This window comes from Cucumis melo, chromosome 6 (assembly GCF_025177605.1).
Source record: "Cucumis melo cultivar AY chromosome 6, USDA_Cmelo_AY_1.0, whole genome shotgun sequence".
NCBI lineage: Eukaryota > Viridiplantae > Streptophyta > Magnoliopsida > Cucurbitales > Cucurbitaceae > Cucumis > Cucumis melo.
The window spans coordinates 30,752,604-30,824,692 of record NC_066862.1 but is presented as its reverse complement, the minus strand read 5'-3'; the positions used below and the strand labels follow the sequence as shown (position 1 = coordinate 30,824,692).

The window sequence follows — 72,089 nt, the reverse complement described above, 5'->3', positions numbered from 1 at the left end:
TGGTTCAATATATACGCGATCGTTTAGATATGACTATAATTTATACGCGATCGTTTACATATGGCTACAAGGCGATCGTTTAGATATGGTTATAATTTATACGCGATCATTTAGATATGACTACAACGCGGTCATTTAGTTATGACTACAATTTACACGCAATCGTTTAGATATAACTACAATTTATCTTTTCAATTCCATCGTTTAATTTTGTTACACGATCGTTTAGATTTTGGGAACCCAAATCTAAATGATTTTTTTTTAAAAATATTTGGTACACGATTTTTTTAATTCTTTTGGTACACGATCTTTAGATTTCTTTACACGATCGTTTAGATTTATTTACACGAGTTTGTTTAACTCTTTCCATAGTTTCGTAATGTTCTTCACAAACGAAGAAGGTTTTTCTAGAATTCTTGAGGTGAGGAGTTGATTATTTATGTCGCCACGTGCCCGAGTCAATGCGCATCGACCGACGTCCTCAAAATGGGTTAGTTTCAAACCAAAATAGGAGTCACAACTAATCCTTTTTTACGGTGTGATTGGACACCGAAATAAAGTAAAAAAATTATAAAAAAATGGTCTGCAAAAACTAGAGTTGAGTTCGGGAGTCATTTGTGTATGAGGAAGGTGTTAGCACCTCACAACACCCGTTTGGAAAATAGTGGCCAAATTTCAAATCTTGAATTGAAAAAATTCTTTAATTTATTTATAAAAACAATATCTTATTTTACTCCTCATGACTCCAATATTTGAAGCAATGATCTCATAAAATAAGTGGAGAGCAATCCATCAATTAGACTATATTGAAGAAAATCTGCCCACCTCAACAAAATGAGAAATTAGTACAATTTCTCAAAATCCGTCATAGAAATAGTCTTCTGATAAAGAGATTTTTTAAAAAACATTAATTAAAATCATTTTTTCTTGGAATCAAATCTTGGACTCCCAAAGATGTGATCCTTCACCTCGAGAATTCTAGAAAATCAGATTTCCAAATTTCCTAGATTCCAATCAGGATTTTATTTAAGAGAAATGATATAAGTTATTAGAAAAGATCGATTAAGAAACCTTATGAAATCATTGATTAAATTTTGAATGTTTGAGAAAAAATTTCTAAAGAATATAATTGATTTCCTCACCTCAAGAATTCTAAGAAATTGGACTCCCAAATTTCGTCAATTCCATCGTCGGATTTTTTTAAAAGAAAAAATAATTTAAAATGTTAACAAACTTAAAAATTATTAGCAATAACATATTAAATTGACTACAAAAGAGGGAAAAAGCAAAATATTAAATAACATATAAAATACAAGAACATATTAAAATAAATACAAGAACATATTAAAGAAGCAATAATCAAGATGAGAAAATAATTAAAGAAGCAATAATCAATATGAGAAAATACTAATGAAGCAATAATAAATGCTATAAAAAGGAAAAAATAATTAAATAAATAAAAATGCTACTTATATATAAAAATTTTTTGTAAAGAAACAATATATAAAAAATAAAGCTTAAGAATAAATTAATAAAGGAATGACATAATAATAAATAGAAAATAAATAACAACAAGGTATGAAGAAATATGTAATAAATAAATAAAAAACTATAAAAAAGAAGCTCACAAGATAATAAATAAATAATTATAGGAGAAATAAAGGTAGAGAAATGAGAACAATAATAATAAGCAAATATTTAATCATTGAGTCTTTCTTTTTCTTTTTCTTTTTTTTTTATTTTTTATGGAAGATTGAGGAAAGATAAATAAAATAATTAAAATAATAAGAATAATGAAAAAGTAAAGAACTTTGAAGGAAAATAAACAAAATAATAAGAAGAAGAAGAAAAAAAGAAAAGAAAGAAATGTTGAAATCTCAACACATTAAACTCACTTGTTGTTGAGGTGTGGATCATTGGGACCAAAACCCTACCATAGACCTCCAACTAAGTTAAAGTTTTTCATGTGTTGGATTCTTGGCATTGTAGGAAAAAAGATGAAGTTTTAGGGGTTGCTAGAAGAGAAGATAAAATGGATGTTGTATATATATATATATATATATATATATATATATATATATATATATATATTAAGAAGGTATGAAGGTTAAAAGAAGTGGGGGTATGGAAGTTAGAGATTTAGATTAAGAAAAGAGGATATGAAGGTTGTAGAAATTTCTAGGGTTTTTTGTATGACCTTTTCTTTATGTTGTGTTTTGTGTATGAAGAAGAAGAGAATATTTATAGCCAAAATCATTTCTTTCAAATGGCTAAAAATTCAAAATGGCTAGTTTTTTTAATTTGAAAATAATACCAACTTTAGCATTCATATCAAAATGGGATGAAGTCTTTAATAACCAAAATCAAATTAAAAAAAGTTACCATCTTTGGTATTTCTCCACCTACCTTAGTAACCCTAATTAAATGGTTTAGTTACTTTAACCAAACTACCTACAAAACTTAAAATGTAGTTAAATAACATTGTTTTTTTAGAAAAAGGTAGTTAATCAAAAAATTAAAAATAAACCAAATTATGGCAAAAATTAGCTAACTATTAAATTGATTTTAGATAATGTCAAACAAAATTCGGTGGCTACAGTATGCCCCCATTCGTACATCCTTGTAGAATTTAAAGGTGAACGAAGGTGTAGCCACAATTTTATGAAGGTAAAATACTTTGAACATACTAACAATGTCAAAGGTCAGAGATAAACATGCATCTATTGACAAGATAAAAACACTAGATGCCTGAGATAAACAAGCACCATAAGAGCAAAAAATGTCAAGGGTCAGGGATAAACAAGCGCCACATGACAAAATAAAATGTTGGAGGCTAGGGATAAACAAACGCTATAACAACAAAAATGAAACGTTAGGGGCCAGAGATAAACAAGCGCCTCCATAGCAAAAATTGTCAAGAGTTAAGGATAAACAAGCACCACATGGCAAAATAAAACGTTGGAGGTCAGGGATAAACAAGCACCTACACAACAAAAGGTATCAAGGGCCAGAGATAAACAAGCGCCACATGACAAAATAAAACGCTGGAGGCCAGGGATAAACAAGCACCGTTGCAGCAAAAATGAAACGCTGGGAGCTAAGGATAAATAAGTGCCTCGACTGCAAAAATTGTCAAGGGCCAGGGATAAACAAGCACCACATGATAAAATAAAACGCCGGAGGCCAAGGATAAACAAGCGCTATCACAACAAAAATAAAACGTTGGGGGTCAGAGATAAACAAGCGCCTCTACAGCAAAAAGTCTTAAGGGTCAGAGATAAACAAGCGTCATCACAGCTAAAAAGGATAAATGCCATTCATGAATGCATGTATGCATGTATATGCTTACTAAGACATGCTTATTTTAATAGTTTTCCTTTTAAAAAATTTGTTCTCTAGATTCTTTTCAAAAGAAGAAAACGAGTCAAAGCATACAAAATAGGTGGTTTACTTTTCCACAAAAATAGCCATTTAGATATCATGGCTTGAGTTGTAATTTGGTTTCTAATTTGCCTTGAAAATCTCCTTGGAGTAATTATTTTCCAAATAAAACACCATCTTTAATCCTCGAGACTGATAGTAAGTAGGTCTATAAAAGCCAATGATCTTGTTACTTAGATCTTAATCTCAAAGTCATTAAATTTTTAAACTCTTCATAAGTAAAGAATTGTAAAGGCTCTTACAATTTTAATAAAAAGAGGGAATCTTCTTCGAAATTGTTTTTCTTCAGTAAGTAATAATGATGAACGTCCTGTGCTTTGAAATGCAAGCTTACTCAGATGGACTATACTTGGAACTTTGATAAAGAAAGCTAATCTCACCCTATATATTAGGTTAGGGGAGACTGCCCCAAATGGTCTTTGATAAAAATAGGAAAACTCATGTTAAATCCATTTTACGAGCAACAATGGTGAATATCAAATATCCTACAACATAGTCACTTCCAAAAAAAATATTTTGGCTTGTTAGTTGAACAATCCTCTTGTTATCTATTTCAACGTCTCAAGCACAACATATTTTAATTCCTCTCCTCATGAATAAGAGATGGAGATTTGAAATCCAACCTTAAATTTGATGTCAAAGTCCTCACTAATATCATATATTTTCTTTCATGTTAGATAAATAGGGAGGATAAATATAATCTTGAAAAAACATTTAAACCAACAATCCATTTTATTGTGGAGAATAGAACACATGTGATTGTCAAGACGTCATCCAATTCAACAAGACATTAGAAGGTGTCCTTGTTACAAAGGTCTTGCTCTATTCCAATAGAAAATAATCTCCCATTTCTCTTGCAATCTTAGGTAGTTCTTTTTTCCATTTGAGATGCTCCAAATGTTGCAAGCATGAAGAAACTCATCAGATTGAATTGCACTACTAAAAACGATAAGGTCAAGTGCTTCGTTGTCATTTCTTTGCTTCGTTTATTTGACTTTTCTTCTTTATAGAATACCTGTTTAAATGATGGTAGTGACATATGGCTGATAATGCTCTGCCCCGAGCTGACCTCATGCACTTCATCTTTTCTTTTAGTGAGATTGCTTTTAATGATGCTAACTTCTACTTCTGCTTCCTTTGTAATTATTTCTCTTTTAAAATTCGCTCACAAGTCTTTCTCTCATTGTCATAATGTAAGAAGCATTTTATAGTAGAATGTAGCATTCATAACGCTTATAAAACACTAGTGACATTAATATCCTTACTCAATCAACTGAAGGTTGCCCATGATCGACTATTTTTACATCCTTAAGCATATTCCTTAAAAGTGGCCAATTCCTCCTTTTTTGTACAGTGGAGATTTAGATGGTATGAGGCCAAATTAATAATGTTCTTGTGCTATTTCAAGACTTGTACACTTGAGAGATATCCAACTACATGTACCAATGAGCAGTTGAACTAATTAGGCTATCTTTTTATGAACAAACAGTTAAAAAAGAGTGACGGGATCAGTATGTGCACCAGAACATCTCAACTAGGTTGACACCTTCGTAGCACCCTCATCATATCTCATACCTAATGAAGAATATGTTCCTTATCAATAGATCAAGTCGAGTGAGAATTTTTTATGAGTAGAAGGATTTTAAATAGGAAATATAAAATTTTAAATTCGAAGGATTTTAAAACATATAAAATGTTTATTACAAAGAATTGAAAATTTTAAATAGAAAATAAAATGAGACTTAATAGAACAATTAGATGAGTAGAAACAAGAATAAAGAAGCATCATCATAAATTATGCAAACACAAAATAACATATTGAGATTTTAATAAAAACATTTCCTCACCTCAAGAATTCTAAGAAATTGGACTCCCAAATTTCCTAGATTCCATCATCGGATTTTTTTTAATAGAAAACATAATTTAAAATGTTAACAAACTTAAAATTATTAGCAATAACATATTAAATTGACCACAAAAGAGGAGAAAAACAAAATATTAAATAACATATAAAATACAAGAACATATTAAAGAAGCAAAAATCGAGATGAGAAAAATATTAAAGAAGCAATAATCAATATGAGAAAATACTAATGAAACAATAATAAATGCTATAAAAAGAAAAAAATTAAATAAATAAAAATGCTAATTATATATAAAAAAATTTGTAAAGAAACAATATATAAAAAATAAAGTTTAAGAATAAATTAATAAAGGGAAGATATAATAATAAATAAAAAATATATGACAACAAGGTATGAAGAAATATGTAATAAAAAAAAAAACTATAAAGGAGAAGCTCACAAGATAATAAATAAATAATTATAAGAGAAATAAGAACAATAATAATAAGCAAATATTTAATCATTTAATATTTTTTTGTATTTTTTATGGAAGATTGAAGAAAGATAAATAAAATAATTAAAATAGTAAGAATAATGAAAAATAAAGAACTTCAAAGGAAAATAAACAAAATAATAAGAAGAAAAAGAAGAAAACGAAAAGAAAGAAATGTTGAAATCTCAACACACTAAACTCACTTGTCGTTGAGGTGTGGATCATTGAGACCAAAACCTTACCATACATCTCCAACTAAGTTAAAGTTTTTCGTTTGTTGGATTCTTGGCATTGTATGAAAAAAGATGAAGATTTAGGGGTTGCTAGAAGAGAAGATAAAATGGATGTTGTATATCTTTTTTTTTTTTTTTTCTTTTTAAAGAAGGTATGGAGGTTAAAAGAAGTGGGGGTATGGGAGTTAGAGATTTAGATGAAGAAGAGAAGATATGAAGGTTGTAAAAGTTTCTAGGTTTTTTGTGTGGTCTTTTGTTTATGTTGTTTTGTGTGTATGAAGAAGAAGAGATTATTTATAGCCAAAATCATTTCTTCAAAGGGCTAAGAATTCAAAATGGCTAGTTTTTTTTAATTTGAAAATAATACCAACTTTAGCATTCATATCAAAATGGCATGGAGCTTTAATAACCAAAATCAAATTAAAAAAAATTACCATCTTCGGTATTTCTCCACCTACCTTAGTAACCCTAATTAAATGGTTTAGTTACTTTAACCAAACTACCTACATAACTTAAAATGTAGTTAAATAACACTTTTTTTAGAAAAATGTAGTTAATCACAAAATTAAAAATAAACCAAATTATGACAAAAATTAACTATCAATTAAGTTGATTTTAGATAATGTTGGGCAAAATTCGGTGGCTACAGTTTAAAAGTCCAATATCGATCTTCTATAATTTTCTCTAAAATGTTAATGTATTTCTTTGTGTTTATTGATCTATCATTTTGCCTCTTTGAGGACCGAGTGCTACAGTTTAAAAGCTCACACACAGGAATTGACTTCCCATTATTCTTGTCAATGTCATGATTTGAGGACCGAGTGCTAAAGGCAGCGGAGTCAAAACAAACTTCCATTAGGGAGGGAAGATGTCTTTGTCCAAGTATACGACCACAAACATTATTAAATTTGGGATTAAGTCCTGCAAGGAAGTGATAAACACGGTCAGCCTCTTCAAGTTTAGCATATTGTGTACTGTCATCTGCTATGTCTCAAACTGTCTCTTTGCACAAATCCATCTCTTGCCAGAGGAGAGAGAGCTTGTTAAAATAGGTAGTTACGTCCAAGGTCCCTTGTTTGCAATTATGGACCTGTTTTCGCAGTGTTTATAACCGAAAGGCATTCTGTCGTTTTGAGTAAAGGGTCTGAGTTGTATCCCACAAATCTTTTGTTGTGGCTGCATATAGTAGAGGCTTGCTGATCTGTGGTTCCATACTATTAATCAGCATGGATCGAATAAGTGAGTCCTCTCCTTTCCAGAGTCGTTCCAAGGCATCTCTTGGTGAAGGACGTATAGTCTCTCCAGTTAAGAAGTCGAACTGGTGTCGACATTCGAGGAACATCTTTATTGATTGGGATCAAGAAAAATAATTTTGACCATTTAATTTTTCACCTGAAAAATTTCCTGTAGACGAACCCAAAGAGCCAAATATATAATTTGACGGTAAATTAGGGAACGAAGTTACCGAGTTCTTGGAATACATCGGTAACTCGGTTGGTTTGGAATGCATCGAAGATTCGTCTGCTTCAATGTCCGATTTGTTTTGGGGTTGATTAATTCCGTTACCAGAAAACAGCAGTTGCTGTAAAGAGTTAACGTACAGCGACTGCTTACTGTACAGATTTGATAGATTTACGATTGAGGGTTGTTGTATGAAGCTCATAGGTGGCGCGTGAGGATGCGGATGGTCGGAAGGGTTTGACGGTTGGACATCCGACGACGCGTAGAAGGGAACGGGCTGGGCGGTGACGTGAAACGGCGGCGACACGTGGGCCCACACGTCGGACACGAGCGGCGCGTGAATCGTCTTCTAGTCAGACGGCGGCGTGTATGGCTGCGGAACCACTCCCGTTGGGTAGATCGACAATTTCTGTAGGTTCTGGAGCAGTTCTTCATGGCAACAGCGACGGCGGCGATTCCGACGACGGTAGCGACGACAGTGACGGGTTCAGTTTCGATCTGGGTTTCTTCTAGGTTATTTTCTAGGGTTTCGTTATTGCTTTGCTCTGATACCATATTGAAAGCAATTAACAACAACCCGAGACTTACGTGGAAACCCGAGAACCGGGAGAAAAACCACGATACTTTAGTTTTTATTATTTTTTTTATGAACAAAATACAATAGGTACAAAGGGAGAATAAATAGAGTATAATAGGAATAAGAAAGGAAAAGATCTAGGAAATATTTAGGAAATAAAATCTTATATATTATTCTTTCCAAAAGTACTCTAGGGCAAAGCCCTACTAATTCTAACACATATCTTAATTGAAGTTTATCTAATTTTTAAAGACAGATTTCACACTAGGAAAGATGTCGGTTGCCAACCAATATTATAGACCAGATTTTTTCTGGTGAATGTTCAAAATGTAATCTACAATTTCATAATATTTTCTAATAACTTATATTGTTTGCCATAAAAAAACAATCCTAATATGGAATCTAGAAAATTTGGGTGTTCAATTTTCTAGAATTCTTGAGATGGGGATCACATCTTTTGGAGTTTGAGATTTAATCAAGAAGAAAAATGGTTTTAATTAATATTTTTTAAAACAAATCTTTATTAGAAGGCTATTCCTATGATGGATCTTGAGAAATTGTACTAATTTCTCACTTTCTTGAGTGAATTATTTTCTTGATATAGTCTAATTTGATGGATTTTTTTCACCTATTTTAGGGGATCTTTGCTTCAAATATTGGAGTAATGGGGACAAAATACGACATTGTTTTAAAAATATCATTTTTCAAATATCATTTTTCAACTTAAGTTTTGAAGGAAAAAGTGGAAAGGAAAAACATTGGTCATCGAGGTGCTAACACTTGTCCCTTACATAAATAAGTTCAGAACTCAATTATAGTTTTTGTAGACTATTATTTTAAAATAAAACCAACATTTCTTTATTTTATTTCGGCGCCAATCACACATGTGTCACCAACTTTAGTGCAAGTGGAAATTGTTGGGATGTATTACATAAAGCCTCCTAGTTAATAAGCTATTTGAAATAATGTTTAATATTTATTTTATATATGCAGTTATCCATTAAGAAAAGAACCAAGGTTAGTTTATGTAACTTGAAAATCATATAGTAAATCATACAGGTGGATCATATTCAAGTAATAAGCTAAATAGTCTATAGTATATGAATAAGAATGTGTGTATTTGTCATGCCCTGCCCCAAATGTCACTCAATGTGACCAGATGGCACTACAAGAAGTGGGATGACTCTCGACGCATAAAAACATCGATGTAAGTGTAAATAATGTCGGGAATTGAATTACCGATGCAAAAGGAGACGTCGAAAAGACCGTCGAAAGAAATACTTCAGGAGACTGATTCACGATGTGGTCGAACTTCCTCGTATGCCCCAACTGGTACTGACTTATGCCCCGCCTTGCCCGATTCCCTTGGAGAGACTGATTTAGCCTCCCTGCCTGCTGGTTCGCATATACCCTTACCAAGAGTGAAAGTACTTCTATTTATAGAATTCATAAAGAAAAGAGATGTGGTCATAGAATACGAGACCCAACAAAGAGTTCTTTGATCTAGCCTCTTCAACTGAACTTGAGACTTAGGAATTTGTAGTTTCAGAGGAAGAAGAGGGAGCGAAAGCGCCTCGTCCTCTGACCTCCACCTCTGTGAAGCATATTCCAACCTTTCGGATTCGCCTGCCATTCAGGTTGGCTCCATCTAACCTTGTCTACTCGGGACTACTCTACTTAATCCCTCAAATTCTTTGAGCCTTGTTCATTAATTCAGATTCATATTGATTTCTGACTCGTCCGGAGGTTCATATAGAATTGACTGAGTTTCATTCCTAATAAGGGATAAGTCCTTATTTTTTATTGAGGGCTTCTCAAAGTCTTTGACTTTATTATGGAGTCGAGTTATTTGTCAAAATCAAGAACAATAAATAGGGGATAATTCCTTAGCTTTCAGTCGCTTCGATCATTCTTTGACCTTTTGTTCATTGCCTTCCCTGCTCACAGCAAAATTGAGAATGAGTCCCAAGTTGATTAGAATGGACTGGTTCAGGATCGACTATCATAGTCAAGATTAGAATCATGCTCTCCTAAAATCTGTCCATAGGTTGAGGGTATCATATCCGTCTATCCTGAATGAGAAGGAGAGGTTAGAGACCGTCTTTAGTTGTTCAAGAGGAATTAGGCTCAGTTGCGGAATCGGGCCATCACTGAACTGAGTTGTAAAAGGGAGAGAGAGAGTTCTAGACCTATAGGAGGACCAATAAGTCTTCATAGACACCAATAGAGGGAGTCCTCGATAACCTTGGCTCACAAGGGATTACTAAGCTGCTGTCCCGAGATAAAGAAGAAAGAAGGGGGAATCTGGAGCAGTTGCTAAAGAAGAAGTGCAAGAGGGAGTCCTTGATCAGAGAAAGGTGGATGATTGGAGATATGGCCTGATGCTCATATTGCTTTATCTTACCTTGATAATAAGTTCTACCTCTATTTAGACTCGAACTCATTCATAGGAGTGGGGAATCCTTCAAACTTTGTGACTGATTTTCATTCATCCTTCTCTTGCCTTTGGGATCGAGGTAACAACCAAAATCTCCAGCAACCAAGCAATTAAAAGAAGAAAATGAAGGTCTCAAATCGCCTCAATGAACAAAGGCTCGTCGAGCAGGAAGGATTTCCTTATCGGGCATTCATTTCTTCCTAGCTGCTTGGTCTATAGGGTAGGGGTTGGATGTAGCCAAGTGGAACAAGGAAGTGGATTGTGAATCCACCATGCGCAAGTTCAATTTTCGTCGTTCGCCCATAATATTATAGTTATATAATATATAATTCATACGAGAAATACAATAAATTTACCTTTTTTTTTTCTTTTGTAAAGACGAAGAAACAAATTAGATTTTCTCCGAAAACTAAAGAATTCTTAGGATTGATTTATGAACAGACATAATTTTATTGATTTAGTGCCAAGCTCACTCTGATTATTACGGGATCAAAGACGAATCAGTCTAAGTAGTTGAGTCGCTCTACTAGTTTGATTTGAGTCGCTCTACTTCGCGCCTTCGGAGGCGTAGTGCTTTCTTTATTGAGCTTTATAGTAATTTTAAACACCATTTCCATTCTCCTTTTATATTAATATTTCCTCAATTGTGAAAAACAAGTTAAATTTAATTGCCAAGTAATTAAGGTTGATTTGTTTTAATAAGGAAATTGGAACAATTTTAGTTTGGGATAAGACTTAGAAATTTGAATGTTGAAAGAAGAAAACTAAGGGAAAAAGGCAAGGTTAATTTAGAGAAAGGGGCATAATGGTATTTTCTTAAGATCTTTTATTATTAAAAGAAAGAAAGAAAGAAAGAAAAGATAATTTTTTTTTTCTTCCTCATTCTTCTAGACCGACGGCACCCCCCTCCCTTTCAAAAATCTCTTCCGCTGCCACATCTCTCTTTTTCTCTCCTTCACGCCGGCGCCATCACCAAGCTTGACCGCCGTCACGCCGCCTAACTCACCGTACGACAACCACCCCACGTCCAACCCTTTACAGGTCACACAAAATTGAAGTTCTTAGGTCGATCTAAGTTTTGGGGTAAATTTTCGTTATTTTAGTTGCATTTCTTGAAGACTTTTGAATACCCACTAAGTTTTGATCTTGATTTTGCAATATCCATTACTTTTCATTGTTAGATTTGGAGTATTGGGAGATTTTTTGTAACGCTCCAAAATTTGAGGAATTTTAATTTTATTATCTTAAGTGTAATTTTGAAATTTTGGGTGTTATTTAAATGTTGAAGTATTTTACTTTATAGAGATTTGATTTTATTGGATATTTGAAAAAAATATGTAATTGTTGTTAAGTTGGAATTTAGGTTTGTTTTGGTTGGTTAATTAGTGAAGCTTAATTACTTTGATTATTTAATTAATTTCTAAGAGAAGGATGAGATAATTATATTATGGGTAATATAATTATTTAAGATTTGTTTATTTATTTTTGAAAAAAAAAAGAAGAAGATAAAAAGGAGATTTGGTGAGTTTTAAATGAAGAGAGAGAAGATTTGGTTGTTTTGGAATTTATTAAGGAATAGAAAAAGGGAAAATAATAATAAATGCGTTATTATTATTTTGGGGTTAAATAGGTCCTTGGGAAGTGGGCCATCATTTTCTTCACAAAGGAAAAAAAAAGGAAACCTTAATCTCTCCTTAACCGTCGCCGACGTTCGACTCGCCCATCGTAGCCGATCCGTTCGCAGTCGCCCCACCTTCGTAAGCAGCCCGTCACCTCCATCGTTCTCTTAGCTACCGCATCTCCGTTAGCACCCTGCCGTAAGTCGTCGATCGCTGACTCGCCGTCACGGTTGTCGCTCGGTGTCGTTAGCAAGCATCTCTGTTGGTTGACGTGTCGCCTACCCAACCGCACACAGCTGAGCCGTTTTGGCTTCACCCTCCACTTTCGAGCCATACGCATATCCAACCCGCATCGTGAGCTGTACCCGAACCCGCACCTGCGTCTGCGTCTGCCTCCCAGTCGAGCCGTGCCTCCAACCGCGAGCCGCGTTGTAAAAACCCAACTCCTTATACTGAGTCGAAGTCATTACTAAATGTAGAACACGTGGTTTAAGTCATAAAATTTAGTAAAAATGAATAAAATTTGAGAAATTTATTTATGAAAATCCAATCAAAGTAATATGCGAAAATAAAATTACATTCTAAAGTCCTACTTGGGTCCTATCTACTTTTTAAAGAAAGGAAATAGTAAATAGTGAAGAAAACTAAAACTCAGGTACTAACGTCAAAAGCAAGAATAAGCAGAAGCAGAAATCCCTATGGCTCGCCACGGTCACTTCTGGTCGCTCGCTAGCTTTCCTTTGCCCTTACCGCGGCCTCTACCTGAAAAAAACATGACATGAAGAGAGTGAGTATAAAATACTCAGTAAGGGACCCACTACTAGTCCCACTAGGTGTCTGTTAGCTTCCTATAAGAGTCTTGTAACTGGTACCCAATCTCTGGCACGTTCCCGAACACGTGCATCATGCGCTACCGTAGGAACGAAAATCTGGTCTTCGGTGTCCCGGGGGACACCTAGGACAATCGGGATGCGAGGACCCCGTCGAGTCACTCAAGTCATATCTATATCCATGCTAGACTGGCGTCTCGTCGGACCTCACAGTCCTAAATAGGTGGTGATCCCGAAGGACACCCATACAGGTACGACTCTAATACGCTAAGCTAACAAGTACCCTAACCATAACAAACATGCACGTAGCATCATCATGTAATCATAACAGTTTAATCATCATCTCACTTTCCACCTCAACAACCGTCGTACAGTCATAACAATCCTCGTCATGCTCTTATCAATTTCATGCATCATACAGTCTAGTCCTCAACATGCACAACTGAAGGTGTACGTGATCTCATAATTCTAAACATGGAGCTAGTAGTAGAAATCTCTTACCTGGAGATTTACTCGACGAGTCCTAATCGCAAGACAAGTGTGCTTTCCAAGCAACGAGGTCCTAACTTTTTAATACGCCAAAAATTCATAATTAAGTCACCAACGACTAAATGCTCAAAACTCAGTTGAAATGACTTACCCTAGAAAGAGGTTGCAATGCTTGAGCCCCTACCGAAAAAATCCCACGCTGCAGCAGTTACTTGGTCCAAGACGCCCCTTAAGGAAGATAATTTAATTTAATTCCAAATTAAATTATTTAGTGTCCAAAAATTTGAGTCTTGCTGGGTAAGCCAAAATAAAAAATTAATTTACCAAAAAATTGGGTGGAAAGAGCCAACTAAGCTTGGTGGCTCGGCTGAAGGAGCAGGGACTGGCTCGGCTTGAAGGTTGGGGATCGGCTCGGCTCGCGGCATAGACAGACGTGGCTCGTGGTACAGACAAGCGCGACTCGTTGCGTGGGATGGGCGCGCGCGGGCTCGACTTACGACTCGGAGCGGGCGTGGAGCGGTTTCGGGTTCGGGCGAGCGGGCGCGGGTCGGTTTAGGGTTCGGGCGTCGGCCGAAATGTGGGTTCGGCTTCGAGTTCGGGCGACGGACGAAACGTGGGTTCGGCTTCGAGTTCGGGCGACGACCGAAACGTGGGTTCGGCTTCGACGGCTGGAGGCGCGCCGCTGACGACCGTCGACTGCTGCTGCTCGGCGACTCAGCAGGACTCGACTTCACGCGACGGCTGGCGGCTGCGCACGATCCAGCTGAGCTGCTCGGCGATGCGGCAGGACGCGGCTTCACGCGACGGCTGGCGGCTGCGAACGACTCGGCTGAGTTGCTCGACGACGCGGCAGGACGAGGTTTCACGCGACGGCTGGCGGCTGCGAACGATCCGGCTGAGCTGACGAACAGAAGGAGGAGGGCTTGGGCGGCTCGGGTACGCGGCGGCGGCGGCGACGGCGAGCGGCGGCTAGGGTTTTTTTCTTCCCTTTTCTCTTTTCTTTTCCCCTCTTTCCTTTTTTGATTTTTCTTCCTTATGCACGGGACCCAAGGCTTCTTTATAATAAAAATCTCTTTTCTTTTCCTTTAATTAAATCAAAACCAACCATCTTCTCCCTCTCCAAATCTCACCAAAAATTCAACCAACCTACCTTTCAATTAACAATAATTCACCAAATAATTTCCAAATAAAAAAAAATACTTAATATCTTAAACAAAATGGAAAATCCCAAACCTTAATTAATCGCAAAAATCAAAATGATAAGGTTCTTCCCATAAATTTTGAATTTTCCATAACCATACTTAAATATTAATAGCAAATGAATAAAAATCGAATTTGTTGGGGCGTTACACGCGTCTACCAGCCAGCCAAGCTATCAAGCTATTTTTGAGCCACAAGCCTTTTTTGGGCCCTTTTTCACTTGTTTTGGTAAGTTTTGATTAGGTTTTGGAATACCCAACTAAGATTAAAATTTTTGGATCTTAAATAATTTAATTTTAGGTTAAATTAAATTATTTCTCTTAAAGGACCATTTGGACCAGTTGAAGTTGGAGTGTGAAATTTCTCTAGTTAAGGGCTAACTTGTTGCAACGTCGACCTTGGGTAAGTTAGTTCGACTTAATTCTTAAGCCCTTGGTTGTTTAGATGGTCAAGTTATTTAAATTTAGTGTTTTCTAATTATTAAGACTTTGTCGCTTGGGAAGTGTGTTATTTTGCTGTAGATTTCGACTAAGCTAATCTCCAGGTAAGAGATTCTACTACTAGATCCTCGAGTTTAATTTAAAGAGACCGCATGTATGAATGGTTATGTACTGATGATGGCTAGCTACAAAACTTGAAGTTACAGATAGAAACTGATATTGTAATTTTGACTGTAGGATGACTATGTGTTAGAGCTGATAATGCATTGATGTTATCACTTACGTTTTAATGATACAGTATTATGATTGAGGGTGATATGACATGATATGACATGATATGACATAATGTGATAGGATATGTATGTTATGGCATGATATGTTATGATGTGACTTGCTAATTTTTTATGTGCATGCTATGGATAGGGTGTATGTTAGTTTTACCTATTAGAGTCGTACCCACATGAGTGTCCTTTGGGATCACCACTCTTTTGACGATTACATAGTCTGATGAGATCACCAGTCTGACATTGACATTGACACAGACATGATTTGAGAGATCCGACGGAATCGCTCAAACTTATAACTGTGTAGTCCGAAGGGATCACTAGTCTGACATTGACATTGACATAGACATGATTTGAGTGATTCGACAGAATCACTTATAGCCCGATCATCTTAGGTGTTCCCTTAGGTTCACCAAAGACCAGCTTGTTCCTACGGGATCACAGATTGCACGTGTTTGGGAACGTGTCAGTTCAGGGGTACCACTCTTTAGGACTCTAATAGAAAGTTAACATGCACCTAGCCGGACTAGTAATGGGTCCCTTACTGAGTATTTTTATACTCACTCTTTCCATTTTTATCTTTTAGGCAGAGGCAGAGGTAAGAGCAAAGGCAAGCTGACGAATGACCAGAAGTGACCGTGACGGGCTATAGGGATACATTTGCTTTCGCTTACATCACGTGTCGGATTTCAAATTTGATATTTCCTTTCATTTTATTCTATTTTATTTATTTCTTTGTTTTTCCTTTCTTTTAAAACTAGTAGGGTCCGAGATAGAAATTCTATTTTAAATTTATTTCCGTACTTTCTATTTATAATTTTAATGACAATTCGCAGTTTTGTTTTATTTTCTATTTACTTTAAATAAATTTTAAATTCTTTTCTTTTAAAGTAAAGTCCACAACTTAGTATAAGAGGTTGGGTCTTTACATTTTTAGCCGCTGTCCAGTCGTGACGAGACTCGAAATTGAGTGTTAGCACAAATTTGGGTAACATTCTAAGCCTTATGGAATGAATCTTGAGTACCCATTTAAGTTTAATGCTAATATTGAACAACCTATGGTTTTTGAATGCTTGACTTTGAACTTAGAAGGTGGTTAAGATGTTGCTCATTGAAGTTAAGAGTACTTTAATTAGTTCTTGGCAAGTTTTGGAGTAATTTAAGTAAGTTTTCTTTGAGTTCTTACATGCCCATTGTATCTAAGCATTATGATTAGATTACTCAGAAGACTCAAGTTCTAAAGTTGAGTGTTAAAGGTCAAGAAGGGACTTTTTCTAACTTTAGAGTTTTGTTTGGGTGTTACGTATATAAGCTTCGAACACACAATGGTTTTAGATCATATATTCGAATTTAGAAAGGCGTTAACGTATTATCAAGGCAATTTTGACAAGTTTTTGATAAGGTTGTAGATAAATTTAGTGGGTTCTCTCATAGTTCTTAAATACCCATTTAGTTTTAACGCGGACTTGATTTTACCCATATTATTTTGTATGAGGATTTGAAGATTTAGAGAACTTGGAAGCATTGATCAACATGGTGAACATTGTTTTAAATGAGTTTGGGTAAGCTTTTAAGTTATTTGTTTGTTAGTTTCATATTGAGATTGTTAATGGATCTAAACCTCTATAGTATGAATATTGATTATAAAAGCATATCTACATAAAAGATCCGTTGAATTTGAACTAACTTGGATGCTCATGGAGTTAAGTATCTAAATTTGAAGTTTAAAGGTTTGCAAGTGGATTTTAGTCTAGTCCAAGGAGATTCGAGAATGTAAGGACCCAACAAATATAAAATAGCTTGAATGCTTGTAATGAAGTATTTTTAGAGATTATTGTGTTGTCTTGCTAAGTGAAGACAATGATGTGACCTTGAACTTTGTTTTAGGCCCAAATTGAAGGGGAAAAACGCATAATCTTGGGGGATCGAGTTATGGACTGTGAGTGGCTTATTTTCAAGTATTTTCTTATAAATCTATATATGTTCTATAATATATCATGATTGTGAGAACTTCGAATATAATTACTTTATGAACCATATGCTAGAAATGTTTTCAAATATGTCTTTCTATTGTCCATGAACTCTTATATTTCGAAAGCATGTTTCAACTCAAACCTATTAATCATGATTTATACGCCAACTGATTTAAGGAATACTGGATTTGTTATTAAACGTGGATGTTTTGAATGAAAGGTTATTCTTAAAACATGTTTTAGTCGCTAAGGATTTAAAATGGCTTTATGAAATGTGTTCCCGACCATGTTTGGTTGTTGAACATGAAATATGTGATATTATGAATGTTGGTGATTATCCTTAAGGCTACGAGAATGTGTTTATGTAGCACTACCTATGGTTGTCAGGGGGTTCCGGGGCTAAAAGAGACCATGATTGGAGATTCGAGAACCTAAGCCTAGGTAAGATATGGATGGAGGATTATAATATGAATTCGGGCCTAGCTTAACCCATGGTGGGTGGCTCTATGTGCACATAAGAGCGGATATGGAGGTTGTTACTGTGGTAGGTGCTAAATATGCGTGAGCTCCGTTTGGCCGTGTGTTTCTTCACAGATATGGATCACATGTGAGCTATTCTGGGCCGTGTATTTAGTATGCTATCACGGTTGGATTGAATGGAGGTTGCTATCATGGCAGGTACTAAATATGTGTGAGCTAGTTTTGGCCGCATGATTCCTTGGTCATGTGTGAGCTATCTTTGACCATATATTTAGTCACCTTGCCATGGTTGATTGGGTACAGGTTTGTTGGCTTTACATGTGGTTTATGGTAATATATGATTTCAATGTTTTAATTACTATTTTGTTATTGATGTCATATCTAAACAGTTTGAAGATATGTTTTCTGAGCTTTTGCTTTTAAAACTTGCCACTAATTGAGATTTAGCTTACATTTTAAATGTTTTCTTCCTCCTCCCCCAGGTAGCGGTCAAGGACCAAGCATTGGTTAAGCTTCCTCTCATTGATTGTAGATTTTTATTCTTTTCGTATGTTTTTACTTCAAGTTTGTATTTGTATAATGAGGTTCTTAGAAGTAATGAGGGTCACGCCAAGGTCATATGTTTTGAGACACTTTCAGACTATAATTATTTCTTGGCTAGTATCTAGTTTGATTATGAACTCTGCTTGAAACTCTAGAAAAGTCTAGATGAGTGTGTGCTGAGACACACTTGTTGTGTTTTGAGTATGAAGACTACATATCTATATATAGAAGTGAAAATCTCTCCCTTTCAGGTTTGGCTAACTCATATTTTAGGAGAGACGCTGCCGAAATTTTTATAGAATTTTTTTGAAAAAGTATTTATAAATCTTACTTTCGGAAAGCAATGTTTTAAAGAGTAGAGTCACACCACGATCCAGGTTAGAGGGAAAAACCTTGAACGAGGTGTGACAGTAATTCTGAAGTTTCTTCTTGGACATCAAAATAGATCAATGAAAGAGGCTCAAAGAATTTGAGAAATGAGAAAGCCTATGATTATACTGACGGCTTTCCTTCCCAACAAATCTTCGTTCTTAGTTATTTGATTCCACTGTCAAACTGAATATATATTCCAGGTTTTCTTGTTCATTAAGGTGGTGCAACTGTCTCTTTCTTTATGTCAAATTCTCCTCGCATATTTCATTGTGCCTCTATCTGAATTGGTTCTACATAGCTTAATTAGTCTGAAGGCTCAACTGAAAGAAGTCCAAGATTCAAGCTAAAAGGTGCGAAGCAACTCCACTAAGAAGGTGCAAAGAATTTGCGAAGGAGAGAAGAAAAATTGATTTTTTTTAACTTTCTCGGAGTCTTCTGCCTTACGGAGTAGGTTCAGGAAAACCCGCTAAAGAAGCAGAGCGGAGGCATCCAAATTCAATTCCTCTTCCTTTAAGCCCAAATGAATTGATATGGATTCCTCAAATTCTTTGAGCCTTTGAATATAATGAAGGACTTTCGCTTTCAAGTCCTAACCTTTGTATCCTTTCAGTTGAGTTATTTCATAACCTACGGACGGACCCTTGATTTAATATTTCAGAAATCCATATGAATATGAAAGATGTGAAGCTGCTCGACTAAGAAGGAGAGGATCAAATGAGAAGCCCTCAATTAAAAAAAAAGACTATCTCTTCAAAGGAGTGCAATGAAGTGAATAAAGGGTTCAAAGAATATTGAAGAACAAGGGGTCATGAAATTCAACAAAGGGATATATGGAATAGTCCTCCGGACCCATCTCGTTGATAAGGGCTAAGTCAAAGATGGAACTAGAAGGATATTGAGAATTTGAGGCTCGACTGAAATGAGAGCGGGGGAGAAGGGGGGTTTAAAGAGAGAAGCGCGCTAGGGAGTTGACAACGTCCTTGGAATATTCTTTTGTGTTTTTCATCCAGACTATTCAAAGTCAAAAAGAGAAAAGAATAAGAGCTTTATAAACCCCACTTTCATATTTTCATATCAACTTATTACTTGAGCTGGGATTGTCAGATTTTTATAGTCGAATAAAATATCAAAATTGGTTGACTTCTTTCTCAACTCCTAGAGGGATTGATGTTGAAATTTATGTCCTAAAACTTGTAGTTTGTAATCATATCCTATTCAATTAAAGTCATTATTGAGATATTAAATACTATAATCTTAAATCCAATAAACTAAGATCCCAAGGCTATTTTGAGTAAACTTGAACTTTATGTAGAGACATGAATATGGATTAAGTTCGAGTAAATAGCTTAAATAGTCTATAGTATATAAATAAAGGCTTGGGCTCTTTATTTAAAGATACTATGGATGCGGCCCGCTTTGTAGTTGATACAACGATGTAATCCTGAATCGTTCATGTAGAGACATGAAAGTGGGGGCATCCTATCTAAAAGGTTTACATAAGACAGAACCATGAAATAGTCAATTTTACGTTATAACGTCGTTCACTGTTTAAAACTAACTATTTCGATTACTGATGACCTAGGTAACTTAATCTTAATCATGAGCTAACTGCGAACTCCTGTTCACACGAGATTTGTTGGTAAAACACTATGGATGCGACCCGCTCCATAGTTAATACAAACAATGTAATTCTGAATCGTTCATGTAGAGACATGGGAATGGGGGCGTCCTATGTAAATGGTTTGCATAAGACTCGAACTACGAAATAGTCACTTTTAGTTATAATGCCGTAAACTATAAACTGATTATTTTAATTACAATGACTTAGGTAACTTGATCTTAATTCTGAGCTAACTATGAACTTCTGTTCATTCAGTAATATCCTTAGATCTGCATAGGTGAGGGCAACTCATCATCACTGACTCAATAAGCCTCCCATTTCAGGGATAAGACCGAGTGAATAACTATGGACATAGGGTGCAAGACGAAATTTGCTCCTACCCACTTTTGGGATAGTAGATAGGTTTTTTCTTTAAGGACTGAATCCAAGTCTTGAACAAGGGGCCCCACTTTCTCATTGGCTCGAGAAGGATTCAGGTTTATAGGTTGGACCTTAAACCAATTGTCCAATAGTGGATCAGTGGGTCTTAAGGAACAAGATGTAATCTCGGGGATAAAAGGGTATTTTGACCTAACCAAAATTACGAACAACCTGTGAAGGAACAACTTACTCATCATGGTTATATCATGTGGACAGAAATATATCTATAATGAGGGGAATGCAACTAAGAGTCTTTAGTGGAATGACTCTTTAGTCAACGAATGTTGATTAAGATTGGTTTACAAGAGTTTTAGCCAGTTAATCTTGAATCGTTGGAGCCCATGATCTATAGGTCCATTAAGTTTCCCTACTAGCTCATATGGATTCAACTAAGAACAATATGTTAGACAAACTCGAATTGTTCGAATTAGGTAAAGAGATAGAAAGTTTTGAAACGGTCAAAGTGGTAAAAGTCAACATGTTGATTTTTCACTTTGAAAGACAAAACTTTGACTGGATTTATATTCAAATATGATTTGAATTTTAGAAACATGAATGCGGATTCATGATTGGAAGGTTGGAATTAGTCAAAATGGATAAAATAGCAAAAAGTCAAAAAGTTGACTTTTGACTAAGAAAAGTCAAAGTTTGACTTTGACTTAATTGGTCAAATAACCAAATTGTCTTTGCTCGTGATCTTCAGGCAGAAAATAAATTTTGGAACGAAGACGAAGTTGAGAACTACAAAGGTAAGCTCATCGTTTACCTTCTATATTCTTCGTTTAGGTCTGTCGTTTAGTTACAGCATATTAATTTCTAAATTGTTTAGATGCATATAGAGTAAAGCATGATCCTTGTCTTCCGCTACATGTTTCTCTGATATTTTTTGTTCCGTCAAGATTATCCTCAGATCTGCATAGGTGAGGGCAATACATTAGCGTTGGCCCAATAAGCCTCACATTTCAGGGGTAAGATGGGATTGATAGTTGGAAACATAGGGTGCAAGACGAAATTTACTCTTACCTGCTTTAGGGTTAGTAGATAGGTTGTTCCTTTAAAGACTAAATCCAATTCTTGAACAAAAGGGCCCCACCCTCTTATTGGCTCGAGAGGGATTCAGTTATAGGTTGGACCTTAAACCAATAATTCAATAGTGGATCAGTGGGACTTAAAGAACAAGATGTAGCTTTGGGGGTAAAACAGTATTTTGAGCCAGCCGACGTTACGAACAACTTGTAAATGATTAACTTACTTATCATGGTTATATCAGATGGACATAAATATATCTATAGTGAGGGGAGTGCAACTACGAGACTTTAGTGGAATGACTCGTTAGTTAACGAATGTTGATTAGCTTGGTCTAAAAGGGTTTAGCTAGTTCATCTCGGATCGTTGGAGCCAATGATCTATAGGTCCATTAGGTTCCCCTGCTAGCTCATACGGAATTATTTTAGAACAACTTGTTGGAATAATTCAAATCGTTCGAATTAGGTAAAGAAGAGAAACCGAAAAGTATATATGATATAGTCGTCGGTTATAGCTTTAAGTAAGAGCTTTATGCTTAAATGTGATTTAAAATATGAACACATATTCATATTTGGAAGCTCGAAGTTAATTGAAGTGGTTAAAGTTGTAAAAAATCAAAATATTGACTTTTGACCTTGAAAAGTAAAACTTTGATCGGCCTTATATTTAAATATGATTTGAATTTTAGAAAAATGAATGTGGATTCATGCTCGGAAGATTGAAATTAGTCAAGACAGAAGAAATGGTAAAAAATGAAAGTTTGACTTTGACTAGAATGGTCAAATGATCATTTTGCCCATTGACCAAAGTTAGTGGAAAAATCCAACATCTGTTGGATAATCCAACTAACTCTTAGTGGGTAATGTGGAAGCTCATGGTGATGACACCAAGCCCACTAAGAGAAATTGAAATGGTGAGTAATTTCACTAAAGGTTAATGGAAAAATAGGTATTGAAATTTTATGAAGAAATTACATGCAATTTTGCATGTAATTTGCTTATAGATAGCTTATTTTTCAAAGTAGAAAAAAACCTTCTGTTTTTTTTTTTAATTATTATTTTGAGAAATGTTTTTAGATCTCAATCCTTCAAATTCCATCTCTTTTCTCTTTTTTTCTTCATTGAACGGGTCCCACAACCCAGTTCCAAATCTGGAGATTAGTGGGTCAACTCTAGTAGAAGTCCGAAATTGTGTTCATAAGGAGGTTATGAAGTATCGGGAAGCTACAAAGGTACGTTTTTCATTCATCCTTAATTTAATTTAATTAGGGTTTTTATAATGCATGTTAATTACTAAAATTAATTTAGATGTAATTAGAGTAAATATCTGATCCTGTTTTCGCTGCGATTGTATGTTTTCTATCAGAGACAATGGCGAAATGCAATGACGAAGGGAGGATGGTGGGCGACGAAACAAGACGACAATGGGTAAAGAGTCGGCAGACAGCGACGACGACGACAACGGGAACTCTCTCTCTTGTTCTATAACTTTTTCTCTTTCGTTATGATTATGTGTTCTGTGTGCATAAAACACTTATTAATATGGGATATTCCAACATAACCTGAAGATTTCACAAGAACCTCTACAGCTGACGTCGTAAGTGAAAACGTCCGGATTAGTTGGATTCATTCCCGACGTTTCACTTATGGCGTCGGAAAATTTTTGAAATAATAATTTAAACGTTACATTTTCTCCAACGTGGTCAATGATAGCTTCCGCCTTAGTAAGAAAATTTTTGATGTCATGCAAGTACACGTTGGGAAAACCTGAAATTTAAATAATAATATACATTTTTCCCGACATTAGAGACTTGCACTTCGAGCGTAGCTAGGGAATCACCGACGTATACTTACTTTGCATCAGAGAAAAGATATACTATTATTTAAATTTTAGGTTTCCTCGACATGTACCTACATGGTTTCAGGCCACTGTCGACACAAAGTTCACGGTGTCGGTGTAGCATCTCTTTCCCGACATTGTCTTTCCTGACGCTCAAATATGCGTCGGGAAAGATCTATTTTCTTGTAGTGAAGTGTAAATAGTTAGTATTTATTATTATTATTTTTGAAAAAACCCCTTATTTAATTTTTATTATCACTTTGTTCTATTATGGAAAATTAACCACAAATTAGAAATAATCATATGTAATCAAAATTAAACCCGACAAAAATAGGTGGCTGCACTTTTCTCTTTATTTTGTATGAAGATATGTAGAATTTTAATATATAATACCCTTGATCGGAAGTACAATGTTAAAGAATTTACAAATGTAACAAAACTTAGATGTAGCTCTAAATCACATTGCTAGTCGGAGTATATTAATGGTGAGTATATTCAAAATTTAGAGATCATCAGTGATCAATAGATTACATTGTTGGTCGGAATATATTAATGAAAGAGTCAATCAACTCATAACAATATACTAAGGATAAAGTCTAACGTTAACAAATTTTACTATATTTACAATTATTTAAAAATAATTTATACTCACCTAGAACTGTTAAATTATTATCCATTGTAATTACCAATTTAAAAATTATACTAACTTTTTCTAATTTAATTACCGTGTTTATTATCTTTTCCAGAAGTAAACACTTGTCAAATTCAAATGGAAATACCAAGTTTTAGAAACAAGCTATACTTTTTGTTGTTTAGATCTCTCTTTCAATTAACTGTATGTGAAGCTCTGAGCATCACATTTAAGTGTTGTTACTGGTCAACTTCGACCACCATCTCTAATCTCTATCGATTTCCACGAACCACTACTAAAAAGAGAGGCATTTTCTATGTTTCTGATTTTAAATAGTTGATGATTTTTGAAAAAGAAAAACGTCCAGAAATGAGTAATTTAAAAAATAAAACGTTAAAATTTTTAATGAAAATACAGAGGTGGACTAATTTGACACTTTTATAAATATCAAGTTGTAAAGCTATGATATATATATATATTTTTTTTTTGACATTTTAAAAACGTCAAGTTATAATATTTAATTATTTTTTGATATTTTAAAAAATTCAAGAATTTTGACATTATATCTTGGCACAACTTTGTATAAGACTGTGTAAAAAAAATAGCAAAAGCTAATGTGTATAAGATCGACTGTGAACAAAAATAGCAAACACTACAAGAAATTTGACCTTTAATGTCGGTTTAAAACCGACATTAAAGGGCTTTAATGTCACTTGACAACCGACATCTTTGCGAGCGTTATTAAAGGCCTTTAATGTCGGTTGGACTTTAATGTCGGTTTAAAAACGACATTAAAGGCCTCTTTAATGTCGGTTTAAAAACGACATTAAAGGCCTTTAATGTCGGTTTTCAACCGACATCTTTGATAGTGTTATTGAAGCCCTTTAATGTCGGTTTGGCTTTAATGTCGGTTTTAAACCGACATCTTTGATAGTGTTATTGAAGCCCTTTAATGTCGATTGGGCTATGATGTCGTTTTAAAACCGACATTAAAGAGGCCAATAATGTCAGTTTAAAACCGACATCAAAGGCTTGTTTTTTGTCCATTTTTAGAAATTTATATTTATTTAATTGTTGTATTATTGTCCATTTTTTATAAACCAACATTGAATCCAACAAGTGAAATTAACTACAAACTTGAAACTACAAGTCACATTCCGTAGGAAACCATATTATTCAAGTCTGATTCCACCAACAATGAAAATGCTATTAGCACTTGCACATAAATCTCATTCATATCTTAAAGCAACAATAAATCCCATTCATATCTTAAAGCACATAAATCTCATATTATTCAAGTCTGATTCCACCAACAATGAAAACACGCTTGTAAAATTAACTGCAACCAAACATAATTATATAAATTCAAAAATCACGACATTTTAAAGGTCTCGAAAATGCTTCTTCAAACAATTATTAATATTGGAAACAGGCACCAAATGCAGCAAGGGCTTGACATTCCTCTTCCTGAACTGTAGCTCAAACCTTATCTAGAAACTTATCATCCTCCTCTAGTAGAAAATGACCTGGAAAAATATACAGTTATCTACATTCAATCAAGCACGACAAAAACAATTGTTATCTACATATAATATCGGAACGCTCAAAGAACACTATTGTACAAATATCTAAATGATATCAAATATCTAAATCAACCAAAAACACTCTAAATCTCTTTAGTGGTTATAGGTAAATGATATATATCATCAAAGAAATTAAAGATGTAAATGTTTTGAGAAGCAAAATCTATAAACACTTACCAACATACAAGACAGTTATGAAATTGCACCAGCTACTAATCACAGCACCAACCCACAAGCTTACTATGGCCTGGAAATACATTCACATTAAAGTATCCACAAAAAAGTCGTCCAGGTTAAGATGGTTGTCACAGACAGCTTTCTAGTAGAATCATAATCCAGAACTTTTTACCTTGAGGGCAATTTGACGAACTTGGCCATTTAAATCTAAGCTTCGTCCCAGAATCCTTTCCCAATACAACTGAACAATACCACCACAAATGTTGGTATCTCCGGCACCAGCAGCAAAAGGTACACTTTGGCCACTCTCCACGCATTGCTTTGGTATATGCCCCATTGCAGTCAGTGTTAGAGATAGAGCCATAAAGCAAACAAAACTGAAGGCAAAGATCAGAAAGCCATATATGTTTTGTCTACTGCAGAGATATCAAATATTACCTGTTTTTTTTAACGGTGGGAAACTACTGAGTTTGCTGCTGTTCCCATGCCCCTACACACCATCATTATGGAAAGATTCTTCTACTGCCATTATTGAAATGCAATATTTCTCACCAATAAAATTTCAGACCACAGAGTTTCAAATAAACCAATTAGTTTGTATGCGTCTTTTTCATTTTTTATTGCATTAATATACTTCTAAATGTAAATATTAATGGTCCAAAGTTATAATTTATCACTACCAGGCTTATCCCAAAAGTGTTGCTTCTAGGATAAGATAAATTTATACAATTGTAAACTGTTATATATTCATTATAAAACTAAGTCTCTATAGTAAGAACAATGCAGGTGGTTAAAAGGATAGAATATGAACACTGGGGAAAAGTGAAGAAAAAGTAAAGAATAAGAGATTCCCAGAATATTTGAGCAAAAGGGTACATAGAAAAGGAGGAAGTTCAAATTCTTGTACCTCTTGTCCTGAAGAACCTTTTTAATTGCAACTGTTTCACCAGTTTCCAAGCATTTTGCCTGCAAAATTACATTGATAATATATCTTGTTTCTTAAAAATAAAAAAGATGAAATGTACTCTACTCTTAGCATGCTCACTACTAATCAAAAAGCTTTAAAGCTCTGAACAACATACCTGAAATACAACTCCAAAAGAACCGTGTCCTACAGCTCGCTCGGCCATGTAACTGATAGTCTATATTATGGTAATAACTTTTTGATAGCATTTATAAATTAATTACATATGCATATACACAAAAATAGGTTCTAAGAAAAAAAAAAAGATAATAAATTAGCAATTTTCAGCATAGGAATATATATAAAGCAACAATCTCAAACAAAATTTTGTGCCAAGATTAATTTCTATTAAAATCAGATAGTTTATAGAAATTGTTACTTATCTTTTTTTATCAAATAAATGGTTAGGTAAAAATTGCCTTCCATGAAATTAAACTTCAAAATTGATACAAAAGTTATGAACTTTATTTGGGTAAGTCTATTATATTTTTGTTTTTGTTTTTGGTGGCTAAAGATTCAATTAATCAAGGAAACAAAAGAGAATATTTTGCCACAAGAACAAAAGATCAAAAGATCAAGCTTAACATGGAGCTCCATCCACAGAGAACTTTTCATTAACACTAGAAGCTGTGAATATTCTTGAAGGTGCGATTTTGAATAATCATAATAAAAATAATGGTAATTAACTCGTACTATCTCTCAGGATTTAATTTTGTAATTGACAGTAACCAAACTTACGCTCTCTCCGTTCCTTACAACTACAACATTCAAGATTTTTCTTATTTTATTCTTAACATCGAAAGGGAATTTGGAGCAAACCAATTGGGATACGAAAAAGAAACACAATGGAATGTTTATTGGTCGGCTATAAAAACAGAGTGTGATTACTATGGTACTTGTGAGGCATTTGGGATTTGTCATAAAAAAGCGTTTCAATCTGGTATGGTAGCTGTTTAAAAGGACTTAAGCCAAACAAGTTTTAAAAGAGGAGTCAGAAAGGACGTTAAATAACAGTAGTCTTGAGAATAAGTTTTTTGACAATCACCTGCTTTGGTTGGCCATTCTTTCCACCAATGGTTGTTACAATTATATGGCCTGTTTCAGTACCGTTTCCATCAACAACGGTGGCCTCAATTTCCTGTTCCATCCAATTATAGGTTAGAAGAACTGTATTGTCCAAACTTATATGAAAAAGAAAGTCAAAGTAGATTTAACTAGCGCCATGGAAGGAAGAAACTAAACAAAATATTTGGGTACCTTATCATCCCTAATTTTCATATCATTATCGGAGTAGTCGGAGCCTCTGGAAGGCGGATTTCACGGCGGCGATGGTGAAGGTGGGGAATATGAAGGTTTTGACTGGAAGCCAAGGGGAGATTAAAAAGTGATGAGATTGAGAAAGGAAGAAAGGGAAGAAATGTTGAGAGAAAACCTTCTTTCGTAGGGTTTGGTAGAGAAGAAAGGAGAAAAGAGTAAAGTTTAGGGTTTGGTAGAGAAGAAAGGAGAAAAGAGTAAAGTTTAGGGTTTGGTAGAGAAGAAAGGAGAAAAGAGTAAAGTAGGAGAGAGAAAAATTCAACTTTTTACAAAATTAAAAAAATAAAAAATAAAATAAAAAAAACCTTTAATGTCGGTTCTAAAAAACATGATGTTTAATGTCGGTTTTAAACCGACATTAAACATCCGCTTTTTGAAAACCGACATTAAAGCTTATTTTTCATTTTTTCCACCCGACATTAAAGACCAGATTTCTTCTAGTGAAAATCTAGAAGATTATGTATAAAGAATCTTGAAAAAAAAATCATTTAGATTGGACTAGCCAAATGTAAAATATCGTGTAAAAAAAAGTAAACGATTATGTAAAAAAAATAAAAGATTGTGTATAAAAAATCTTGAAAAAAAACATTTAGATTGGAGTAGCCAAATGAAAACGACCGTTTTAAAAAAGCAAAAGATCGTGTAAAAAAATATAAGATCGTGTATAAAAATTCTTTAAAAAAATAAATTTGGATTGGAGTAGCCAAATGTAAACGATTGTGTAAAAAAAGTAAACGATATTGTAAAAAAATCTAAACGATTGCGTACCAAAATAATTAAAAAAATCGTTTACCAAATTTAAAAAAAACTATTTAGATTTGGGTCCCCAAATCTAAACGATCGTGTAACAAAATTAAACTATGGAATTGAAAAATCTATATTTAAACGATTGCGTATAAATTGTAGATATATCTAAACGATCGAGTATAAACTGTAGTCATATCTAAACGATCGCGTATAAATTATAGTCATATCTAAACGATCGCATTGTAGCCATTATCTCAACGATCGCGTATAAATTGTAGCCTTATCTAAATGATCAATAACCTTATCTAAACGATCAATAATCTAATCTAAACGATCGCAAATATATTAGGGCGCGTGTTGTTGACGGCGTGGTTGACGGGACATTTTTGGTATTTTACGTAGTGGGCCTCTGGGCTTTTTCTATTTTCGAAATTGTTCAATAGAGTGTAAATATTTTGCCGATTTTTTTTATATTTTTGAAAAGACCTCTTTAAAAAACATAAAAACAAAAATGAATTTTGAACTAAACAAGAATTAAATAATTCAATGGGTCCTCGATCACATATATTGTTGGTGTAGAGCTTTTAAAAATAGAAAAATTGACAAACTATTACGATACATAGAACAATACTACTTAAAAGACAAAAATTGTTATCTTTGATTTTTTCATGAAGTATAAATATTTTTTGTTAAATATTCTATTTTTTATGATTTCCAATCATATATTTATGTATTTTAAATTTTTTGAAAAATAGAAAAACCAAAGGTTATTGCTAGACAATAATCAAAGGGAAATTATATTGGGTGGCACAATAAAAATCCAATTTAGCTGTAACGCCCCGAAAATTTAAGGTAAAATTTTTCTCGTTTTATGTAAAATGCAAGTTGATATAATAATAATATAATATTAATTATATTATTATTATTAATGTTTATATTATTGTTTATAATATTAATATTATAAATATTATTATTATTAATATTTATTTTAATATTGTTATTTCTAAAACAATAAAATAAATTATTATTATTTAATATTAATATTATTAATATATTATTATTATTACTTTATTATTATTATTATTCTTTATATTTTAATATATATTATTATTTAATTTAATTTATTAATATTATAATTATTAAGAATTATATATATATATATATATAATAATTTTTTTTTAAAAAAAAACCAAACCCTAAACGCGCGCTGGCCCCCCCCCCCCCCCCGTTCTTTTCGTTTTCGGTCTCCTCTCCACCGCGCGCCGCCCGACCATTTTCTCTTCTTCCTCCATCCATTCCGTTCCGCCTCCAACCGCCAGCAGCCCATCTCTTCCTCCTCATTCTTTTCTCCTTCCGTCCGTGCGCCTTCGACGACCGCCGTTTCTCTCCATCCGCACCTCACCGACGGGAAGCCACAGCGACAGCCGTCCACGACCGTCCTTCGTCTGGGTTCCGCGTGCACGGCCAGCCATCGGCCGTCTCTGCCTCGGTGGTGCGGCGTCGGCTGTCACCATACCAGCATCGACGTGAGGGCAAGCCATCGGCCTTCGTACCGCCGTCGTTCGCCGGAAGAAGGACCATCGAAACCGCGGCTACCATTTTTCTTTCGTCCAACCCGACCCGGCTCCAAGCCGGCTGTCCAAGCCGAGCCGAGTGAGTCGCAAGCCGAGCCGAGTGAGCCGCAAGCCGAGCCGAGTGAGCCGCGAGCCGAGCCGAGTGAGCCGCGAGCCGAGCCGAGTGAGCCGAGCCGCCAGCCGAACCAAGCCGAGCCGAGCCACAAGCCGAGCCGAGCCGAGACCAAGCCGAGCCGAGCCGAGGTGGAGCCGAGCCGAGCCGAGCCGAGCGCCTTCAAGCCGAGCCGAGCTCCTTGTTTCACCAAGCCACCTAAGCCTTCCTTCCTCCGCTCCGGGTCACGGTGAGTCTTCGGTAAGGATTGTTTTCGATGAATTCCCTAATGTTGCTACATCCGATTAGAGCTTGAATATTGGAATAAGTTATGGCCCTACTTTTCTCCTTTGAAGGTAGTTCAGGTTTGACACTTGGGTTCTCGGGTCTCGCGGTAGGCCTGGTTGGAGATAGTTTCCTTTCCTTGGGTAAGTCAACGGACATCGCTTCTGACCTTTTAAAACAACTGCTACTGAAATCATCAACTAAAACTTTCGTGTTTCGTTTAGGTGGATCTGTTGAGCGTAGTTTTCGATCGAGGGGCATAACCGAGTTTCAGGTAAGGGTTTTCCTACTACTGGACCCCGAGTCCAGGCTAAAACCGTAGTAATCCACAGGGGATTACACGTTAGTGACTGTACTGAATATCTGTATGCGTGTTGACTGTTAAGTACTGATATTATATTTTGTCTGATGAAAATATACTGTGACTGCTATTTGTGGATTGAAATTATATGTTGATGGACCTTAAAGTTACGGTTTAGTATGTATTAAACACTGTTCTGGATGTGGTTCTTGGAGTTTGGACGGGGAAGGACAGTGAGTCCGGTTTTGGTTGGTTAGTCGATGGGACCAAGGGTTTCCCTATTGGTGTGCGAATCGGTAATGCATAAAGCAACTGAGGGTGTAGATGTTAAACCTATACTATCTGACTGACAAAGTCTATGGCGGGACTGTAATATGAATGCCGTTGAGATGTGACTGATGTAGACAGTTTAGTAAGGGCTGAGGGGTGACGGTTAGCTTCATCTATGGGGTAGTGTGCCTTACTGAGATGTGCATCCTTCGGGAGCACTAGACTGATATGTGCATCCTTCGGGAGCACTAGACTGATATGTGCATCCTTCGGGAGCACTAGACTGATATGTGCATCCTTCGGGAGCACTAGACTGATATGTGCATCCTTCGGGAGCACTAGACTGATATGTGCATCCTTCGGGAGCACTAGACTGATATGTGCGTTCTACGGAACCACTAGACTGTTATGTAGGGTACCCCCGAATAGGAAGTTAACTGTTGTTCCCTAACGGGCCCAGTAGTGGGTCCCTTACTGGGTATGTTTATACTCACCCTTTCCTTTCTTTAATTTTTCAGGTAGGGGTACAGCGAGGGGCAGACCGACGAGAGGCAGGAAGGATGCGTGAAGGCCATATGGACGCGTCTGGTTTTCTTTTCGCTTCCGCTATGTATTTGTCAGAATATTTTGACTGTGATTTTGGACTGGTGACTTGACATTTTATTTTGTGATTTTCTTTTTGAATTATTTAAAATAGGGCCCGAAACTGTCTTTTGTAAGGTTTATACTGTTTTAATGAATCGTATCTGGTCCGTTTTAAATTTTACGTTGAATGGTCGAGTTTTGGTATTTGGTAGTGACCTCAGCTTAGTCCGGAAAAGTTGGGTCGTTACATTAGCAATATTAGCACTAACATTTTCAATTTTGTAAATATAACAACTTTTTAATTTTGGTTGATATTTCTTATTTTATTCTTTTTACTATTTCAAAATTGACCTTCTTTGATGTTTTCTCTTCCTCTTTCATTTTTCTTTATTGTTCTCCTTCATTTTTCTTTTTCTTCTTCTCTTCTCTATCGTTCTTCTTCACCATTTCTTCTATTCACCTACTTCTCTTCTCCTCGTCTTCTTCTCCCTCTTCTCCACCGTCCTTATCTTCTCTCTTCAATTTCGTTCTTTTAGATTTCTCCCTCTTCGTCGGCTTTTTTTTTTTTTTTTTTTTTATCATCTTCTCCTCGTCTTCTTCTTCTATTATCCTCATTTTTTCTTCAGGGAAAACAAGAATTATGTATGTATTTTTTCCCCTTTTTTGAAGCCATAATATTATTTCTGTAAATTGCTCATATATTATTTATTAAAATTAGGGTTATGATTAGTTCTTTCTCATCTCTTTTATTTGTTCATAATATCTTTTATCGAAAGGAACTTTGTAGATCAGTTTGGTTTTATTTAGTTACGTTCGGTTCTGTTTTTTTTTAATTTGTATTAGTTTTTTATATCCACGATATGATATACTTATATTATATGTATTAGTTGACTGATATACTTACTACATGTTTTTTATTTTTTCAAAATTGTTGCAGTTTATTGTAGTTATGGCTAAATTGGCAGTAATTGTTTTTCAAAGTGGTTAATGTGATGAGCAACATTACTACGTGGATTACAAAATAAATTGTGTTTTGGTTGATGAAGCAATATCATCATTTGATTCTTTTGTGAACTTGATTCATACTGAAATTCAAGTTGAGTCATGTATTGAACTTTCAGTTTTAGTTTATTGACTTTAGGCAATAATGATGTTCAACATGTTATTAAGATTGTAAACATACCATAACAACTGTATCAACAATACATATAAAGTGTATCATGCTTAGTGCATCAGGTGTATTTAATTAATTGAGTGTATCAACACTTTCACAAGTGTATCAACAACATATCAAGTGTTTCAAACTAATAATATGTATCAATGAAGTTTAGCAAGTGATTAAGTGTATTACATCTATCAAATGTATTAGCAAACAAATAAGTGTATCAACCATATATAAAGTGTATCATTCTTAGCGCATCAAATGTATTTAATTGATTAAGTGTATCAATAGTTGAGCAAGTGTATCAACAACATATCAAGTGTTTCAAACTAATAATATGTATCAACGAAGTTTAACAAGTGATTAAGTGTATTAAATCTATCAAGTGTATCAACAAACAATAACAAGTGTATCAACCATATATAACGTGTATCAATGATATATAAAGTGTATCATTCTTAGTGCATCAAAGTGTATTTAATTGATTGAGTATATCAACATTTGAGCAACTGTATCAACAACATATCAAGTTTATCAAACTAATAATATTGATCAATGAAGTTTAGCAAGTGATTAAGTGTATTAAATATATAAAGTGTATCAGGAAACAATAACAAGTGTATCAACGATATATAAAGTGTATCATTCTTAGTGCTTCAAGTGTATTTAATTGATTGAGTGTATCAACAACATATCAAGTGTTTTAAACTAATAATATGTATCAGTGAAGTATTAGAGAGTAAAAAAAGTGCACGAGCAGTACATCAAATCAGGTGTATCAACAATATATATTGGTGTATCAACGGTATATATTGGTGTATCAGCCATATAAATTAGTGTATCAACCGTATATATTAGTGTATCAGTAATGATTGAAGGGTAACTTCGTAATTTGTAATTTTAAAATGCGGGCTGGGCTTCAATTTTGCTATTTTTGCAAATGTAAAAATGATGTGTTATGAGCCTAATTTATAATACTATAATTGTCATATATGCAAGAGCCCCATAATCAAACATATATGGATTATGTATTACTTAAAAATTGGAAACCAAAAACAGTTTTCAAAAACTTAAATTCGAAAATCAACTATTATCAAATGAGAGGTTAAAAAATAAAACCGATTTTTGAAAAGTGGGTTTGTTTTTCCTACACAACTTTTTTACGAGTGTTTTTATCTGCCTAACTAAACATGAATGATTACTTTTAATTCTTAGAGCGATTTTAAGAAACAAAATGAAATCTTAGGATCCTATCATTCTTTCTTACAAATTTAAGAATGACTACTTTATTTGTTACCAATTATTTTGGCGATTATTAATCTCTATGTTATGAATGGCATTAGCTAAAATGTTAAGTATATGCACTATTGAAGACGATCATTTTTCAATTGACATTAGGAAAGTGATTAATCATAATGATTAACTTAATCTAGTTTAAATATTAATATAAAAATTAAATCTTATATGCCGATCTCTTGACGTTTCTTTACATTCTAATTTACTTGTTTGATTTGGTAACAACAACTATATCTAATTACAAAGACCACCATAATTCATTTGAACTTGAATTTGGCTAATATAGGTAAAAATTATGCATAGTTTCTTAAGTAGTTGTTTGGTACAAATACGTGATAATTGAAAATAAACCAAGAAAGAGACCTGATGATACTTATCTTAATTAAAACAAGAAAGGGACATGATACATGTTTTGAATCTATTCTCTTTTTTTCTAACAAAGAACTTATAAGGTGATAGCGTATAAAATATGTTATCCATTTCTACTTAATTCGAGATTGTTTCATAATTTTACGATATTATTTGATTATATTATAGGTTTCTGAGCAATTTATAGGTGTAATTTGAAGTAGATGTAACGACTCAACTCTTTGTACTAAGCTAAGATCATTACTGCTGAGAGAAAAAAAAAATTCTTAACAAAATGGAAAATAACACTAACTTTAATTATATTGAAAACCTTAAATACTCATTATAATTATAAATAAATAGAAGTATGTAGAAATAAGATCTAGACAAGTAAAATCCTAATTCGGGTCGTATCTAATTTTAAAGAAACATAAAATAGAAACAATCCATGAGTTTGATAAATGTAGTAATACAAAAATACTAAAAATCAAAACGGTAAAGCAAAAGTGGAAGCAAAAGTTTGCCTATGACCTGTCGCAGTCACTTCTTGACATTCCCTAGCTTTCTTCTACCACTACCTCTACCTCTGCATGAAAATTAAACATAGAAAGAGTGAGTATAAACATATACTCAATAAGGGACCTACTACTAGTCTCGTTAGATAGTGTTAACTTTCCATTAGAGTCCTGTAAAGAAGTACCCTTAAACTGGTGCGTTCCCGAACACACGCAATCTAATGATCCCGTAGGAACACATCTAATCTTTGGTGATCCCAAAGAAAAACCTAGGACAAAACTGGTCTTCGGTGAACTCGAAGGAACACTAGGACAAACTGGTCTTCAGTGAACCCAAATGTACACTTAAGACAATGAGGCTGTAAATGACCCCGTCGAACCACTCATATACATAACATATCATGACATATTGGTGATCCTGTTGGGCCACACAATCATAAAAGAGTGGTGATTCCGAGGGACACGTATATGGGTACGACTCTAATAGATAAAGTTAACAAAACGCCCAATCCATAGCATGTAGCACATCATAACATCATAAACATAGCATGAATATTAATCATAACGTTCTTAGTCATGTGATTAATATTTCATGCATCATCATTAACGTATATCAGTCATCATCATCTACGTAAATCATTCATCATCAACATAAATCATCAATACATTATGCATTTTAGCTACATCAATGCATAATGGAGAAATTACATGTAAGCTCTTAACTTCAGTACCAAGGTTTAGTAGGAGAATCTCTTACCTCAAGGTTAGCTTAACAAAATTATCCTAACAATCACAGTCAAGCTTTCCAAATAATAGGCCCTAAATAAGAAGGGAACCCAATAACTAACAAAAATAATTTTAATGGTAGCCTAATGACCTAAGAAATAAATTTAATTTAACTTACCTAAAAGTTGAGGTTGAGTTCTAAGTCAACCTTGATTGGAAGAATTATACAGCATAAGTCCTTCCAATTAGTTCTAACCAATCCTTCATCAAATATATAATCCAACTTAGTCCAAAATTAATTTATTTAGGTTCAAAAGTAATACTTGATGGGCATACCAAAAGCCCAATCAATTAAATACTCTCAAGAGCTTACTAAAATGGCTAAAAATAGGTCGAAAATGACAATAAAATGGCTCAATAGCTTGGTGGCTCAATTTGAACCATTATTGTAATATATTTACAAAAAGTACCAACCATTTATTATCACACTTGAACAGAGTCATCCAATGGCGAAGGACCTCCTTAACAGATTGTTTCCTACTATGACAAACTGTCATACGTCTTTGGCAAAGATCGTGCGATGGATGCCCTGGTCAAGTCTTTATGAAGGTCAGGTCTACTGATCCTACTGGGTACAAGGCATTTGTTGCTGACGCTGCGACGGATATGGAGTTTAGGCTATGTACAGTCAGGGACTGGACATGTTGCTTAGCGAATTAATGGGTGTAAGAACCGCTCGAGTAAGTGAGGGTAGGCATGTTTCGAGCAGGTCTAAGCAAAAACGTGGAGGACACCTGCAGACAGTAGGGGATGTAATTTGCACTGCAATTGAGTACGAAAATGAACAACTTAACCGCATTGCCAATTGGCCTGTCCTACAATGTCAAGACGCAAGCCAAACATAACAAAAGGTCGTCTGACAGTTAAAGGCCATCTCTGAGTTGACATTGATGGATAAGTGTCGCTTAATGATGCGTAAAGTGAACGACATGAAAGCTTTCCTTGATGTTCCCAACAAAATGAAGTTCCAGTACTGCAACATCATTCTACAAGAAAACTTCTGACCACTTTGTTTGTTCTATTTGTATTAGTTAATTTTCAGACTTTGACTATCTATTCTTCTTATTACGTGCTTTTGTCTTCTTATCGTATGAACTTCTTTTTTTTATTCAAGCTTTTATGGTCTATATTTTTATTCCACTTTTCTATGTAATTGTATCATATTGTTCTACTATCGCATGAATGTACTGTTTTCATTACCAGAAGTTCTATTGAACGACTATTTCTCAATTGCGTACATGTGAAGTAACTTCTCCTACTGAAACTGCAATCTCAGCTCTCTCAAAGTCTCTAAGCAAAGGAGCTTGCTTGGTGATAAGCGCTGTTGTATGCGACACCTTCCTACTAAGTGCATCAGCTACACATTCGCCTTACCTGGGTGATAAAGGATTTCGCAGTCATAATCCTTTACCAACTCCAGCCATCTTCTCTATCTCATGTTCAACTTCTTCGGGGTGAAGAAGTACTTCAGGCTCTTATGGTCAGTAAAAATCTGTATCTTCTCACCATACAAGTAGTGTCTCCATATCTTCAGTGCAAAAACCACTGCTACTAACTCTAAATCGTGGGTAGGGTAGTTCTGCTCATGACTTTTCAACTGACGAGAGACAAAAGCAACCACCTTACCCTGCTGCATTAAAACACAACCCAGTCCTTTGTTAGAGGCATCACTATAGATCATGAAACTTCCAGATCCATCTGGCACTGTAAGGACTGGCGCTGTCACAAGCTTCTTCTTAAGCTCTTGGAAACTACTCTTATATGTTGGGCTCCAATTAAAAGGAGTCCCCTTCCTGGTCAACTGAGTCAAGGGACTGGCTATACGAGAGAAGTCTTTCACGAACCTCTTGTAATAACCTACTAGACCTAGAAAACTACGAACCTCGTTAACTGTAGAAGGTCGAGGCCAATTGGTAACAACTTCAATCTTTGCTGGGTCAACAGAAACTCCCTCACTGGATACTACATGGCCAAGAAAGGACACCTTCTTCAGCCAGAACTCACACTTTAGAAAGCTTTGGCATATAGCTTATTGGCTCGAAGAGTCTCCAAAACTCGATGCAAATGCTCCTCATGCTCAGCCTTTGTCTTGGAGTAAACCAAGATGTCATCAATAAAAACTATAACGAAAGTGTCCAAGATGTCCTTAAATACCCTGCTCATTAGATTGATAAATACCGCAGAAGCATTGGTCAAGCCAAAAGACATTACAATAAACTCATAATGCCTGTATCTGAAATGTAAAGCAGTTTTAGGGATGTCACTGTCTCTAATGCTCAGCTGGTGATAACCTGAACATAAATCGATCTTAGAGAAAACAGTGGCTTCTTGTAGCTGGTCAAACAAGTCGTCAATCTTAGGCAATGGAAAGCGGTTCTTGACTGTTACCTTATTCAACTCTCTGTAATCAATGCAAAGTCGCATTGAATCATCTTTTTTCGTCAAGAACAGTACTGGTGCTCTTAAGGTGACACACCAGGTCGTATGAAACCCTTATCAAGTAACTCCTGCAACTGGACCTTTAGCTCTTTCAGCTCATCTGGGGCTATTCTATAAGGAGCTCTAGATATAGGAGCAGTGTCTGGCACCAGCTCAATAACAAAGTCAATCTCCCTAGATGGTGGAACTCCTAGAAGCTACTCTGGAAAGACATCGAGGTACTCTCTCACCACCGACTCAGATGACATAGAAACTTCTGGCTCTCTAGTGTCTACTATGTTGGCCAAGATACTCCAAGTACCCTGGTTGAGTAGCTTACTTGCTTTCATAACTGAGATGACCTTAGGTAGGACCACAGTTCCTCCTCTCTTGAACTTGAAGCTAGTCGCTGAAGGAGGGTTAAAAACTACCTCCTTGCATGAACATTCTATGCTTGCATGGTTAGCAGACAACCAATCCATACCTAGAATTACTTTAAAATCCCACATGTCTAAAACTAACAAGGTTACATCTAATACATGGTTTGCTATCCCTACTTGACATGCCTTTATCTTATCTTTAGACAACATGACTTCTCCCGATGAAGTAGAAATAGATAGCATACTACTCAACGGTTCTACCTCTAGACATACATGTTGAACAAACGCAGAGGATATGAAAGAATGGGATGACCTAGAGTCAATAATACGAATGCAAAGTGCACCAAGATTGGGAGCGTACCTGTCACTACGGTACCAACTTGCTCGGCCTCCTGACGAATAGTGGCAAAAACTCTTCCCAGTTGAGGAGTGGGAGTCTGGTTCGATGTAGTCTCAAGCAGTTTCTGAGGACAAAAGTCAACTGTATGCCCTGGTTGCTTGCACCTGAAACAAACTCCAATTCCTGCTAAGCAACGACCTCCATGATATCTCTCACAGCTCCGACACGCAGGTAGTTCTTTCACAGTCTTTCCTGTAGCAGCAAGCTCTTGGTGATGCCGCTGGAAATGACCTCCTGACCTCAGGTTCCTCTATGGCGCTACAGTAGGCTGCAACTCAGCCTTCCTCTTAAAACCTGGGGTTGTCCCTCTTCCTACAGCTTTGGATGGATTACCTTTCTCATGTAGACTCATGTCTAGTGCTAGGCGGAGTGCATCAGCATGGGTGACTGGCCTAAAGGCTCAAATGAAACCTTGGAAGTCTAGTCTGAGACCTCTAACGAACTTTTCGGTCTTGGTGGCCTCATCCTTTACTACCTCGGGAGCAAAGCGGGATAGCATATCAAACTCTGCATCATATTTCTCAATGGTCATGTCGCCTTGCTCCAAGTTTAGGAACTTTTGCTGCTTAGCGTACCTCACATTGGCAGAGAAGAACTTAGCATAGAACCTCTCTTTGAACTGCTCCCAGGTTATCTTGCTAACGTCTCTACTTAGCATCCTCTCAGCAGTCTCCCACCAGGCGATACCTCTATCCTCCAAGAAGAAAAGTACGAATTGCACCATCTGGTCATCAGGGCACTTCATGTACAAGAAGATGGTCTTTATAGAGGTCAACCACATTTGCGACTTTGGTGGGGTTATCCATGGACCCGTCAAATGTTTTAGGTTTGTACTTCCTAAAACCTCTCAGATGTTTGGCCTCTGCCAACAGTTGGTTTGGCACGGGCTGAGGTTTTACTAGAGCTGAAGGAGGTGCGGTCAGGGTTTGCTGGGTAGCATGGAACGATGCTAAAGCGTCCCTCAGTAGATCCTGATATCTCTTCTCCATGGCAGCGAGATCTGTTTGAGTGACAGGTGTGGTAGGGTTGGCAGCTTGCATGGTAGGCTGCTCTTCAGGCTAGGTACGTCCAGCTCTCTGTCTTTCCTACCACCTTTACGTGCTCCTCTACGTGGCGACATTTTTCTTAAATTCCACTAGCATAAGTTTTTCACAATACAGTCGTAACATTCATACTTTAACTAGTTTAATTCAGGAAATGTTATAAACATGACATCATCTTAATCATAAAAACATACCTGGCGAGTGACGAAGGGTCGTATTAGCCATAGGGGTAAAAACAAAAAGAAATACTTAAATTTGTAAGTCAGTCTGCAGAACCTAAAAACTTAGGCTCTGATACCAACTGTAACGACTCAACTCCTTATACTAAGCCGAAGTCATTACTAATTTAAAAGATAAATAAAATTTATAATTTTAAAATAGAAAAATAAAATATAACCTCAAATTTCTCATTAAAAGCACAAACAAATGCATATGGAAATAAGTCTAAAAATAAAATCCTAACTTGGGCCCTGTCTAGTTTTAAAGAAATAAAATAACAATAAAAGAATAAAATAAAAATGTAAATACTGGAATCCAAACAATGACATAAAGAGGAAGAAAAATGATTCCTGTGGCTCGCCACAGTCACTTCTTGTCAGTCGCCAGCTTGCCTTTGCCCTTACCTCTACCTCTACTTGAAAAATTAAACAAGAAAGAGTGAGTATAAAAATATACTCAGTAAGGGACCCACTACTAGTCCCGTTAGGTGCCTGTTAACTTCCTATTAGAGTCTTGTAAAATGGTACCCTTGAGCTGGCACATCCCCGAACACATGCAATTTGTGATCCCGTAGGAACATATCTAGTCTTCGGTAACCCAAAGGAACACCTAGGACAAATTGGTTTGTAGTGTACCCGAAGGAAACAGTAAGACAACCGGGCTGTGAGTGACCCCGTCAAATCACTCATAATCATGTCTATGTCTATGTCAATGTCATACTGGACTGGTGATCCCATCAGACTATGCAGTCATAAAAAAGGTGGTGATCTTGAGGGACACCCATGTCGGTATGACTGTAATAGAAAAAGCTAACAACAAAGAAATCCGTAGCATGTAACATGTCAAAAAAGACGTCGGCATAAAAGACGTCGAGAATAAGAGGATCTCCCGACGCATAAGGTAAGACGTCGGGAGAAAAAGCTATTCTTGATGCATAAAGTAAGACGTCGGGAATAAGAGGTTTTCCCGATGCACAATTCATGCGTCGGATACAAGACATCAAGAAATAAGGGGTATTCCCGACGCCGTAAGTAGTGCATCGGGAAAAGCTTCACGTGGGAAATAAGGGAGATTCCCAAGGCCTAGGTTTTTTCGACGTCGTAAGTGTGCGTCGGAAAATATATCTTTAAAAAGAAATACATCTTAAATGAATATTTTTTTTTATTGAAACAACTTTCATTGAATGAATATGTGTGCGTCTGTGCATCATAGGGTTGGCCTAACATTGGACAAACAAGAAAAATCTAAAATTTAACAAACTTTTTCAAGTGTCTTTTCTCGAGCTTTCAGTATAGTGTCGGTAAAATGGTTCCTTAGCAAAGATGCACGGTAAAGCCTGTTGGGGAAGGCTTTCTCAACGCAATACATGCATCGGGAAAGCAGACGAGGCTTTCCTGAGGCCGTGGATTGCGTTGGGAAAGACGGCATCGGGAGAGGCTTTCCCGACGCGTGACCAACACAACGTTGGGAAAGCCTATCCCGAATCACTTCCCCCGATGTTTGTCCCGACGCTGAAGACTGCGTCGAGAGATCATTTCATGACGTATTTTTCACTTTTCCCAACGTTTTTCGGCGTTGGGAAAATCCTGATTTCTTGTAGTAACATTTTCATAAACATGACATATCATAACAATTATAGCATACTTAATCAATATTGTAAACATGAACATAACGCAGTCATCCTTATCAGCATACTACTAGTCATAACATAACATCAGTTCACGACATCAATCATCAATACAATGTCAGTCATCATCAATAACACTGAGTTATGCAATTTAGCTATCATCCAAGCAAAACCATAAATACATGCGGTCTCTTAATTTCAGTCGAAGGTCTAGTAGTAGAATCTCTTACCTGGAGATTAACTCACAAAAAAATTATCCTAACAGTCCTGATAAAGCTCCTCAACAGTCAAGCCATAAGCACAAATGAACCTAATAACTAAAATTAATAAAATAATTACTAATTGCCTAGAGTCCAATTCAAATTATTTCAACTTACCCAAAGTTGAACATAATTCCAAATTTATCCTTGGTTTAGGAAAATTCTTCGGTTCAACCCCTAATTGAGCTATCAAGAAAATAATTCAATTAAATCCATAATTAAATTATTTAAGGTCTGAAATTAATCTTTGTTGGGAAACAACCAAAACCCAAACAAAAGTTACCAAAAATAGGTTAGGTGGCTCAAATGGCTGGGTCAAAGGGGACTCGGCTCGGCTGGAGACAATAACGGCTCGGTAAGGGGTGGTTGGTGCACACGTCCAACTCGGACGCAGGAGGGCGGCTCAGAGCAAAGACATGCGCACAGCTAAGGGGAATCGACTACATGTGGCTCGAGGTAGAGAAGATGACGCGGGTCTGCGGCTCGGGTTGAGGTGAAGAAGGTTTCGCGGGTCAGCAGCTCAGGTCGAGGGGTGCAGTGACACACGAAATGACAGACGATTTCCACAGATCGACGGACGAAGGGCTCGATGACTTGCAACGGATCTGTTGCTCGGCGAACGTCACGTCAGAGAAAGTCCGACTGTCGCATTTGGCAGTTCGCAAACGGTAAAGCAGAGAAAGAACCGAATCCGTCTCGACGACGATGCAGAGACGGACGACTTGAACGGCTCGACTGGCTGGACGGAAGGACGAGCAGAGAAGACCGACGATGGTGAATGAGGGATGGAAGTCGACTGGGGCACGACAGCTAGGGTTTTAAGAAGAAGATGAGTACCTTTTTTTTCCACTTTCAATCTTTACGAGGGTTCTTTAAATAAAGTAAATAATAATAATAATACTATTATTATTATTTCTTTTCTTTTTCACTTAATCCAATCCCCTAAACAAACTAAGTCTCAAATTTTCTCTCTCTCTAAATCTCAAATCTTTTCCCTCTCCATTTAAACCCATCAAATCTCCTCTTTAAACCAATCATCATTATCTTTCAAAAATAAGTATCCCTACTTAATTATATTATCCATATAATATAATTATCTTACCTTCATAACTTAATTAATCATACAATTAACTATATAATTAATCAAATTTTCTCAATTACAACCAATTAATTCATCAACTCCAAACACTAAAAAAATAAGATATTTTCTTAATATCTCTTAAAATCCAATCTTCACAAGTCAAATAAATCAACCAAATAACACCCAAAAAATTCAAAAATTTAAACTTAAGATAATTAAAAATAAATTACCTTGAATTTTGGGGCGTTACATAATCCTTCCCCCAAACATATATTATAATAATAATCTTTCCCCCAAACGCATATTATTATAACACTACTATCATAATCCCTCCCCCAAACACATACTATCATAACACTACCTTTCATATTCCTTCCCCCAAACACATATTACCATAACACCACCAATAGTAACCCTTCCTCCAAACACATATTATCATAACAATGGGATTATCATAATCCTTTTCGAGCCACCATCCGAGTCGATCCCTTCTACTCTAGCCGAGAGACGAGCAACACGTTCAACCCATCCTTTTTAGAAAACTACAATCCTCTATATTTGAGTCGGTCCCTCCTTGCTAAGCCAAGCCAACTTGTTTTAAGTAATTTGCTTTTAAGAGACATCTAGTATTTTGGTAAGTTTTTTGTTGTGTTTGGTATGCCCAAATAAATATCCCTTGGATCTTAAATAATTGAAAGTGTTAAATTAAGTTGAGTTTTTTGTTCTTTAAAGCTATTTGGTTATCTGGAGGAAGGATTTATTTGTGGAATTTTTCCCATTCAAGGCTGTTTTGGTTTCAACCTTAGCCTTGGGGTAAGTTGGAAACCTAATTAAATACTTACACGTTGGATGAGAAATTTATTGAATTAGTTTCATTTATGTTTAGGACTTATCTGTTCGGAAAGCTTTGATTGTTGCTATTAAGGATAGATTTTGTTAAGTAATCTCGATGTAAGAGATTCTCTTAGTAGACATTCGAACTAAAGTTAAGAGCTTACATGTAATTTCTCCATTATGCATTGATGTAGCTAAGATGCATAATGCATTGATGATGATACTTATGACTGATATTATGTTGATGATGATGACTGATTTACATTGATGATGATGCATGATATATTAATCACATGATTAAGGACGTTATGATTAATATTCATGTCATTTATGATGCTTATGATATGCTACATGCTATGGATGATTGTTCTGTTAACTTTATCTATTAGGGTCATACCTATATGGATGTCCCTTGAGATCACCACCTTTTTATGACTGTATGGTTTAACGGGACTACCAGCCTGTCATGATATCTTATATTTTTTAGTGATCTGACGGGATCACTTACAACCCGATTGTCTTAAGTGTTTCTTCGGGTTCACTGAAGACCAGTTTGTCTTAGGTGTTTCTCCGGATTCATCGAATACCAGTTTTGTCTTAGGTGTTCCTTTGGGTTCACCGAAGACCAGATGTGTTCCTACGGGATCATTAGATTGCGTGTGTTTCGTAGCGCACCAGTTTACGGATACTTTTTTACAGGACCCTAATGGGATGGTAACAGACTTCTAGCGGGATGTAACGCCCCAAAATTCAATGTAATTTATTTGATTATCTTAAGTTTAAATTTTTGTAATTTTGAGTGTTATTTTGCTGATTGATTTGATTTATGAAGACTGGATTTTACTAAATATTAGGAAAATATCTAATTGTTGTAGTGTTTAGAGTTTATGATTTATTTGGTTGTATTTTAGAAAATTTGATTAATTATATATTTTATTGTATAATTAATTAAATATTGAAGGTAAAATAATTATATTATGTGGATAATATAATTAAGTAGGAATATTTATTTTTAAAGATGTTTGGTTTGGAGAGAGAGGGAAATTTAAGTTTAAAGAAAAGATTTGGTGGGTTTTAAATGAGGAGAGAGTGTGTGAAGATTTTGGGAAAGAGAAGAGAAAAATAAAAATAAAAGTTTTTATTAAATAGGGCATTGGGATGCGTGGGAGTCTATTCACCTTCTTCTTCCTCAAGAAAAAACCCTAAAAGAAACCCTAACCCTAATCCTGCCCCCGCTGCCATTTGCTTACGCCGACTGCCGCAAGGAGACCAGCCGATCCTCTCATCCATCCTCCTCCTAACGTCCATGCATCGCCATCGAAGAAAGCTGGTCGTCGTTCATCTTTGCAAGCCGATCATCCCCAAGCGTCTCCGTCTCTTTCTCCGTTAGCGTCTCCGACGACCTACGGTAGCCGCTGTCTACTATCGTTTCGTCCACCGCGAGTCACGCATGGAAAGTCGAGCAGTGAATGCTTCAACTCGCATCGTCATTTTATCAGTCGTCGCTTTCGTCTGTTTTCTGTCGCATAGCCAATTGTCCGTCGGTTGACCGCCAAGTAGTCACCATCGTGGAAACTCTATCCAAGCTGCGCGCCTGTGCCAACTACCACGTGAAGTATGGGCCATGCGCCTGTACCAGTTGTCGCATGAAGTCCAAGTCGTGCGTGCCTTAGCCGAACCGCCCTCCAACGTTCGAGCCACACTCTTGCGCCAGCCGCCCCTACCCGAGCCGTTTTCAAAGCCTTAGTCAAGCCACCCCTGTTTTCCAAGCCGTTTGAGCTGCCAAGCTTAAATTTTTGGCTTTTCCCCTAATTTTGGTAAGTTTTGATTGAGTTTTTGGCATACCCATCAAGGATTAATTTCAGACCCTAATTAATTAATTGTTGGATTAATTTGACTAGAGTTAACTGGAAACTGAGCTGGGAATTTGTCCAACTAAGTCTAAATCGAGTTCGGCCTCGATTTTTGGGAAAGTTAAATCAACTAGATTTTTGGATCCTTAATTGACTGCGAGTTGAATTATTTAAAATGAGTTAATTACCCTTATGGCTTAGGATTCTATCCCTTGGGAAGCGTGACCATGACTGTTAGGAAAATCTTGATTTAACTAATCTTCAAGTAAGAGATTCTACTACTAGACTTTTGACTGAAATTAAGAGATCGCATGTGTGTATGGTTATGCATGGACGATAGCTAAATTGTATAACTCGCTGTTATTTATGATGAATGACATTGTAATGATGATTAATGCTGATGACTGATGTTATGTTATGACTAGTAGTATGTTTATAACTAAGATATTTGGATAAGTGTGCTATGTTATGATTGTTATATTATGACATGTTTATTATAATGTTATGACACGTTACATGCTATGGATAGGGTGAACTGTTAGCTTCATCTATTAGAGACGTATCCACATGGGTGTCTCTCGGGATCACTACCTTTTATGATTGTGTAGTCCAACAGGATTACCAGTCCATTATGACATTGATATTGACATAGACATGATTATGAGTGATTCGACGAGGTCATTCACAGCCCGATTGTCTTAGTGTTTCCTTCGGGTGCACTAAAGACCAGTTTGTCCTAGGTGTTCCTTCAGGTTCATTGAAGACCAGATGTGTTCCTATGGGACCATAGATTGCACGTGTTCGAAAACGTGCCATTTCAGGGGTACTACGTTACAAGACTCTAATAGGAAGTTAACAGACACCTAGCAGGACTAGTAGTGGGTTCCTTACTGAGTATACTTTTATACTCACTCTTTCTTGTTTAATTTTTCAGGCAACGGTAGATGAAAGAGCCAAGGGAAGCTGACGAATGACAAGAAGTGACATCTAGCCATACATGTCATTGACCAAATGCACTTTTATTTTATTTATCTTGTTCATTATTTTTTTTAAACTAGACAGGACCCGAGTTAGGTTTTCATTTAAATTTCTCTTTACGAACATTTGTTTATGATTTTTAATAAGTATTAGAGGTTTTAGTCTATTTCTTATTTTTAAATTTAAGAAAACTTTATTTACTTTTAATTAGTAATGACTTCGGCTTAGTATAAGGAGTTGGGTCGTTACACGGGACTAGTAGTAGGTCCCTTACTATGTATATGTTTACACTCGCTCTTTCTATGTTTAATTTTTCAGGCAGAGGTAGAGGTAAAGGTAGAATGAAGCTGGAAAATGACAAAAAGTGACTACGACTTGCCATAGGTAAACTTTAGTTGCTTTTGCTTTTACTTTACAATTTTGATTTTTAGTATTTTTGTATTATTGCATTTATCAGACGAGTTATTTCTATGATCATTTTTCTTTGAAAATTAGACAGGGACTGTAACGACCCAGCTCCTTATACTAAGCCGAAGTAATTACTAATTTAAAAGATAAATAAAATTTGTAAATTTAAAATAGAAAAAAATAAAACAAAATATCGAATTTCTCATTAAAAGCATAAACAAATGTATTTAGAAATAAGTCTAAAAATAAAATCCTAACTCGGACCCTATCTAGTTTTAAAGAAATAAAATAACAATAAAAAAATAAAATAAAAATGCATATACTGGAATCCGAACTATGACATAAAGCGGAAGCAAGATGATCCCTATGACTCGCCACGATCACTTCTTGTGAGTGGCCAGTTTGCCCTTGCCCTTACCTCTACCTCTACCTGAAAAATTAAACATGAAAGAGTGAGTATAAAAATTATACTCAGTAAGGGACCCACTACTAGTTCCGCTAGGTGCCTGTTAACTTCCTATTAGAGTCCTATAAAGTGGTACCCCTGAATTGGCACGTCCCCGAAGACGTGCAATCTATGATCTATAGGAATATGTCTGGTCTTCAGTGAACCCAAAGGAAACACCTAGGACAAACTAGTCTTTAGTGTACCCGAAGGAAACACTAAGACAATCAGAATGTGAGTGACCCCGTCGAATTACTCATAATCATGTCTTTGTCAATGTCAATGTCATACTGGACTGGTGATCTCGTCGAACCACACAGTCATAAAAAGGTGGTGATCCCGAGGGACATCCATGTGGGTACGACTCTAATAGAAAAGCTAACAGCACACCCTATCCGTAGCATGTAACATGTCATAACATTTTCATAAACATGGCATATCATAACAATCATAGCATACTTAACCAAAAATACCTAACCATAAACATAACACAGTCGTCCTCCTCAACATACCACTAGTCATATCATAACATCAGTCATCAGTGTCAATTATCATTACAATGTCAGTCATTATCAGTAACATCGAGTTATGCAATTTAGCTATCGTCTATGCATAACCATATACACATGCGATTTTCTTAATTTCAGTCGAAAGTCTAGTAGTTGAGTCTCTTACCTGGTGGTTAGCTTAATCGAAGCCTAACGGTAAAATCACGCTTTCCAAGTAACGAAATCCTAAATAGTTAGAAAACATCAAATTTAATAACTTGACCCTCAAAGAATTAAAGGTCCAAAATACATTCGAAGTAACTTATCCAAAATAAAGGTTGAGATCAACTTAGCCTTAACTGGGAGAATTCCTCAGTTCCACCTTTGAACGATCCAAACGGCCCTTAAAGAAAAATAATTCAATTTAATCCAAAATTAAATTATTTAAGGTCCAAAATTACATCTTTGTTGGGTATCCCAAAAATCCAATCAAAACTTACCAAAAGCAGATGAAAAGGACCAAAAATTGGCTTGGTGGCTTAAACGGCTTGAAAAACAGAGGAAACAGTTAGGCGGCTTGGTTAAAAGGCAGAAGAGCTCGACTAGGACTACTGGCGCAGGCGTGTGGCTCGAACGTAGGAGGGCTGCTAGGCGCAAAGGAAAAGGTGGCTCAAGCGGCTGGAAGACGCAGCTCGCGCACGCATGACTCGGCGACTGGGGGCACGACTCTGGTGGTTGCAGGAAGGCTTGCTGTCGGGTCAACTCGGGTTTGTGGCTGATGGTAGCAACGAACGAATGGTGAAGGGCATGGCTCAACTGTCGTTCAACGAGCGATGGACAGACCAACGGCAGCGTCGGAGGCGGAGACGGCTAACGACTTGCCTTGCGACGAAACGACACAGACGATCGACTGTCGAACGGCTGAGACGTGAGATGGTCGACGAGGCTTGACTACGATGGAAACGACACTTGGAAAAGAACGGCGGCGACGCGGTGTAGGAGCTAGGCGGTGGCGGCTAGGGTTTGAAAAATTTTAGGGTTTACTACAAGAAATCTGGCCTTTAATGTCGGTTTAAAACCGACATTAAAGGCCTTTAATGACACTTGGCGACCAACATCTTTTCGAGCGTTATTAAAGAACTTTAATGTCGGTTGGGCTTCAATGTCGGTTATAAATCGACATCTTTGAAGGTGTTATTGAAGGCCTTTAATGTCGGTTCATCTTTAATGTCGGTGGATAACCGACATTAAATATTTCTGTAATGTCACTTATGATACATCTTTAATGTCGTTTTTCCACCGACATTAAAGATGTCTTTAATTTTTTTTAACCAACATTAAAGTTGTCTTTAATGTCGTTTTTTCAAATTTATTTTTATTAAATCCTTGCATTATTGTCCATTTTGTATGACACCAAATAGTTAAAAATGAAATCTTTTACTTGTACATATACAAAATGAAATCTTAATAATGTGTACATTTATATACAACTTGGCTCCACACACAAAGAAATTATGAAGCTTAATTATTATACACTGATCATCCTTTAGAAAAAAAGAAAGAAAGAAAGAAAAAGAATATATTGAGAGAGTAATAACTAAAACTGCAACTAATAGCAAACTAGAACGCTTCACAAATGACCATCTTCAAGATCTTGTCACAAAGATGAGGGTCTGCCTAATTGTACTCACTTGCAACCATTTCTTCTATTGCAGTCATTTGTTTAGTGATAGCTCCCTGTAAAAGACATCAAGATGGTTGAATTGATAAGTAACAATGTTATGACCTAGTTATAATTGCAAGTCCTCGCAACCCAAACCTACGTAACTAAGTATCCATATCACAAACAAAACAAAAATGTAAAAAACAGAAACCAACTTATTTAAGAGAAAAAAAAGGTCGTTCAAAGCAAGCAAACCACATATCACAAAGATTTTTTTAAAAAAATCTTTAAAAGAAAAAACACCACACCAGGGCCAGTGGTATTTCCTCCTTGCCATAACCTGACTGAAAAATATGGCACCAAACTAGAAAGAACAAATGAACTTTGTGAATAAATAATAAATATGGCATCCTGTTGGCTGTTACATGAAAAATATTTCCTACACCTACCTATTAGAACACAGCTTCCAATCTACTACAATCCCAAAACATATGGGTAAAATCACTCGAGCAAAACAAAAAATTACCGCTGAATGAACGTTGCTAGATCGAAGAACACAGAACTTTAAATTGTCTGTTAATATTAAACACATTAGGTTATTTTTTTCCTACATTGAACATAGAACCTTGGGAATGACATAGGGAACATTCTCCTCAAGGATAACATCCCACCCTTTCCTAGCAATAGCTGTATTTAGAACACTAAATGAGCTTTTAGAACAGTCTCCAGCAATATAAAGAGAAAAACAAATACAAGTGGACCTTTTTTTTTTCAAGAAGAAGAGAGATAATATACTATCAACTTAAGAACATGGAGAATTTACTACTATTCTGCTAATTTTACCAAGTTTCTAAAATATGAATAACTGGATCATTAATAATGGTAATACATTAACATTTTAAAGGGTCACAACTTAGCGCTAGAAGCTAAATATGGAAGTCAAAACAATGTAATTAAGAAAAATTTTCAATCATATAATTTCAAAATAGAAAATATCACAAAAGTTGAATCAATTACGCAACACTAACACAAATCATGCCAAATTCTTCAAAAACAGTAACAAAAGTAGAAAAACACCATAAAAAAACTTAATTCTCAAAAAATAATATGCGTATAAAAAGCAAACACTGTGGAGATAAATCTGAACAACAATTGGAAAGCCACACATACCAAACATCGAATTTAGATATGATTACGCGCACCTGTAAGCCGTGTAAGAGAGAGCAACACAGGTAAAAGACTTTTCATTAAGTAGCTAAGCAAACAAGTTCCTTACAAATGCAAATGTGGTTGCGCATGGGAATTGCTCGAAGTTTACAGTCAAAGGATAGACGCCAATTAATCTATTTAGTATCAAATTTTGTTTGATCATATAACATGGCTGGTTTGTTCAACTTAAGTTTACAACTGAACCAAAAAAATAACCTTCTAAATATGGAAAAAGTTAACCTTGTTGCTCAGTTTACTATACATCGGAGAACAATTGCACCTACATGCAGATTAGTACATGAAAGAAATGATATACATACTAACCTGTAAACAACTTGAAGGATGTTGGAAGTGAGCATCTTTGAGTTGTCCAAGCAAGTTCCTACTTTTTGGATAAGTAAAGACCTAGATCGATGATGATCGGTTTCGCTCGGTGACTCCTGAAATGATAGATAGGTTGGTTATCATAACATGGCAATGCTTATAATTACTAGATCAGAAAAAAAAAACTTCAAGGTATTAACTACTACATACAATTTCCACCCTGAAATCTGAGAATGCTCAATAAAATTGAAATTTCTAGTTATGTTGGAGAACACATGAAACAAATCTGCACATTTAAAGAGAATTTGATCATATGGAAATATATTCATCAATAGGAACTGGAAGAGATGAACTGATCATAGAAGTATAAAACAAGTGTACTAACCATCTTATGTCATCAATGGATAATCTGAAGCACTTAAATTTATAAACCAATCCCAATCCAGACTCTCCCTCAACAAAACCGATATTGCTTGAAGCGTGCAAGCAATCATTGTAGGACCTTTATATGTCACCAAATTGGATTGAGCCATTACACACACATTTTCTACCTCATTGAATGTTGAATCAGCCTTCACTAGATTCGTCAGCAGGGTAACTGAAATGAGCAGAGTTGCAAAGAATGGAACAATCCATTTTCTATCGTTGAACATCCTTTCTGAATGAGAATTCATGTTCTTCCTCATCCATGGCGGGTTCAAAAAGCCACCCACATTCGCTTTATGCCCTATCATTCCGAATAATGCTCTTAACCACAGATTGATAACTCACACAAAGCCACTATTTCTATCGCTCACTCCTCTGTCAAATCTCCAATGCTGTTATTAAAGCGACCAACAACAAGTTGGCCATAACCGCAACTGGCCTTGTGTAAAATGAAGAGGAAAGAATGGAAATCATTCGACGTATATTCTAATATTGCTCAGAAACAATCAAAACATGCTCAAAAGAGAAACCTATTTCACCTAAACAACGATCTAGCCAAAAACCAACAGTACAAATTAAAGAGAAGTAACTCAAAATAAACGGCAAGCAAGTAATACAATTGAGTCAAAACGCCCAATTAATCAAAGAAACAGATAACTGCTAGATTTCCTTGAACAAACTCAGATCTAAATCGATTAAAGTAAAGTACAGAGCAGGTGGCAGGGAAACACTCGGACTGTGAGCTTCACAGAGCTCACAAAAGAAGGGAAGAAAAAGAAAACCAATAGAATACTAGGTATTTAGAGAATGAATCAGAAACGGCAAAAAGAAAAAGCCATGTTATATGCTCCTCGTTTGGTCATGGAGGATCCTCTAGAGAGCTTCTCATCGCCTCTGATCAATCGGTCTTTCTCTTCAGTGCTGTGAGGAGGATCCGACACCTACAGCATCAAATTCTTCTCGAAATTTGATGGCTTTAATGATATCTTTGAGCTTGCCTTGGCTGTGAAGAGTAGAAATAGATTAGGAATTGGGATTTGGTAGAAGAACATGGCGATGTGGAGCACGAAAATCATTTAGGAGACACAATATCCTCAAAATCAAACGTCATTACGTTGTAAGGACCTAAAGAGGAAGAAAATATTGAGAATAAGCAAAACCCAGAGTCAGAAATTTCTTAACAACTTATAGGCATTTCTTCTTAAAACAAAGATGGAAGAAATTACCTGAAACTCATGGCCTCAGATTCCATATATAAAACCCACAACCTCCATTCTAAAATCTCCATTCTTTCCAATATAATCTCTTCATTTATGTTGTTCCTTTCTACCATCTTTCCAATCTCTTGTTTGCTGAGAAAAAATTGAAAACCATAAAAAAAAAGGTTAGATCGAAACAAAAAGGGGAAAAAGAATGAAAATATAGAGGAAAGAAGATAAAAATAAAAATGGCCAGATTCGATGCTGTGGTCAAATTGAGCGCAGTTGGTAGACACGACGACCGACGAACGGATGTTCGATGGCAAGGAGAAGTATCGACGTTGGGTCTTCCTTCGACTGAAGAAGATGAAGGAAAGGGAAATGGAAAGGGCAAGAGAAATGGAAAGTGGCAGGAGAGATGGTGATTTAGGGTTTGAAACCCTAAATATATCTTTTACAAAATTATTATGTTTAATATATCTATAATGTCGGTTTGGAAAAAATAGATCTTTAATGTCGGTTTAAAACCGACATTAATCCTTCATCTTTGATGTCGGTTTAAAACCGACATTAATCCTTCATCTTTGATGTCGGTTTAAAACGGACATTAAACATCCGTATTTTAAAAAACGACATTAAAGATCTGTTTCCATTTTCTACAACTGACATTAAAGATCATATTTCTTCTAGTGCCTTTTCCTTTTTTATCAATGAAGAAGATGGTTGATGTTCCCAAGGCCTATTAAATTAAAAAAACTATTATTATTATTTTCCCTTTTTCTTATTCCTTATTTTATTCCAAAACAATCAAATCTTCTCTCTCTTCATTTAAACCCACCAAATCTCCCTTTTTAAACCAATACTTTCACCAATCACATCAACCTTTCTCTAAATAAATATCATAATTATCTTTTCCAAATAATAATTATATTTACCACTATATAATTATTATTTTAAATTTCTTTCTCTCTCTCCACAAAATATCTTTCTCCAAAACAACTATCCTTACATAACCATAATATCTACCTCATAATTATTCCAACTTCAATTAAGAATTAATTAATATAATTAATCACATTCTCTCAAAGACAAACAATTAGATATTTTTCCAAAATATCTAATAAGTTCCAATTAAATATCAGAAATTAAATAACACCCAAGATTTAAAAAAAATTTAACTTAAGATAATCAATATAAATTACCTTAAATATTGGGGGATTACAAGGACCGAACTAGGATTTTATTTTCTAGACTTATTTCTATATACTTTTATTTACGATTTATAATTGAGTATTTGAACTTTTCAATACAGTTTAGTGTTATCTTCCATTTTGTTAAGAAAGTCTTTATTTATTTTTAATAGTGATAACCTCATCTCAGTATAAAGTGTTGGGTCGTTACAATATTGATGGATTGTACTACTGACTGAACTATGATATACCTTAGCATGTTTGTTTTGATTGGTTATGTGTAGAGAATGAATTGTTAGGTTTAAATATGTTTTGATGCGACTGTCATAGACTGTTTAGAATGGACTGAGGGGTAACTATTAGCTTTATCTATGGGGTAGTGTACCTTGCAGGTACAATGTTCTACGAGATCAACACATGTTGTGCATCTTATGGTAGAGGATTGACTAGATGAGTCAAGTGGTTGCATTTTTTATTAAGAGAATAGGATATAACATCTGACTTATATATATACACATACATACACACATACATACATATATATACATAACATACATACATACATATATACATATATGATGTATGTAGATACACATACGTATGTATGTGTATATATGTATGTGTATATGTATCTAGAAATATGGCTATACCCAAGTTGGTTATGCTAAAAAAAATTCTATAATGTATGAAATCTAGAAATTTCTGGGAGTCCGTTATTTCTAGATTCTTAAGGTGAGGGACCAATATCTTGGAAATTCGAGATTTGATCTAAGAAAAAATGAATTTAATCAATGTTTTTTTTTTTTTAAAAAAAAGCTTTATTCGTAGACTAGCCTATGATAGATTTTGAGAAATTGCAATAATTTCTTATTCACTTAAGGTGAGGAATATTTCATCAATATAGTCTAATTAATGGAATGTTTTTTACTTGTTTTATGGGAACGTTTATTGAAATATTGGAGCGAGGAGCAATGAAATAAGAAACATTTATAAAAAAAATCTTATTTTTTCTAAATGAATTCAAGATAGTAAATTTAGTCACTATTTTCTAAACGGGTGTTACGGGGTGCTAACTGCTTCCCCATACACAAATGACTTCCGAACTTAACTCTAGTTCTTTTTTGTAGACCATTTTTTATTTTATTTAAGATTTATTTACTTTATTTCAACGTCCAATCACACCGTAAAAAAGATTGGTAGTCACACTAGAAGAAATCTAGTCTTTAATGTCGGGTGAAAAAAATTGAAAATGGCTTTAATGTCGTATTTCAAAAGGCGGATGTTTAATGTCGGCTTTAAATCGACATTAAAGATAGAGCTTTAATGTCGGTTTAAAACCGACATTAAACACCCTGCTTTTTTAGAACTGACATTAAAACCCATTTTTATTTTATTTTTATTTTATTTTTTAATTTTGTAAAAATTCAAGTTTCTCTCTCTTACTTTACTCTTTTCTCAAACCCTCCCACACACTATTTTTCATCTTTCTCAAATTTCTTTCACCCTTCTCAATCTCATCAGTTTCTTCCCTCTCTTCTTCGACAGCTGCCGCTACCACCACCAGCATACATCAGATTCTTCCATCCCTGTCGTCATCGTCAGTTTCTTCCATCCCTTTTTGAATATGTGATGTGTTTGTTTGTGTTTTTTTTTTTTTTTTTGCTTTGGATCTATTTTTCGTCCGCATCCCTAACCTCTTTTTAATGGGAAAACTGAAGTTGAGCAACTAGATAAGGTAATATGTGGTACTGTGGTTTTTTCTATTGTTGATATTTTATTAATAATATGAACTCTTGTATCATAAAAATGGTGTGTTCTGTTCTTATTCGATGCTAATAAGATTGTTTTCTTCTTCCGACCACAGGTTCGATCGACGACCATCTTTCCGACCGGCTCTGCCAATTACTTGAACTACTTGACCACCGCAACCACCGGCACAACCCATGTTGAACTTCCGCCTTCACTATCGCTTCTTTTCAGTTACTCTTTATCTTCTTCTCCTTTCATTTTCTCTCTCTTTCAGCCATTCGTAGTACGTTGATGATGAATCCGATCAAGATTCTCCGGTCTCTCACTTTCAACGCTACTTCAGAATCAAAATCACACATCCAGATCCCGATTACGCCTCCGTCGTCGCCTTCCTCAGATCTCAAGCACAAGAAATCGGTCTCCATACGCAGGTACTCGAGTTCGTTCCAGGTAAGCCTCTTCTTCTAGTGACTTGGTATAAATATTTCCTTATGGATTTCATGCCTACTTATATTTGATTCATGTCTACTAACAAGCAAAAATTAAAAAAACTGGTTGAACTAAGTCATTTTTTATCGTTTAAGAAAATATGTTACATTCTGGTTTTATAGAATATAAAATATAAAATATTAAAGGCTAAATGACAATTTGGAACTTTAAGGTCTAAAAAGTTTGAGTTATCGGTTATCCTTTACTTAAAATGAAAGTGTAGCTTATAATTCATTATATGCTTCATGCAACAAGAGATTGGTATATATATATATACTGAATAAAAATAATGTTAAAGGAAGCTAGAAATAGGTAGGGGTAATTAAGCAGAAGAAGAGTACGGGAGTAGTAGTACTGAGCAAAAGGATATAGATGAAAATGTCAATAATTGTAAAACATAAGAAAAATGGAAAGATGGAAAGGGGGGGGGGGGGTTGCGTAGATGACTACCAAATATGTGAATATTTTTTAGGAAGAAAAGGGAAAACAAGTTGTTATAAAACTACAAACCAATAAGACATGGATGTGAAAGTGCTATTTTGTTCTTATTTGAATTCCTCCACATTTGTTATGTAATGGTTAGAGGGTAGTATTTTTGTAGATAATTGTTTTCCAGCCATTTCTGCCATCCATAGTAAGTCTCTCTTCGTGAACTTCCCTTATCATGTTTAAAACAAGAATTTGAAATTTATATAAAAATATTTCAAATTATATTTAAAAAAAGTTGTACGGTTGGAGATGTAACAGTAATCTCAAACCTAATAAGGAAAAAGAGTAAAGATATTTGAACGTCAATAGTGTACTTATGTTTATCAATAATAACTTGGACCATTATGCTAAGTATTTGAACTAGACACTTATCACATTTGGATTTCCGGCTTGTTGAATATGTTCTCGAATGATTCGGTTTGCGTTGAACCTTTTTTTTTTTTTGTTAAATAAGCTGGTTTCTATTTTTTACATTTTTGTTTTGTTTGTGATGTTTACTGAATTATGTCGGTTTCGGCTGCGAGGACTTGCAATTGTATATTTGTATATATTTTTTGCTTCAGCAAAGGCAACGTGACATTGAGTTTAGGAAATCTGATAATGAACAGAGATAGAGATAAGAACATTTTCTAACGTTAATGTATTGTAGGACATTACCAAAGGCTTCAATTATGAGTAAATTCGTATGACTATGCTAAGAAATTTATGAAATTATTCTTTGTTTGGTTATCTTATGGATATTCAGCAAAGGAATCGTGACATTGAGTTTAAGAGTATTCTTTTTCAGGTTATAGATAGTGAACATATGAGAAATTAGATATTGATTATAGCTGTATTGGTTATGGAGTTGTTTGCTGTTTTGCTTTGTAATGTGGTTATGTTGTTCAAATCAGATTCTTGTTTTTGATGGCTCTATTGTAACAATTGTTGTTTAGTCATAAGAACAACCAAGAGATATATTGTTCTCTTATCTGTGTAATCAAACAAATCACAAGCACCAAATAATATGTAGGAAATTGATTGTTCAAGTTCAAGCTTCATTCAACTGTTTGGAATTGAAGGTATTATACAAAAAAGTTTATCTTACCATGTTTCTCAATTTGTTTTTTAGGAAGACTTGAATGAACAAGTTACAATATTATCTTGGTAAGACTGTTATGTGGTTGCACTTGGTTTAGAAATTTTTTTTTTGGTGGTGTTGTTTCAAATACTTAGTTTAACAATTTAGAAAAGCGAGAAGTTTAATTATGTGAAGAAAAAACTGTTTTGGTGGTGACTTTATGTTGGTTCTTTTGTTTGGCAATGGAAAGACTATTATGATAGTGACTATTTCTCAAAACTTGAGTTGTCTGCAGGTGGCTTGTCTACTCCATTTCAAGTACAAGTCAAAACGTTTGAATACTTATAAAAAGAATTATCAGTACAAGTCAAAGCGCTCAAGTACTTATAAAAAGAATGGTCCGTAAGAATTAACTTTTATGATCTCAACATTGTTTTTCTTCATTTTGATCCTATTGTTCTATCATTGTGCTGAAAGTTCGATTGATGTTGTAATCCCACAAACTCTTTTCGAATGTGATCATATTTTACCTCTGATTTGTGGTTCTATTTTATAGTCATGATATGCTTTCCAGTGCTATGAAGACTTCATATTCCGCTTTGTTAAGAATTTTGGTCACTTAGTTGGAGATTTGATACAGGAAAAGCATTGGTCTTGGCCCTTTTGGAGAGCTTAGGTACTTTTATAATAATTATTGATATTTAAACGGGAACTTCAAAGGTGTTGCTTGAGGGCTTATATAGAGGGACCTTTTACAGGTATCCTGCACATCCTTTTGCTGATTGAAGATGGATGTTTCCCGAGATTGGTGAGTTTCATTGCTATGATAAATACATGTAAGTCTGAAGTTTTTTATTTTTCTTCATTTTCAACTAATATAGTCAATCGTCATCTTCAGTTCTCTTATGATTTACTTAAAGAGCTATAATGGTTGTTGCTTTAGTTAATGTAGTTAATCGAGGAGTGAGTTTTTAGTCTCTTAATTTAATTTATTGATAATGAGAAACGGAAATATTTATGCTAACTCATGTTTTTAATTTCCTTAAAAAAAATAAAGTTTTGGGTTCTTTTGCATATTTCGATTGTTGTCATCGATTCATCTAACCACCCTCAGACCCTTCCGCATTGCGTAATAAAAATTATGTTTGGTAACCAACCCTTTACTTTATTAATTAGTAATCAAATGTGAATATTTCTACTAGCAACTTGGTCATAACATTGTTACTTAATTGAACCATCTTGATGTCTTTTACAGGGAGCTATCACTAAACAAATGACTGCAATAGAAGAAATGGTTGCAAGTGAGTACAGTTAGTCAGACCCTCATCTTTGTGACAAGATCTTGAAGTTGGTCATTTGTGAAGCATTCTAGTTTACTATTAGTTGTAGTTTTAGTTATTGCTCTCTCAATATATTCTTTTTCTTTCTTTCTTTTTTTTTTTTACCAAAGAATGATCAGTGCAATAATTAAGCTTCATAATTTCTTTGTGTTTGGAGCCAAGTTGTATATAAATGTACACATTATTAAGATTTCATTTTGTATAGGTACAAGTAAAAGATTTCATTTTTAACTATTTGGTGTCATACAAAATGGACAATAATGAAAGGATTTAATAAAAATAAATTAAAAAAAACGACATTAAAGACATCGTTAATGTTGGTTTCAAAACGACATTAAAGACAACTTTAATGTCGGTTAAAAAAAAATCAAAGACATCTTTAATGTCGGTGGGAAAACGACATTAAAGATGTATCATAAGCGACATTAAAGACATATTTAATGTCGGTTATCCACCGATATTAAAGATGAACCGACATTAAAGGCCTTCAATAACACCTTCAAAGATGTCGGTTTATAACCGACATTGAAGGCCTTTAATAACGCTCGCAAAGATGTCGGTCGTCAAGTGACATTAAAGGCTTTTAATGTCGGTTTAATCGACATTAAAGGCTAGATTTCTTGTAGTGATGACTCTTTTTTTATTTTTAAAATTAACCCTTTTTGAGGACGTTTGTCGCTCCGTATCGTCTCGGGTACACGGCGACATTAATATCAAAAACTATCGCCAGTTTTCAATGCAAGGAAATATAAACTAGGGTAAAAGGAACACCGCCCAAGAAAATAAATAAGGCCCGCAATAAGCTAAGCACTAAAAGCCCAGATAACTAAACATAATTAAAAGTAATCATAACTAAAAAAACTAACCCTAGATCTTATGTTAGATCTTCATTAGAACATTAACGTGACTCATCAATAATTAATATATATTTCTTTAATAATCACTCATAGTCTTAGATACAAAACTCTTTAAGTGTAAATAAAAGAGAATAAACCTTAACTAAGAGAAAGGTTAACAAAATGTATACAAGTGTGGTTTGTCCTAACAACTTTAACCAACTAATACATAAGTAGATTGTGCGGGAGATATATTATTCCTCAGTCAACATATTAGATATTTGAATCACATTGTTTCATACATATTTTGAATTCATGACGGTAATAACCAAATATGATGAAAACTTAACCAAAAAAAATTACTAAACATGATAATTATTTTTATTAAACTTCATATAACAAAAAGGACATATATATGTAACACATTTTCCTCACTAAAAACATTCTTTTAATCATTAATTATGTGTCTGTGAACACTTATATTTGATAGAAACAAGAAACTACTATAGATAGGATCAAATTGGCATGGTGAGCGATAAGGTCATAAGATGTTTAGTTTCTCCATCGACGAAAGTGAAACCATCTCGTTCTTTATAATAAAAGTTTGCTACTCGAGCAAGATTCAAACCGAAGTGAAGGATCACATCTGGAAACTTGGTACAAAATTTCACGTCAATGTGATCTTGTATCATACTTTTCCATGCTTCTACCACTTCCTTGTTTAGTTCAACTATGGCCTCTCCTTTCGGTACTCCATATTGTTTCGTGTAGCACTCAACTGCACAAGCCACATGTCCTCTCCCTTGTCCAAACTAAGAATGAAACACACCATAAAATGAAAACTAAAAAGATATATCTTTTATTAATAAATAGAATAAGTACAATAAAATTATTTTAAATAATAAAACTCGTCGAAAACACTTGCCCATATAGAAAAATATCAAAGGTTATTTGTGATAGACCTCTATCTTATACTAATATCTATGTCTATCATGATAAAGATAGGAATCATCACAATCTATCGCAGTTAGACTGTGATATTTTGCCATATTTTAAAAATATTTTGGTTCATTTTGCTATATTTGAATATAATTATATATATGTATATGTGTATGTATAATTACACAGATGTTGAAGTGTAAAAGCCAAACTAATATAATTTTGTGTTGAAATAAATTTCATGTTTACTTAACAGATATCAAAGTTCATGATAGACATTAGCCAAATATTTATTCATCAATATGAGTTTGATGTTTAGTCTTTATATTTTCAATTGTTTAATTATATATAGTAGTTGTACTGTAAATAAACATTTAGGTTTTAAAAGTTAATTCAATAATTTTCATATGCAAGGAAATATAGGGAATATATTTTCAAAATTTATAGTAAAGAATGTTATATTTGACAAAAAAAAAGTTTTTCAAAAGATGAACGCACTATCGCATTAGAAACTAAATTTTATATTCATTGTAGGGATTATATTAAAAGTAAACAAAGTTGCGATCAAATGGTACTTTAACTTCTTTATATTTTTCACTAGAACAAATATAGGCTTTAATGTCGGTTGGGAAAAATGAAAAATGAACATTAATGTCGGTTTTGAAAAGGCGGATGTTTAATGTCGGTTTTCCACCGACATTAAAGACTAAGCTTTAATGTCGGTTTTAAACCGACATTAAAGGTCCGCCATTTTGAAAACCGACATTAAAGGTCCATTTAATTTTTTTTAATAATTTTATTTTGTGAAAAAATAACAGTCTCTCTCTTACTTTACTCTTTCGACCCTCTCCTACTCGTGCAATCCCTTTTCTTCTCCAAATGAATTCGTCCATTTCTTCTTCGGCGACTTTTTCTTCTCCGATGCCCGTTCCTTCTCCGAATAACAATCGCTGCCACCATTGAGCTTGTCGCCACTATTGTGATTTGGCGTTGGTTTTGGAAACCTTCTTCAACCTCTCTCCTTCAAAAGTCAATCGGCATCCTTGGTGTTGGTTTGGCAGAGAGAAAGTGATTGAGGAAGATCACAGATTTCTCATTGTTTTTCTCATCTTCTTTTCTTTTTCTGAATCCTTCCCATATTCATCCAAAGGCATGCTCATCCACTTTCTGTAGAGGTAAATTCGTATTTTACATTTTCCATTCTTCATCTTCGATTTTGATTTTCGATTTTCATTGGGTTTCCTTCCTTTGAGTTTCTGTTTCCCCGTTTCGTTCAATGGGAATGTTGCCGTTGATTGATTTGTTTTTTATAATTTTATGAACTATTCATATCCAACTTTAGGGTTTAGGGTCGAATCACCATCGCTCTCTATTTTCTCTTCTTCTTCGATAGTTCCGTCACTCTCTTCTTATGGATTGTTGGTCCCTTTCTCTCCCTCTCGACAACGAGTTCAAGAAGCTCGTCAATCGTATGAACCCTCACAGGTTTCTTTTTCTCTTTAATCTTCGATTTTCATTATGGGTTTTGTTTACTCTGTTTCTTTTTTTAAATGGGTTTTGTTTTCCAGGGTTACCATTGATAATGATTCCAGCAGAAAAGCTACTCCGATTAAGGTCTTTTTTTTTCTACTTCAATTCTTATTTTCAAGATGGGTTTTGGGTTTTTTCTAATTGGAATTGAGTTGTGAAATTTTTCAGGTTGATAGTGCTAATAAGCGAGGGAGTTTATTGGAAGTGGTTCAGGTTCTTAATGATTTGAATCTCATAATTAGACGAGCTTACATAGTTATTTGCCTCGTTTGGAATTACAGCTGGTTTTGTTGTGTTTTTCATTGGCAATCCTTAGATTTCTTCTCAAGGGTTTTGGAGTATCCAAGATTTCCTCTCAAATTATTGTAAGTACTCGTTTTTCTAATCATTAATTTGCATTTTCCTCTTTTTTGGATTTCATTTAATTTAATTTCCTATGCATTTTCTTGTTTTAAATACTCTTTTTTCTCCAGAAATTAAAGGGGTCTTTTTAATTGTGTTTCTATGACTTTTTAATTGTGTTTCTATGAAATAGTAATTGATGTTTTATCCCAATGACAAATGAACTTAAAGTTTGTGTATCATTACTCTATGTTAAATGTTAAATGTGTATCATTGTGCACCTTTTTTTTTCAAGTACTTCAATATTTTTTGATTTCTGGCATATATATATATAGTAAACTCTCAACACATTTTTCTAGTGAATTCTAAAAATATATCTTGAAGGGGAACTGACTTGCATTCTGTGAATGAAACATTACTATATTCCTTAGATATTTTTCCTGTTAGGCAAGTTCCTCATGAAAATTCTTAAAACCATCTCTATCTAATGGAAATTGACCTATAATTGTAACAGAATTCTATATCTACACTGAGACATATGTCAGATGTAGTGACATGTTGATTTTCTAACTTAATATGTAAATATATAGTGATCTATTCGTGGTTGTATGTCATGTGACTCATGTCTATGCTATTTCATATGACAAGATGCTACACTTAATCTTTTGTATCATATTAAAATATTTATGATACTCTTAATCAGTTTTGGTACACTGGTATACTGCTTTTTTTTTTCGAAAGAAAATATTAAAGTAAAATGATGTCAGAGGCTAATGAAATTCCTTTCCATTTGCTTTTGATGCCAACATTCTAGTATTTAGTCACTCCTAGAATCTCTTGAGGAAAAATTGTACTAATGTTTGTCTTTTCTTTTAGGCTGTGCTTGTGCATCCTGATAAAAATATGGGAAGCCCATTGGCGAGTGAGTCATTTAAGAAGCTTCAATGTGCATATGAGGTAATTTTCATTTTTTGTCTTAGCTTTCTGTTTCTTCAATCATATCTTCCGGAGAGTTGAGTGGCTTTCAAATCTATGGCCATTATCATCTCTTACTCATGTTTGCATGGGAAATTAGGTTCTTTCTAACTTTGTGAAGAAAAGAGACTATGATGAGCAATTGAGAAAGGAGGAATCGAAGACCAAAAGTGTCTGCCAGAGGTCCCAGTCCTATGGGACTTCACAACAGGTTGTGCATAATTTTTGTACGATTGATGCTGGCATTTTATAGTTTAATTTATGCGTGTTCTCATTGAGTCATTCATGATAAATGTTCATTTGTTTCTAACTCAGATGAGATATATGGTAATTAGAAAGGAAGCTAATACTATTATACTAATAAAGATGGCAATTTCTTTCTGAATAGACTCTATAGGAGGGAGAGAAAATGAAGCATCTTCTAGGCATTAGTCAATCTTATTCTTGGGTTCATTATACTTTGAAGTTACGTCTAGACGGCATTATAAGATTTGAAGCATTTGCTAACATAGAGTCTTTGGAGTTGTTTGGGTTCAGAGTTGCCATAGTTTGTGGTTATTGTAATTTGTGGGATTATATAATAGTTTTGTGGAGTTAGAATAGTTTGACTTTGGGGTGTAGGCTATTTTCGTCTGACTATATAGTTTGTGTTTGTGGTGAAGATTTAGTCATTGGTGGTTGGTTCATTGTACTGTAACTTGCCTGTTCAAGGCTCTTTGGCATTGGCTTTCTTGATGGAGAAATAAAGGTGTTGTAGAATTGCTCTTCATCACAATTCTCAGAGGATATGATGTATGTATATCTAAAAGGTAGGTGTAGGAAATATTTTTCATGTAACAACCAACAGGATGCCATATTTATTATTTATTCGCAAAGTTCATTGTTGTTTCTAGTTTGTTGCCATATTTTTCAGTCAGGTTATGGCAAGGAGGAAATACCGCTGGCCCTGGTGTGGTGTTTTTTCTTTTGAAGATTAAAAAAAAAAATCTTTGTGATATGTGGTTTGCTTGCTTTGAACGACCTTTTTTTCTCTTAAATAAGTTGGTTTCTGTTTTTTACATTTTTGTTTTGTTTGTGATATGGATACTTAGTTACGTAGGTTTCGGTTGCGAGACTTGCAATTATAACTAGGTCATAACATTGTTACTTATCAATTCAACCATCTTGATGTCTTTTACAGGGAGATATCACTAAACAAATGACTGCAATAGAAGAAATGGTTGCAAGTGAGTACAATTAGCCAGACCCTTATCTTTGTGACAAGATCTTGAAGATGGTCATTTGTGAAGCGTTCTAGTTTGCTATTAGTTGCAATTTTAGTTATTGCTCTCTCAATATATTCTTTTTCTTTCTTTCTTTCTTTTTTTCCAAAGGATGATCAGTGTATAATAATTAAGCTTCATAATTTCTTTGTATTTGGAGCCAAGTTGTATATAAATGTACACATTATTAAGATTTCATTTTGTATATGTACAAGTAAAAGATTTCATTTTTAACTATTTGGTGTTATACAAAATGGACAATAATGCAAGGATTTAATAAAAATAAATTTGAAAAAACGACATTAAAGACAGCTTTAATGTCGATTAAAAAAAAATTAAAGATATCTTTAATGTCGGTTATCCACCGACATTAAAGATAAACCGACATTAAAGGCCTTCAATAACACCTTCAAAGATGTCGGTTTATAACCGACATTGAAGGTTTTTAATGTCGGTTTATAACCGACATTGAAGGCCTTTAATGTCGGTTTATAACCGACATTGAAGGCCTTTAATGTCGGTTTATAACCGACATTAAAGATGTCTTTAATGTCGGTTATAAACCGACATTGAAGCACAATCGAGATTAAAGCCCTTTAATAACGCTCGCAAAGATGTCGGTCGCCAAGTGACATTAAAGGCCTTTAATGTCGGTTTTAAACCGACATTAAAGGCCAAATTTCTTGTAGTGTTTTCTATACCTTGTGGGAAGTTATGTCATTCATGAGTCTGGCAATTATTCCACCTGCTTTAAGAAGCATTGGATCAGTTTGAACCCATTGGAAAACCTCTTTTGTATCGACATTCCCCAAAGCTAAGAAGGGAACTAAAGCCAAAACATAGGGGCCAATTGAAACAACGCCAACGTTCATGTATTCTTCCATTGTTGGCACATATCCTTCACTGAACCATTTTGCTTCCACCAAATAAGCTTTGCATTGTCTTTTTAGCTGTACCCAAAACTCCAAACATATAATAGAAAGAGAGAACTTTTGTGAGAGTATTGATCTAATATTAAATTCACCATAAAATATGACTAAATCTTTTGAATTGTTAATGACGATTTAAATTACATGGTATTAGAGTAAAACATTTACAAAATTTAAATCTTTGTAATGCCATTTTTCTCATTTTATTGCTGAATTTCACTTATTAAGGCCTTCAACGAAAGCCTCTAGGCAAAGCTAATTTTGAGTTTATTGGTACTTTAACCCTATCTTTTTTTCAAGGAAAATATATACGAAACAAAAATACTAAAACAACATAATTTACCGATTCTTTTGCAGAATCCAATGCAAATGGTGCAGTGCTATTATCCATGCTCATATCTTCTTCAATTTCTCCAAAAAAATCAAGTATAGCTTGATAAAGACCTTTCATATAATTTGGGAGCTTCTCAATGCTCTTGGTATCCCACCTGAATTTTAATCAAACGTTAAAGTTATTGAAGTACAATAATTAACAGTTCTTTAGAATTCCAATATTATATTCTCACTCATGTTGGTATTAGGTACAGAGTCCTATATACTAATATATAGACATAAGATATATATCACTTTTCTGAGGAAGTGAGCAGAGGGCTAAGGTGATGAAAATTGGTATTAGGATTGATATATTCACCAAGTTGGTTCCACATCTAAAGTAATTTCAATATTCTTTGAACTTGCTGATGTTTTGTGTTGATGATCTCTTTATGGGACATATTTTGAGGAATGGGAGGGAAAATTCTAGTGTATGTCTGGCAATGTTTTGTGCGTTGCAGCTGAGATACATATGTTGTCTGTAGAGAATTCAAGTCAAGGTGGAAAATTTGTTAGAATGGCTTGAGTTTTGGTATGGGATATTTCAAACTACCAAGTATAAGAGTATTGCTTAAAGAAATGTGTCATATAAACTCTTTAAATATGAAGTTTTACATTTTTCTTCTGTGTTCTTTACTTGACAATTTTAAAACAAGAGAATAAATGACTAATAGGATGGACAAGGCCAATATATTCAACATATGGCCTATGAATATACGACCAGATTACAATAATAAAATTTACAACTATTTAAATTAAACTTTAAATTTCTTTTGCACAAAAGCATCACCACAAAACTAAAAATGAATATATTGAAGGTGAATAATCTTATATTCAGTGCACTGCAAAACTAGCAAGCTAGGCAAGCTTTAAACACATCTAAACATAATTAATTAAATAAAACAAAAGAGTTGAGAAAAAAACCTTTGAATTGCTTCAGTGAAAAGTTGAAGTTCATCGACTGTGGCATATGCATCATACATATCATCAATAATAGTTACGAAATAAATCATTTTGAGAAGTATCCTTCTATTGGCAGAGTACTTTGGTTCATAGAATGCTTCCAATGCCCAAAGATAGCACTCCACCACCCTATCTCTTGCAAAATGTAATTGTTCCATGAACTTTTGATTCTTCCACCACCTACATGTTTACATTCAAAAATCAGATTATTGATTTTTTATCGTGGCTTAATCTAACATAGACAATCGAGTGCGTTTGGTTTGACTTTTCTAATATGTAATTTTGAAAATAAGTCTATTCAAATGTGTAATAAGATAATTTGAAAATAAATCATTTTGAAAAAAAATTGAAATGTATGAATTATTTTCAAAGTTTATTTTACATAGTTTTTTTGGATTGTTTTCAAATATAGTTAAAATGAACTAAAATATTTATCAATATAACAAAATATAACAGTTTATTTACGATAGACTACTATATATGTTTATTGAATATATTGTGATATTTTGTTGTATTTATAAATATTTTTAGTATTTTTGTTATTTAAAATAATTTTTGCATTTTTTATTAAAAGAGTTCAAAAAAATGATTTTATTGGAAAACACTCTTCTGTTTCTCTATAGTTAATCCAAGAAGGCCTTATAAACGAGAGTGAAAATATTAAGAAACTTCAACGATTCTAGAGGAACATGCTAAATAAGAAGTTTCACCTCGTAAGTTCACTTAGTTCATTCTGGTAAAGTTTTTGGAGAGAATTGTAGTCCAACTTTGCAAAGGTGAGCAAAACATTATTCTTCAATGGATTGTTGCTATAGAGAGAGATATAGTGCCTAGCCATAAGCCTTTTCACAGCTTTATAAATTGGCCACTTCAATGCATATTTTGCTTCTTCGTAGAATGGAGAGTTGGAATCCATGGCCATTGCTTTAAGATAAGAAGTTGTGAAAGCTAATGCTTCATCCAATATATTTTCTCCTTTCATTCTCAAATGGGATGCTTCATACAAACTTAATAAACCAATTTTATCCTTTCCAATTGATTCTTTGAATTCTCCCCTTTCATTTGTAAACTTATTGAATATCTCTGTTTAAAGTTCAACAAAGGTTGTTAATAATAATAACAAGGGTAATTATAATAGGTAGCAATTATTATAATAATTATTAAGTATGCAGCAATATTTTTAAAAAATTGCAAATATAAAGAGACATATTTGCAACATTTTGAATGTACAGTTCCTATTAGACAAGGGTAATTTTGGTTAAAATTGCTTTTGAGAGGACTTACCACATGAAATAAACAAGCCTTGTTGTCGAAGCAATCGAAATCTAAGAGCCGTAATATAAAGATCCTCATGTTCTTCGTCAATATTGCAAGGATTTTGCATTAATAACATTAGAACTTCATTAATTTCATCATCAAAGTGGTAAGACAAACCTAAACGTTGGATTGAATCAATTAAACTTAGTTTTTCTGAAAATTTCTCAATAGTGACAAACATACTTCTCACTTCTTCTTTTAGTTCTTGAAGTTGTTTCTTGATCATCTTGTCTTCATCCTGAATTATCATAATGTTTGTATCAGAACAAAAATCTAAAACAAATAGAGATACTTTTGTACGGATGACCATTTCACAACCACCTAAATGATTAATGATCCCATCTATACCACAATTCAATATATATGAGATGTAACCTTCTGCGTCCATCAAAATGAACCCTATTGCAAGTGAACATATGTAACGCATAGCTCCAATGTGATGGTCATGTCTGTCGTGATCTTCATTTTTCTCCAACTCCATCACAATACGTATAGCAAAAACATAGCAAAGAGTGTGCAAGAAAGATGAAGATCTCGATAATTAAACATGGTCCTCTCGTTTGGGCTACGATAGCTAGATAGGGATAGCCCTAACGCGATAGTGACATAACCAAAAGTTTTGATTTCATTTATTGTTGGGGTAAATCATTAAGGATTTAAGGACTGAGAATAAGTCTTCCTTACAAAATTTCATAAAAATATATAGAAATAATAAGTAGTCTAGTGTAAAATTTATTTACAAAGATCGAGATTCATTAAAGAATAAGAATAATATTAACAAGGTGCATTAAAGAGAAAAATGAAGTTCTTACGAATTAGACTCTCAAATATTATGGACTAAAACATATTCATTTAAATGATAAACAATATGAAACAAAAATACTTCAACACGGAGGCATCAAATACCAAATAAATATGATGTTTATATTGTACATACCAAAGTTTTGGGTTGATGAGAAAGGAAATAATGTCCCAAAGAACTTGGTTGATACTTTTCTGATCCACGAGGAACACCATTATCATTGAAGGAGCTATTAGAATTTGAGGTCATAGAATCTGATTTAACTTCTTCAAATGACATTTTTCTTTCCATGAAGATTGGTAAAATAGTTTTATGCTTCTTTTGATAGAGGTTTTTCTTGTGTTGTGAGTTTAATTATGTTAATGAAATTTATAAGATAACGATTGGATGATGATAAGAAGGTGAAGAAACTATTGATGTTAGAAGGAGTGGACAGACATTCACTAAAACTGGATGGTGTAGAGAAAGGCCGTACAACATTTGGCATATGTAATACATGGTGTTAGAGATATCTTATATTTAGTACATATTTACCAATTGAATTAACATGGACTTCATGCTCTTTTTATTTTGTAAGCTTATTTATTTTATTTAGTCAGCTAATTAAAAGAAAATATCGTAGTTAGTAAAAGAGAATTTTCTAATTAAACATTTTGATAGTAAGTATGTTTATATAAAAGTGATAAAACAAATAGTAGTCTACTCTCTTTATCTCATAGATAGTTTATGTTTCTCCTCATTAAGAAACTTTTATATAAACAAGTTCTAATCAATGATATGTTAAGAGACAGAAACGACAAAGTAATTGATTTAAAAACAAAAGCTTTCTTTTTAATTTCCGTTTTTCAGCTTTCGTTCATAATTTACGTTTTCCTTCCATCTTCCACTTCCTTCTCCTTTCTTCGTATTCCGATTTGGTTTTCCGTTGCCGGTGCCTTCGTTTTCACTTCGCTTCACGTTCTCAACCTCATCATCTACGGACTTCTTTGCTTTTCGTTATTCTCCACTTCAATTGTAAGTTATTTGTTTTTCTTTTGAAATCATAAGTTATTTTCGTAAGGTATCTTTGTTTTCCATTTAGTCGTAACTTGCTTGAAATAGATTCTTTTTTCTTTTTCTATTTGTTTGAAATCGATTTCTTCATTTTATGTTTGGTTCTGCTTTGTTTTTCAGTTTGTGTGTTGTTACTTAGGATGTTTAGTTTGTTTGCATTTGAATGTTATTAGATAATTTAGTTTAATGTAAAATTTTATGTGTTGTTATTTAGGTTCTATCAGTGATATGTTTCTATTAACTTGAAAAGGATGTTTAACTTGTTTGTGTTGGATTGGTATTAGATGTTTTAGCTTAATCTGAATTTATTATTCGTTATTGCTTATGGTCTATCAGTGGTATGGTCTATCAATGATATGTTTCAATCCTTGATAAACTTAGAAAATGTTTAGCTTGTTTGACTTGGGATGACAGGTGGAATAATCATGGTAAGTTACGTGGCTTTGTGTTTTCGTTGAGAAATTAGAATTATACATGTTGAATAATTGCAAAGTATTATTAATGGGTGCATTTTATTGAGAAAAAGTTTTGTTAATATACATGTTGAAGTCTACCATTGATAGAAGCTATCAATGACAAACTTCATAGTAAAGTATATAAGCGATAGAACTATCAACTATAAATTAAACTCCATTATGACATTACTACTTTATAATAAAGTAACATGTATAGACTTGAAATGTATTGATAAAAAATGTGGCTTATTATCGAAAGGTTTGAGTCAAACAAATATAAAGTATTTCCTTCTAACAAAAAAATTAAAGAAAAATATAAAGATTATTATCAACAACATAATGTCACATCATTGTAAAAATAGTGGAAGTGTGCATGTTCTATGGTTGTGACCAGCATGACAACAATGACTACATTTTAAGTGACTTTTCTTTTCATCAATCAATTTTTTTTTTTTTTTCCGTGGTCCTTCTGCTTGATGCTTGCAAACTAG

At 34.5% G+C, this 72,089-nt stretch overlaps 4 protein-coding genes and 4 long non-coding RNA genes across 13 annotated transcripts; 3 read left to right on the top strand and 5 right to left on the bottom strand.

The window, feature by feature from the left end:
• Positions 1-12,054: 12,054 nt before the first annotated feature.
• Positions 12,055-14,439, bottom strand: LOC127149971 (uncharacterized). The gene is made up of 5 exons (XR_007821888.1): positions 13,749-14,439; positions 13,576-13,652; positions 13,437-13,501; positions 12,769-12,867; positions 12,055-12,574 (listed from the first exon to the last, which is right to left on the bottom strand). It is a non-coding gene; the product is annotated as an uncharacterized LOC127149971 (long non-coding RNA).
• An 11,050-nt stretch (positions 14,440-25,489) lies between these two features.
• On the bottom strand, positions 25,490-26,390 carry LOC127149968 (uncharacterized). The gene is made up of 3 exons (XM_051086525.1): positions 26,186-26,390; positions 26,014-26,083; positions 25,490-25,779 (listed from the first exon to the last, which is right to left on the bottom strand). Exons 1-3 carry the CDS (start codon positions 26,375-26,377, stop codon positions 25,733-25,735), a joined length of 309 nt encoding a protein of 102 aa, XP_050942482.1. The 5' UTR covers positions 26,378-26,390; the 3' UTR covers positions 25,490-25,732.
• On the bottom strand, positions 25,490-28,510 carry LOC127149967 (shaggy-related protein kinase alpha-like). The gene is made up of 4 exons (XM_051086524.1): positions 28,235-28,510; positions 28,023-28,115; positions 27,096-27,155; positions 25,490-26,979 (listed from the first exon to the last, which is right to left on the bottom strand). The coding sequence occupies exons 1-4, from the start codon at positions 28,253-28,255 to the stop codon at positions 26,764-26,766; spliced, it is 390 nt and encodes a 129-aa protein (XP_050942481.1). The 5' UTR covers positions 28,256-28,510; the 3' UTR covers positions 25,490-26,763.
• A 10,203-nt stretch (positions 28,511-38,713) lies between these two features.
• On the bottom strand, positions 38,714-40,173 carry LOC127149744 (uncharacterized). The gene is made up of 4 exons (XM_051085611.1): positions 39,861-40,173; positions 39,411-39,683; positions 38,913-39,312; positions 38,714-38,864 (listed from the first exon to the last, which is right to left on the bottom strand). The coding sequence occupies exons 1-4, from the start codon at positions 40,171-40,173 to the stop codon at positions 38,714-38,716; spliced, it is 1,137 nt and encodes a 378-aa protein (XP_050941568.1).
• An 18,871-nt stretch (positions 40,174-59,044) lies between these two features.
• Positions 59,045-59,915, top strand: LOC127149972 (uncharacterized). Its single transcript, XR_007821889.1, has 3 exons — positions 59,045-59,159; positions 59,242-59,319; positions 59,739-59,915. It is a non-coding gene; the product is annotated as an uncharacterized LOC127149972 (long non-coding RNA).
• A 1,103-nt stretch (positions 59,916-61,018) lies between these two features.
• On the bottom strand, positions 61,019-70,454 carry LOC103490985 ((-)-germacrene D synthase-like). Of its 6 annotated transcripts, none has more exons than XM_051086519.1 (8): positions 70,226-70,431; positions 69,472-69,526; positions 69,256-69,405; positions 68,682-69,054; positions 67,933-68,151; positions 66,980-67,124; positions 66,409-66,669; positions 61,019-61,471 (listed from the first exon to the last, which is right to left on the bottom strand). In XM_051086519.1, the coding sequence occupies exons 1-8, from the start codon at positions 70,379-70,381 to the stop codon at positions 61,175-61,177; spliced, it is 1,656 nt and encodes a 551-aa protein (XP_050942476.1). In that variant the 5' UTR covers positions 70,382-70,431; the 3' UTR covers positions 61,019-61,174. The 6 variants fall into 6 exon arrangements, with proteins under 6 accessions (XP_050942476.1, XP_050942477.1, XP_050942478.1 ...); XM_051086520.1 differs by having other exon boundaries at positions 69,256-69,327; XM_051086521.1 differs by having other exon boundaries at positions 66,409-66,657; positions 69,256-69,327.
• Positions 62,667-63,181, top strand: LOC127149969 (uncharacterized). The gene is made up of 3 exons (XR_007821886.1): positions 62,667-62,773; positions 62,941-63,083; positions 63,167-63,181. It is a non-coding gene; the product is annotated as an uncharacterized LOC127149969 (long non-coding RNA).
• On the top strand, positions 63,815-65,848 carry LOC127149970 (uncharacterized). Its single transcript, XR_007821887.1, has 4 exons — positions 63,815-64,427; positions 64,546-65,254; positions 65,339-65,394; positions 65,626-65,848. It is a non-coding gene; the product is annotated as an uncharacterized LOC127149970 (long non-coding RNA).
• Positions 70,455-72,089: the final 1,635 nt, after the last annotated feature.

Coding starts and splice junctions, on each gene's coding strand:
- LOC103490985 (XM_051086517.1), bottom strand. CDS start 70,381: ATGGAAAGAAAAATGTCATTTGAAGAAGTTAAATCAGATTCTATGACC. Junction 69,527..70,225: donor CTCATCAACCCAAAACTTTG/GTATGTACAATA, acceptor ATGATAATTCAG/GATGAAGACAAGATGATCAA. Junction 66,670..66,979: donor TGGATTCTGCAAAAGAATCG/GTAAATTATGTT, acceptor ATATGTTTGGAG/TTTTGGGTACAGCTAAAAAG.
- LOC127149968 (XM_051086525.1), bottom strand. CDS start 26,377: ATGGCTCTATCTCTAACACTGACTGCAATGGGGCATATACCAAAGCAA. Junction 26,084..26,185: donor TTCGTCAAATTGCCCTCAAG/GTAAAAAGTTCT, acceptor ATGTATTTCCAG/GCCATAGTAAGCTTGTGGGT. Junction 25,780..26,013: donor CATAACTGTCTTGTATGTTG/GTAAGTGTTTAT, acceptor ATATTTTTCCAG/GTCATTTTCTACTAGAGGAG.
- LOC127149744 (XM_051085611.1), bottom strand. CDS start 40,173: ATGGTGCAATTCGTACTTTTCTTCTTGGAGGATAGAGGTATCGCCTGG. Junction 39,684..39,860: donor TCTCAGACTAGACTTCCAAG/GTTTCATTTGAG, acceptor ACCTGAGGTCAG/GAGGTCATTTCCAGCGGCAT. Junction 38,865..38,912: donor TCTGAGTCGGTGGTGAGAGA/GTACCTCGATGT, acceptor TCCACCATCTAG/GGAGATTGACTTTGTTATTG.
- LOC127149967 (XM_051086524.1), bottom strand. CDS start 28,255: ATGAAAATTAGGGATGATAAG. Junction 28,116..28,234: donor TGAAAATTAGGGATGATAAG/GTACCCAAATAT, acceptor TGGATGGAACAG/GAAATTGAGGCCACCGTTGT. Junction 26,980..27,095: donor CTTTTGGAGTTGTATTTCAG/GTATGTTGTTCA, acceptor GTAATTTTGCAG/GCAAAATGCTTGGAAACTGG.